This window comes from Pygocentrus nattereri, chromosome 6 (genome assembly GCF_015220715.1).
Source record: "Pygocentrus nattereri isolate fPygNat1 chromosome 6, fPygNat1.pri, whole genome shotgun sequence".
NCBI lineage: Eukaryota > Metazoa > Chordata > Actinopteri > Characiformes > Serrasalmidae > Pygocentrus > Pygocentrus nattereri.
In genome coordinates, this window is record NC_051216.1 from 19,355,369 (window position 1) to 19,427,457 (window position 72,089).

The following is a 72,089-nucleotide window of genomic DNA, read 5'->3' on the forward strand; positions in this document are numbered from 1 at the left end:
ACCCTGGATTGGTCGCCAGTCCATCGCAGGGCAATTTGGATCATTATGAAACTAAAAGTACAACAAAGGAGACCTCAGACGGTTGAGCAGCTGAAAGTCTATAACAAACAAGAATGGGAAAACATATCACTTTTAAAACTAAAGCACTTGGTCTCCTGTTATTAAAAGAAGAGGTGACGAAACACTTTGGTAAACAATTGTATATGTTTGTAACATGTTTATTTGTAACATGTTTATTTAACATTAGTTAACCATTATCAATGTAGAACCTCAGTTGTTGTCAACATGTCGTATGAAAACACTAATGAAGTTGTAACATGTTTACTCAACATTAGTTAACCATTGTTAATACATTCCTTCATGTCTTGCTCATGTTAACTAAGGCATTACTTCATGTTAGTTAGTCAACACTTAATGTAAAGTGTTACCAAATGTATTTATTTATTTTTTTGATGAGTAGAAAGCCATTCTGCAGAGTCATCAAATACAAGGAAAGTCCATGAAAAACCCGGCAAAATAAACTCTTCTTTGAGATGCTGAAATTATTTGAAACCCTACTCATTAAAAATATATTTCAGGCCACAAATGCCTTGTTTAGAAAAAACCTTATATGCAAATGGATCGTTGCCTGTATTAAACTCACTGTTTTGCTCTGCTAGTTTGTGGTTTCTTAGGAATCCTTGCAGAGGACAGGTCCTGAAGTCTAAAGGGATGAGCATGTTAGCTTCCATACAGTATCATGGTACAGTAGAATCTGCATTATTGCATTTTTAATGCATTATAAGTTTTCAAAAGACTAATTTGAAATGCCAGTGAATATCAATCCATAGTAATTTCAGACCATAGCCCCCTTTTGATGAGGATGGGCATTCCGGCTGCAGTATCTAATTACCGCCCAAGGAGACTCAACCCCCTTTTTCTTTCCGAAGAATGTTTTGGAAATTTTATAAAATCTGAGATTGATTTTTTCCTCACCCATAATCAGATGGGGTGCAGTCTTCAACTCTATTGGAGATGTTAAAAGCATGTTTAAGGGGTCAGATTATTTCATACTCTGCAATGTGTGAAAAAGTGGAAAAAGAACGCCTCAGGCAGTTAACAGATGATATCTTGAAGCTTAATACAGTATACAGTCATTCGCCTACCGCTGACATACTTAAACAACAACTGGTACTCAAAATGGAATTTGACCTTCTTTCGACATGTCACGCAGAAAAACTTATTTTAAAAAGCTGACAGCTCCTGTGAGCATGGGGATAAAGCGGGAAAAACTTTTATGTCATGCACAACAATTATGTCAAAGGACCGCCAGCCAATATATCCCTGAAATACCATGAACAAGGTTTAAAACATACAGATAATTTAAATATAAATTTGTGCTTCCATCATTATGGGTGGTCTCTTTCACTACTTCCCCAGTTCTTTCTTTATCTGGTGAAGTATAAATAAGTATCTGGTGGCTTTATAGTGAAAGTATAACAACCATTAATGTGTAGTTGTTGGGCAGTCGTGGGCTGGAGGTTAGGGATCTGGCCGGAAGGTTGCTGGTTCGATCCCCAGAGCCGACAGTCCATGACTGAGGTATCCTTGAGCAAGACACCTAACCCCCAACTGCTCCCCGGGCGCTGTGGATAGGGCTGCCCACTGCTCCGGGCAAGTGTGCTCACTGCCCCCTAGTGTGTGTGTTCACTAGTGTGTATGTGGTGTTTCACTTCACGGATGGGTTAAATGCGGAGGTGGAATTTCCCTGGTTGTGGGATCAAAATGTATCGCTTATTTATTTATTACTGTTCCTCCCTTTAGATAGATAGATAGATAGATTCAACTTTATTGTCATTACTCAGTACAAGTACATGGCAATGAAATGCAGTTAGCATCTACCAGAAGTGCAAATAGTAGCAAATAGTGCAAAAAAAGAATGTGCAAGTGTGCAATAAATAGGTATAGTGCAACATTACAGTATATAGAATAAATTACTTATAGATTGCAAAAAAAATAGATTATAGGTGTGTAGATATATACATGAACATGTTGGAGATGTACACTGTATAGAATAACTGTTGCGATGTGTTATTTACATGGCAGTAGAATGTTAAATTTGTGCGATGGTAATAATAATGAATAAAACAACAGCTCTGATTGGTGAGTGTAGTATGAAAGGCAGTGTTCATAGTCCGCTGTCTGCAGTATGAGCGGTAGTGTTATCAGCGAGGTGTGGAGTTCAGCAGAGTGATTGTGGAGGGAAAGAAGCTGGACCTGAGCCGACTGGTTCTGGCCCGGATGCTCTTGTATCTCCTCCCGGATGGAAGTAGTTTGAACAGTTTGTGGTTGGGGTGGGAGGGGTCCTTAGTGATGCTGTGTGCTCTGCGCACACAGCGCTGGTGGTGAATGTCTTTGATGGCAGGGAGCTGCATGCCTGTGATGCGCTGAGCAGTCCTTACTACCCTCTGCAGGGATTTCCTCTCCGCCACAGTGGAGCTACTGTACCACACGGTCACACAGTTGGTCAGTATGCTCTCGATGGTGCATCTGTAAAAATTTGTGAGGATCTGAGGAGACAGCCGGTCTTGTTTTAGTCTCCTCAGGAAGTAAAGACGCTGCTGTGCATTCTTGATGAGATGGGAGGTGTTCAAGGACCATGAAAGGTCTGCCGAGATGTGGATTCCCAGGAACCTAAAGCTGGACACACGTTCTACCTCTGCTCCGTTGATGTAGACAGGAGAGAGTGTGCAGCCCTTGGTTTTCCGATAGTCCACGATGAGTTCTTTGGTTTTGCCTGTGTTCAGGATGAGGTTGTTGGTGGTGCACCAGGAAGTCAGGTGCTGGATCTCCTCCCTGTAGGCCGATTCATCGTTGTTCCTGATGTGGCCAACCACTGTGGTGTCGTATGCAAAGTTGATGAAGATGTTAGATGTGTGCAGAGGAACACAATCGTGGGTGAACAGGGAGAAGAGCAGAGGGCTCAGCACACAGCCTTGCGGCACACCAGTGTTCAGGGTGATGGTGGTAGACATGTGACTGCCCAATCTCACAGACTGGGGTCGGTCTGTCAGGAATTCCAAAAACCAGTTACACATGGGGGTGCTGATTCCCAGGTCGCTGAGCTTGGTGACCAGCCTAGTTGGGATGACCGTGTTAAAAGCAGAGCTGAGGTCGATGAACAGCATGCGGATGTAGGTGTTCCTTTCATCCAGATGGGTGAGGGCAGAGTGAAGAGCAGTGGAAATTGCATCCTCAGTCGACCTGTTTGCACGGTATGCAAACTGGTGGGAGTCCAGGGATGGTGGGAGCACTGTCTTTAGGTGGATGAGGACCAGTTTCTCAAAGCACTTCATCACAATGGGGGTGAGTGCGACTGGGCGGAAGTCATTAGGACATGCAGCAGATGAGCACTTTGGCACCGGTATGATGGTGGATGTCTTCCAGCATGCCGGAACAGCAGCCTGGGCCAGTGATAGGTTGAAGATATCGGTGAAGACCTTGGCTAACTGTCCAGCGCACGCTCTGAGGACACGTCCAGGAACGCCACCTGGACCAGCAGCTTTGCGTGCATGCACTCTGCTCAGTACAGACTGTACATTATCAGTGGAAAGTGTGAGGGGGCTTTCATTGTGGGGAAGACCACTCCATGTGCTGTGTTGGTCATTCCTCTGGTCGAAACGAGCGTAGAACTGATTAAGCTCATCTGGGAGAGAGGCACATCAGAGCCACATGATGATGAAACCACATTAAGAGTTTTTTCATAATTTTGACATCCCTAGAATTGACATATTTAGCTGCAGAATTGAATTAGAGATTATAGAATCGATTAGGAGTATGCAAAGCGGCAGATCCCTGGGACCGGATGGCTATCCATCTGAATTCTTTAAAATATTTTTTAAACAACTTGCCCCATTTCTTCTCTCTGTGTTCCCGGAATCGCTGGCATTGCAATCTCTTCCTCCAACTATGCACGAAGCAACTATTTCACAGCAGAGCCTATTGTGTTTTAGTATACAGTGGCTAATGCCTGTGTCTATGTAGGTGTATGGTGGGCTAACAGATGGTGAGCCTGTGCGTAGCGGCAGTTAAAGGTATTCTCACAGCTCCTTGAAGTAGGTATTTGGGCCTGTGAAGCAACAGAGCTCTAGTCGCTAACGCTGTCCCTTTCCTGCATGTAGGTTTGATGTGAGCGTTGCCATTGACCAGTCTAGGTGGTGCATAACCATTCAAACGTGCAGGTTGTTTATTTTAGATTAATATTAATATACCAATGTTTTTATGGACTATTAATAAATGTCTCATTATCTCAAACCCATGTCTCTGGATGTCCTTCAGGCTTACCTGTGTTCTTAATTGCTCTGGTTTGTTGATGGGGTATTTCCAGGGATATCTTCAATTTGCCAACGGCAATGGCAATTCAAGGTAGTACATCGACTTCACTGGTGTAAAATTAGACTCCAAAAATTAATGTTTGGGTGATTTGTTTTAAATATTAAAACTATTGGGGGGGCTCACGTGACCCCGGCGAGGATGGCTGCATAGTGTAGGGACTCCTCTCAATTTCGCACAAAAACTACCCCAAACATTTACAAAGTTGACTCACAACTCGGCTTTGATCATGTCAAATCCTTTGTCAGTCAGGGAATGCGACGTTTTCGCTAAAGCACGCAAAACAAGTTCGCGACTTGCGAAAACCGGCTGGGAATACCGAGGCTGACAGCATGGCGAGTGTAGCTGAGGTGCTAACCGAGCTAAAAGCTCTCCGTTCTGAGTTTGGTTCCAAGCTCGACGGAATAGACAACCGCCTGGGCGACTTGGCGAACTCTGTCACGGTGATAGAAAACAAGCTAGCTGACATCAAAGGAGACGTCACGGCCAACAGAAAATGCATCGAGGAAGCTGAAGCCCTCATTTGCCCAGGAACTCTCTGCAGAAACCATCAGACGGAGGCGCGAGTTCAACGGCGTCAAGAAGTTCTTTACTGATATGGGGACTTTCCGCGGGTTCCATCATCACCCGTGTAAGTTGAGGGTGCTACACCACGGGAAGATCCAGCTGTTCGCATCACCGCAAGAAGCAGAAGATTTCTACCGTAATACCAGTGCCAGGTAGACTGAGTGGTCACGTTAACACTATTTGTCTTCAGGGAGAAGGGGTGAGAGTTCACACTGATAAACATAAGTATAAGCTTATTATCCCAAACTAAGCTCGACTGATTTATGATGTAACCATGTTACAGTGATCAGTGGGACAGGACATTGCAAGCTAAAGCTACAAAAGGTTCTCTTGAGGTTTAGTGTTCTGTTTTTTGGATAGGTTAATGTCGTTTTGTTTCTAAGCATAGCAAGTTTGCTTGGCCTGCATTTCTACTTTAGCAATGGTTGTATGTGTCTGCTGTCCCGCAGAACTGTTAGCTCTGGGAAATTGGCACTCTTTCTTTAAAATAATTAGATAATAATTCAGGTACATTGTGCGGTGTTGGGGGGTGTTTGCTGTGTGCCAGACTAGTTGAGGCTCTATTTGTTAACAGAGGGCTGTCTTGTCACCTGGGGACAAGGCTTTTGCTTTGGGGAGTGGGGTGGGATTTTTTTTTTTTTTTTTTTCCCTAAATGGTCAACCATTACCAACATGACATTATGGCTCACATCCTTAATGTGATGACATTCAATGTCAGAGGTCTAGGTCACCCAATTAAACGCAAAAGAGTGCTTACGTTTCTGAAAAGGGAGAAGGCAGAGATTGCCTTCTTACAGGAGACACATCTGTCCAGCGAGGAGCACAAAAAGCTTAAGAGAGATTGGGTGGGATAAGTTTATTTTTCAAGCTTCACAAGTAATAAAAGGGGAACAGCAATACTCATTCATAAAAAGCTTCCTTTTATTTTTAAAGAACAAATTACTGACTGTGAAGGTAGGTATGTATTGGTTCGTGGGCTCCTATATGGTCAATAATTTTCATTGCTTAATATCTATGCACCAAATGAGGACTGCCCTAAATTTATGACAGATAAGATCACATTGTTCAGTCAGTATACCTCAGACTTCGGAATAATTGCTGGGGATTTTAATTGTTGCATGGATAGTAATCTAGATAAGTCTTCGATGTTAACATCTAACCCTAATGCATCAAGGACCTTAAGTGTGGCCGCTAGAGAAGCAGGCCTTGTTGATGTATGGAGAGAATTCAATCCCACGTCAAAAGACTACACTTTTTACTCAGCCAGGCACAAAACATATTCTAGATTGGACTTTTTTCTTCTACCCAAAAATTATCTTTCTTCAGTCATCTCTTGTAGTATAGGATCTATCCTTATATCGGATCATTCACCGGTTTACCTTCAACTCTCTCTTGCTCAGCAGACATACCAAACTAAGTATTGGAAGTTTAACTCTTCACTTCTTACAAACACAGAAGCCTGCGATAATATTAGACTTTGGCTGGAACAGTATAGACAGGATAATGCAACCTCCCCTGTCACCCCTGCTGTAATCTGGGACGCAGCTAAGGCTGTGATTAGAGGACAGCTGATTTCATATACTTCTGCTAAGAAAAAGCTGGCAATTAAAAAAGCAGAGCAACTTAAAAAGGAGCTTCTTAATTTGGAACAATCTCATAAACAGTCACCTACAGATGAAAATTTCAGGAAACTAAAGTCTGTTAGAAGTAGCCTTAATTCTATCCAAACTGAACATGTTAAAAAACTTATATTTTTCACTAAACAACATTACTATGAATATGGTAATAAACCTAGTAGGCTCCTAGCATATCAGCTTAAAAAAGAATGTTCCGATCGCACTATAAAATGTATACGCAACAAAACAGGTCAATTAAAATATGATATACAATCACTACAGTCCTCATTTCTTGACTTCTACACACAGTTATACACATCAGAAAATCCCCCAGAACCAGATATCTGTGCATTTTTAGAAAATATACATCTACCTTCAATTTCTGAAGATGACAAGGAACGTTTGACCTCTCCATTTACTGCAGAGGAGGTGTTGCAGGCAATCATGTCACTGTCCTCTGGAAAAGCTCCAGGAATGGACGGCTATTCTGTAGAATTCTATAAGGCCTTTTGGCCTCAAATCGAACCCCTTTTTATGCCCATGCTTGCAGACTTTTTTGAAAACGGAACTCTTCCGGAGTCGATGAGGACAGCGGTGATATCGTTAATACATAAAAAAGATAAGGATGATACAGACTGTGCCTCTTATCGACCAATTTCATTACTTCCAGTTGACTTCAAGATTATATCAAAACTATTTGCCCATAGATTAGAAGATTTACTCCCCCAGCTTATTGATCCAGATCAGACTGGTTTTATGAAGGCCCGGTATGCTATAGACAATATTAGGAGATTATTAAATATAATTGACTACTCGGCCCTACATGCCCAACCAGTGTTATTAATATCACTTGATGCGGAAAAAGCGTTCGATAGGGTTGAGTGGCCATACTTTTTCTCCGTCCTAAAGAAATTACATTTTGGTGATAGATTTGTTGGGTGGATTAAATCTATGTATAGTAAACCCCAATCCCAAATATGTGTAAATGGCTCCCTTTCCGAAAGGTTTGACTTGTCTAGGGGCTGCCGTCAAGGCTGCCCACTATCCCCGTATTTATTTAACTTGGCAGTCGAACCATTTGCAGGGGCCATACGGACTAGTGGACAAATTTCAGGAATTACTATTGGAAAGATGGACAACAGGATATCATTGTATGCAGATGATATTATGTTGTTCCTGACCAGCCCAGAGCAATCAATTCCAGCAGTATTGGATCTTATAAATACATTTGGAAAGATATCAGGTTATAAAGTTAATTTAACAAAATCCAACGCATGTTTATTAAGCTCCCCAGTATCTATTGAACTCAAGAGTACATCACCCTTTGCTTGGGCACAGGAAGGATTTAAGTATCTGGGTGTGAATGTGTCCCCTAAACTTAAAGACTTATGTCATATAAACTATACCCCATTACTTCAAAGAATCAAGGAGGAATTTGAACACTGGCATCTGCTTCCCATCTCATTCCTTGGATGAATCAATGTGATAAAAATGAATGTCCTACCACGACTTTGTTATTTATTTCAGTCATTGCCTTGTTACTTGGGTAAGATTTTTTTTAGATCCATAAATAAATTGATAAGCTCTTTTATCTGGAAGAAATCCCTACATAGAATAGCTCTAAAAACTTTAACCAAATCCAAAACAAAAGGGGGATTGGGACTCCCGGATTTACAGTTATACTATTGGGCTGCTCAGGTGAAGGGTTTGATTGGCTGGTTACAGAACCGTGGATCTGCTCGCTGGACAGATATTGAGGGAGAACTTTGTTTTCCTACCCCTCTGGATTACCTACCATTCATTACTAACATAAATGTATTACATTCAGTGCCAAGAACATTTGTAATTTATAATATTTTGCAGGCTTGGCAAGATGTAAAGAAGTTCTGTGGTTCTTTTGGCAAAATATCTTTGTTAGCTCCAATATCCTCCAATCCGGATTTGCCGCCTTCAGTCGGTAAGTCCCTATTCACTAACTGGAAAGAATATGGTATATACAAGTTTCAGAACTTGTTTAGTGACGACTCCCTTAAATCTTTTTCAGATTTAAAATTGGAGTTTAAAATTCCGAAACAGGATTTTTATAAATACCTACAAATTCGGCACTTAATTACTACACTGAAGAGGAATGGGCGTCTGTCTTTGGGGCTGTCCGGTTTGGAGGAGATTTTGGAAAGTTCCACGCCATTGAAACAATTTCCCTACTCTATAGTACCTTGTTAGATAATCATAGTTCCTCTTTGACGTCACTGAAGAGTGTGTGGCAGAAAGATTTGGGATGTGTTCTCAGTGATGAACAATGGGATACTATCTGTCAGAGTGTCTTTATCTCATTGTCTAGCAACAAAATAATTGAACAGAACTATAAATTCTTACATAGGATGTACCTCACCCCAGTTCGTTTAAACAAAATATACCCTAACTCATCCCCCAGATGTCATCGCTGTAAAATGTGCTTAGGGTCATTTATTCATGTTTTTTGGTTTTGTGGGGCATTAAAACATTTTTGGAGAGAGATACATGATTTAACTGTTAAGGTTTTGGAAATCCCAACACGTTTTGCACCTATATGGTACCTATTTGGTACCGATCTGGACAGGACATTGGATCCCACAACTGTTAAGAGGATTGGCTTAATATCACACACAGCAAAGAAGTGCATCTTGCTCAACTGGAATCAACAAAGGCCTCCAACACTCAGTCTGTTCAAAAAAACGATGAATGAAACATTGCAATTGGAACAACTTACTTACTGCTTAAAAGATAAAGGAGACATTTTTCAAAAAATATGGAAACCACTTATGGACCTCTGACTGTTTTATGTAGCCGGCACCATCTGTTGTGATTGGGTAGTTACAGTATATGTATTGTGACCATTATTTATTTATTTTATATGTATGTGTATCTATTATTATTATTATTATTATTATTATTATTTTCTCTCCTTTTTTTTAAATTTAATTTTATTTTTTTGTTTTTTATTTGATGGGGTTTTTGTTATGAAAAAACACAAATACGATAAAGAATTATAAAAAAAAAAATTAAAACTATTGCCTTAAATTGTATAATGTATTGTTTTACATTGCATTGCCCTCTTGAGTAATCATCCTTTTATGAATGTGAATGGAAAAAGTGGATGGACATACTGTAGTGAGCAATAATGCACACACATTGTATATGTTTTAATTAGAATATCTCACTAGAAACATGCCATTTTTGATTATGAGGCACAAAGAAAATCCTCTGTAAGGATTTACAAAGAAGAAAAGTTATATATTTAAACAGAGATTTAAACATCACACAATATACTGTGAGTTATACATATTAATATGTAAGAATAGGAAAAAACAGTTTGCATTATATATCTTGAGTGAATAAACATTGATTCTGGTTTTGATTCTGAGCATTGCAAGTACAGAAAATGTTTATTTTCATCTCATATCAATACAATGTATATGTAATCAAAAATATGTAATATTATAATTCAGTTATATGAACTTTATATGACACACTGGAATATGAAACATGCAGATATCATCAATTAAGGGTCTAAAACTATGCAACATTTTTAAGAACAGCTAGAAGCACATTGAAAGCTCAAATGCATATTACTCATTCAATCATTCAATTTCTCTGTCATAGACTCATGAATTTGATATTCAAAATTGTGTGCAATACATCAGTTGTGGTGGACTGATTGATATACTCAGCCACAGCTGGGTGAAGTATTGATCTGTCATTACCTATTTTTTACTAATATGATGGAACTGAACAATAACTCTGGCACTTTAAAATGGATTATGCCAGCTTGCCTAAACCAAAACAACATTATATGCTGATAAAAGAAATCGCTCTGCGAGAAGCTTCATATCATTTAATGCAAAACGCTGATTTCAGACCTTCAAGAGCCAGGACTTTATCAATATTGTTCCATACACTTGGATACACAGCAGGCTTTGCTTTATACTCTTCTGCAAACTTGTCATTGTATTTCACAAGCACATACTTCCAGTAATCTGAGGCCTCTATAGTTCTGTCTGGTGGAATGAGCCAGTTTGGGTAGTAGGTGTGATAGTCTTTATAAGGATGAGGTTGGAAATCTGTTTCATGATTTTGAAAAGACCCATTGCCATGTACACTAGATGTACAAATCTCCTCACATAGGATATTAGTGCTGACATATCTGTAGCGACCCAGTCCCTTTGGCCGATGCACAGCTGCATGGTGCTGCCGATGGTCTTTTCCTCCTGCCTCACATGGTGCTTTGCAGAAGGGACACTGCTTTCCACAACCAAAGATCCTCTTGAAGAGCTCATTTTGGGGTTTGACAGACACACTGTTCAGCGTTTCAGTGATATCAGATGACTTTGTTATCTCCTCTTCTAGTTGCTTCTTTAAATCTTTCAGATACTCTAGGAGATTGTTGGTGAATGGAGTACACAGACCTGTGTTTTGAAAGAGGACCCTATCCACTGTGTCCTTGGGGATGGAGATGACTTTGCTGAGAGCTTTGCAAAGATTCTGAATCAGTACTGTGGTGCTTTTAGTATCATTGGACAAAAGACACCCATCATCTCCATATTGAGAATCTTCCATTGCTTCAACAATCTTTTCAATTATTGAGTCCAGCTTCTTTGTTTTTAATTTGCTCACAGATAAGTCTTTTGAGAAGCACTGAATGATATGCTTATATATCCAGTCATTGACATAAGTCTCATAATGCAGGATGTATCTGACAAATTCTTTTAACTCTTCTTTTTCCAGAAGCTCCTTTAAGATGTTATACTGAAAGTATGAACGTGAACTATATTCAGTTGAGTAACTGCAACTCAAAATTGCATCGACTATATCAGTTCCGATGGACTGGTTGATGTGCTCTGTCACCGCTGGTTTGAGACAAAGCTGGGTGAAATCTTGAGCTTTCCTCTGACACTGATCATTAAGTCTATACAAATCAATGAAATCAGACAGATAGTGACTTTTAAATGCCTCTAAATGTTTCAGTGGATCTTTGTCAGTAAGAAATCTCCTGTGCATTTCAAGGAATTTCTGAGATGCAATGCCACAAATGTGAAGCTTCAGATCAACCTCAAATGCGAGGTTGGTTTTAGAATTTACACTTTTGATGTATTCATCAATTTTCTTAATGAGATCTTTAATGAGAAAAGTCTGGTAATCACTTTTGGACTTTGCAGATTCTTCAATCATTCTCCTGCAATTCTGAATGGCAGTGTCTGCAATACTCTGTACCTCTTGTTTTACAATTTTTCTGGCAATCATATTTTTCCAGTGTTTCAGTTTTGGAAGGTGTCTTTTTCCACTGACTTTGAATTTGTCACTAGCATACTCAGTTAAATCTTTAACATTCTCCATGTATTGATTGATTTTGAGGTGTCCAAAACTTGAGCATAATTCCTTTAATATTTCAGAAGGAACGTCCCTCTCTTTCAAGCCTGAAATGTTCACTAAAGCTTTATTCCACATGCTCTCAAAGTCAGCCTTCAAATCTTCATCAGACAGTTCATCTCTCCTACCACTGTAATTCTTCAGCAGCTGCAACACTTGGTGCTCTATCATAGTAGCTTGTTTCTTCTGAAGTTCATTCACTTTTGCCACATTAGTTCTCAGCTGAAAAGCAGCATCTAATTTGTTTCTCACTGTGTTTATCATTTCTGTCTGCAGGCTCTGGATGTTTTTTATAAAGTCAATTTTGTACCTCTCCACCAAACTTACATGCCGGTCTTTCCTTTTGTAGTATGTTTTCAATTTTTCATCCATCTCTCTTTTCTGGGAGGCAATCTCCTTCTGTGCATCTCCATTAAGTGCTTCAACAATCTCTTCCACTTCCTGCAGGCTGCTGGTTTCTGCATTTGATATTTGTATTGTTGCACTTTCAAGCCAGGAGTAGATGTGCCGTTTGAAAGACCACTCCCAGTCTGAAAATTCTTTGCAAAGGCTGTCATAGGCATGGGCAACCAGGGTGTTTTGGAAGCTGAAAATGAAGTTCTCAAACTTCACTGCCCTCCACATGCTTCTTGTCCATTCCAGGAATTGTGGGATATTGAAAAACAGTTCATCATTTCTTTCTTTCAGGGTTTTTAACACGTTTTTCTTGAAATCAAAAACAGCTACACTGTAGCCTGTATTAACAGGTGCCATTGGAGGAGTGCCATACCATAAAGCTGGTATATACCAGTGATTCAGTTCCACGTCATAATCCAAAACATCAGTGAATTTGCTGATACCTCTTTTCTTCTCCATTGTGGCTGCAATCTGTGTCATTTCATTCAGGTGTTCCAGGAGATGCTGTCTCTCTGTCATTAACTTGTTATGTGCTGATACACCAGCAACATTCTGGTGAACAAAGTGACAAATTGGTTTTTTACCAATTTCCTTCATCCGTAAAAAAGCATGCACTGCTATCTGCAAAATATCCTTCATCTCTGTGAAGTTCTCCATGGCAACATTGATAATGGTTATATCACTAAGACCAATCACGAATGTGGCTAGTTGATTGTCATGTTCATAACTGTTATCAAGTTGAACAAGATCTGGTGATTTCAAACCCTCTGTATCAATTAAGAGGATATAGTCGCATGACAGCTCTGTCCTGAGGTCCTCTCCCACTGTCAGTAAGAGCATGTAAGCTCCACGTGTGCACCGACCACTGCTAACTGCAAACTGGACTCCAAACATGGTGTTGAGCAGTGTTGATTTGCCTGTGCTTTGAACCCCTAACACTGTCAGTACCAACAGACGACTCTTCTGTCCAACCATCCTGTGAAGCTCCATCAGAACATCATTTATCCATTTTTCTGGAATACTGGATGCATCTCCATCCAGCAGCTCAAGAGGAAACCCTTCCTGCAGGAGCTCAGCAGCTACTTTGGGGAGTTCATCCAGTCTTTTGCTTGAACCTAGTGAAGCCTCATATATATGTCCCATCTCTCTCAAGTAATGTTCTAAGCCAAGAGAGCTGTCCAGAAGTTGCTGGTCTACTTTGGCTAGGGACTCTTTATCTTTTTGTCGACAGTGCTCTTTAAAAGCATGTCGAAGGGATGACAGGCACTTACGTGAACGCATGTCCAGCTTGTACCCCAGCCATTTGAGAAAGAAAGCTCTCTCAATGGAGTCATTAGTTGTCACTGCATTTATAAACCCTGACATTGCTGATGTGATCTTGTACTTACTTTGTGTTTTCTGAATGATTTTTTTTTCTTGCTGAAGTTCTGCTTTGTAGTCCTCCAGCTTTGTATCTCCTGCAGTTTGTAACCTGCATTCCTCTTTTTCTATCTGAGCCAGTCTTTTCCAGTTTTCACCTTGCAATGGCAGCTGGTTCTTCTTATAGACAACAATTTCACGAACTCCAATGCCTTTGATAATATTCTGTGCTGCTTGCTCTGCTGAACTGGAGGCTTTGCTGGTAAGTTCATCCACAGATATTCCAAATTCACAAGCAATCCTTGACATGGACTCAATATCTAAGGATGGAGAAGGCTCACTGAGGGATTTCCTAATGGTAGAACAGATCATGTCTGTAAGCTTTGCCATGTTGATATTCTGACTTTTCACAATGATGTCCTCTTTGGTCAACTTCAGGGCTTCCATCACTGCTTGAATTGATGACTTCACATCTGGATGTGTGTCTCTCTGATAATTCACAACAAAGAATAGTTTTGAATTCAGTTGTTGTGAAGAGACAAGCATCTTTTGCTCCCTTTCTTCAAACTTGTCCAGGAAAACAAACATTGCTTTTGACACTTGAGTAAGGAAAGCGAATTGTGTTTCAAATGCACCAACATCTCCTCTTAAATTAGCAATGGCCACTGGCTCAGGGAAGATGTCAATGGCCGTGTTCCCACCTGGCAGATACCAGCACATTTCAACCATTCCATTAGCAATCATCCTGGGGCGACATCCTCCTTTCATGTCTCGGTGACAAAAGAAATCATGGTGCTGCTGGGATTCACTGAGTAAGTGGTTTATAACTTGGGACTTTGACAAGCTACAATTTCTCAGCCTGACAAACGACACCAGAGGTATTTTGGCACAAACTACACTCTCTTCAACAAACCCTTTACTTTTAGACATTGAATGGGGACACCACTCTTTCAGGACACCTCTTAGAGCCCATAACATAAGAGTGCACTGATTCTGTATACCACAGGGTAACAGAAAGGGTACTGCAAATTGGCACATGGACATCTTAAGGGTCATTTCCTGCTGGAGAAAACTGTCTGCACAGGCATAGAGGGCAACAATAAGATCTAAGGTATTAGGACTGATGTCTATATTGCTCTCAGAAAACCAGTCATTTGTTTCCTCGTTTTCACTTGCACAGTCTAAAGTCCTTGATTTGGTGTTAGCCATCAGTAGTTTCCTCAGAAAAGCCCACGGTATTGCTTGCAGTGAATCATCCTTTTTGTCAGACAGGCTGTCTTTTTTGATCTCTTGTAAGGATCTGAGTGTAAGGATCTTGTTTGGGAAATATTCTGCAAGTCCCAGTGTGTGCAAAAATGCATGAAGGGAGCCTGTAAAAAGAAAACAACTTTAATTGCAATATTCAGTATGATTGATTGATCAATCAATCAATCAATCCACCTTTATTTTGACTCAGAAGTACATTGAGGGCAACCCTCATTTTCAATGCATCTGAGCATTTACAAAAACAGGGATTGACATGACAAAGAAAATAATATCTATATTTAATCATTTTAAATTAAAAGAAAAAGATAAAAATAGATGAAAATAATAATAAAAATAAAACTTGAGGTTTAATTGATGAGATTAAGATCAATGGAAGATAAGAGATTAATAAAATAAAAATATATAATAATAATAATAATAAATCATTAAAATAAGTTAAAAAGTAATAAAGAACTAAGAGAAGAACTAAAACAAGAAATTAAATTAAAAGTTAAGAATAAATAAGATTAAATAAAACAGGTACAAGCTGTCTGAAGGTGGTTCGATATTAAATGTTTAAAATGACTAAATGACACCAGTGAGATGAGTTTTAGTGTTTCCTGTATTCCCACAGCATTAAAAACAAACAAAAAAAGTCTACAGTATATTTAGTTCCTCAACATCTTAGTTGGAAAAAACATTCAAGACTAGGCTTTGAAAGCAGAGTTGTTAGCAATTTTCAGACATTTTGGTATATGGTCATCATCACTGCCATCCTACACCTAGTACAATAACAGAGCAACAATTTAAGAAAGATACCATCCAAAATTCTACTGTTTCATTACAGTCACCTTAAACTCATGTTTAAGGTGGCTCCAACTAATGTGGTTCAGTCTGCTGTGGTTTAAAACAGTTGCCAGAGACTAAATTTTAAACATCATTCAGATAGCTTCAGAAAAAAAGCAGAAACATCAATCTTATCTGTATCAGATGACTTAATCAAACTGTGAAAAATACCTCTGCGACTGTTAAAATGCTATAATCTGATAATGCATTATCAGAAATTAATTAATTAATTCGTGTCAAAGATGAATTAATACCGAACTCCCTATACATAATAGTTGTTTCATGTTTCCCAAATTGCAACCCAGTTTCATTAATCTAGGTTATTGAGTAGATATTTCATCATTTGTATCTGTGTTTCATTAATTTTATTTATTTATTTTTAATACAAAATCCATATGTTCCTTTGAAGCATGGTTCCTAACTTATAATATATCTGCATTTATTTCAGGTCTTCGTGTAGTTTTAACTAGATTTATAAAGTTTGTAGCTTCTGTGAATATATATATATATATATATATATATATATATATATATATATATATATATATATATATTGTCACGATTGGCCCCTCCCAGTCTCATGTGCTTGTGTTTACCTTTGTCCTTGTCATGTTTACTTTCTGGTCTTCCATGTGCATTTATTTTGGTTTTTGTCCTGCCCCCTTATTTGGTCACTCCGAGCCGATTATTCGGACCTGTGTTTCCCCCTGTGTCTTGTGTATATTAATATTGTGTATATTAAGCATAGTAAAGTTTGTCATAAACAGGCCACTAAAAGTAACTAGATCATGTACTCAGCATTGATTTTAATCCCCTATTTAAAGTCTTTTTCTCTTAAGATTTGTTTCAAATGGTGGATTTGATTTATACTAACTTCTAAACTGTCCTGTAAAAATCTCATTCCTTTATCTCAGTAGACACATTTCTTCACAATTCACATTTCTTAGATATGATAATCTTTAAGCTCAATAGTTCTTTTAACTGTTAATATAAAAACAGTCTTCTTCTTCTTCTTTCGGCTGCTCCCTTTAGGGGTCGCCACAGCGGATGTTAATATAAAAACAGTAATGTTTATTTATTTGAAATTGCATGCTTATAATGTTCTTGTGCATAAGTGGTAATCAGAATCCCGGAAGTTGTCATCTGATGAAAACTTGAGCAGCCAGCAGTCAAAAAAACCCTTTCCTCCACCTCGGCTCTACCCACAAAAATTCTTTCCATAAAACTCGCACACTTGCACAGAGAGAGCAAGACTTGACTGCGAAGAAGAACAAGCCCTCTCCAAAAGAAAGCACCTCCATCTGCAGATTTGATTTTGTTTCATGTCTCAGTTCATTTTTTCTTTGTTCAGTTCATTTGTTTTCATTCATTCAATAATCATGAAGTGTTGGTAACTGCTATACTATGTTTAAATGTTGAAAAGCCACATCTAGCTGCGTTTGTTTTCAGCTTTTGTGAATTCATTTTAAAGTTCTGATTGGCAATGATAGATCACTGCAAACTCGTCAAACATAGTTTACGAGCTACAAGAGTGAGCAAGCGTGGACTGTAGGCCATCCAGTTACAGAAGTTGCTTCTATGGTCTAGCTGAATACTGTGGCCCAACGTCACCAGCCACCATTGATAGCAAAACTAGGAGAGACCTCCATCAACATAAGCCCAGCGAGGTTCACTATGCTCATCTGTCCGGGCCGGTCTTGTGCCCTTGTCTTGCTACAACAGTAATGCTAATTAAGTATATAGCAATCCTGTTGTTTATGCTAATCAGTTACAGGGATAGTATAGGACATTTTTAACCTAAGCCTGAAACAGGAGAGAGTGCCAGTACTCTGTAAGACATCGTGTGTAGTACCTATCTCAAAAACTGCACACCCCAGTGATCTGAATGGCTACAGACCAGTGGCACTGACCTCGCATCTAATGAAGGCTCAGGAAAGACTTGTTCTTGCCCATCTTCTGATGGGACCAGCTATGGATCCTCTGCAATTTGTCTACCAGCCAAGTATTGGAGTGGAGGATGCAATAACTTATCTACTCCACAGATCCCTCACTCATCTTGAAAAGGTGGGAAGCACGGTTAGAATCATGTTCTGTGATCTATCAAGTGCTTTCAACACCATCAAGCCCCACTCTACTAGGGAGCAAGATGCAGACAGCAGGGGTGGATCACCATCTCATCACATGGACTATGGACTACCTCACAAACAGACCGCTGTATATGCGACTTAAGTACTGTGCATCAGATACACTACTTTGCAGCACAGGGGCCCCACAGGGAACAGTCCTGGCCCCACTCCTCTTCACCCTCTACACTGCGGACTTCACCCAAAACAGCTCAACCTGTCACCTCCAGAAATTCTCTGATGACTCTGCCATTGTTGGCTACATCTCAGACGACGATGAAAGGGAATACAGAAAAGTTACAAGGGGTTTTGTGGACTGGTGCCAGCAGATCTGCCTCCAGATCAACACGGCTAAAACCAAAGAGGTGGTGGTGGATTTCCGCAGGACTAAGTTCTCCTCACCCACTTCAGTGAACATCCAGGGAAGGGACATTGAGATAGTCAAGACCTACAAGTACCTGGGTGTTCATCTAAACAACAAACTGGACTGGTCTGACAACACACACACCCTAATTAAGAAAGGCCAGAGCAGACTCCACCTGCTAAGGAAACTCCGGTCCTTTGGAATACAGGGTGGACTTCTCCACTCTTTTTATGACTCTGTGGTATCATCAGCCATCTTATATGGCATTGTCTCCTGGGGAAGTGGCATTAGAGCAGCAGACAGGAAGAAGCTGGACAAGCTTATCAGGAAGGATAGTTCTGTCTTGGGCTGTGCACTGGAGCCAGTGGGGATGGTGGCAGAGAGGAGGATGTTGGCCAAGCTTGCATCCATAATGGACAACCCACTACCTCTCACCCACTACAGGAGGCAGCTGCAGCACTGAGCAGCTCCTTCAGTGACAGGCTTCTCCACCTGTGATGCAGAAAAGAGAGATATCGCAGCTCCTTTCTCCCCACTGCTGTTCGGCTCTACAACTAAAACCTCCCCAAGCAGAGACTCAGACACTCTCCGTCATAAACACACTATGCATTCACACGTCACTCTATGATAGTGCACTCCATCACAAACACATCACATAGACCTATATCTTATCCTACCTCTAATTAATGTGCAATATCTGCTGCTGATAGATTGGTACAAGTGCAATACATGCACAAGTTTTGTGCAATATCTGTAATCATTACTGTGCAATATCTACAATTTCTGTGCAATATCCAGTCATTGCCTGCTCAGAAATGTGCAATATCCATACAACTGCATGTGTAAACTGTAAATGTTTATAGTTTCTTAATTCTATTTTTATTTTTTATATTTTTCTGCTAACAAACGCAGAAAATGTATTTATTTATTTCTATATTATATCTTATATTTTGTATTTTGCATGATGCACATATTTGTCTACTTACTGATCTTTATCTGCTTACTGTGTATTCTGCTGTAACAATGCAAATTTCCCCCAGTGGGATAATAAAAGTCTATCTTATCTTATCTTATCTTATCTTATCTTATCTTATCTTATCTTATCTTATCTTATCTTATCTTATCTTATCTTATCTTATTGTAAGGGGGAGCGAGGAGGCGGACGCACATGCTGAGAAGCGAGATTTATTATGGGCAAATCCAGGGTCATGGTCAAAACAGTCCAGGTTCATATAGCCGATACGGACAGATCGAGGAACAGACATGACAAAAACCAGAATCCACAGATTAAACAAAGACCAATACAATCATACAAAGACTGGCAAACACAAGGGGCAAACACAGGACTTAAATACACGGAACAATGAGGGACAGGTGAACACAATCAGGGGCGGAGTAACCAAACAGGGGGCAGGACTAAAACCAAAATCTTTGCATATCCAAATACAATTCATGACTGTTGCAGCTTTTTTGACGTCAGTGAAAGTAGATAACATTAGCTGTCTAGCTAACTAACATTATTATGTGTTTACATTGCAGCTGTGTGTGTATGGTTGGTTACTAGGTAGCAGCTATGGCAGCTGATTGTCAAGCTCGAGCAATAAGTTGAGATTTCCTAACTTGAGGTTAGAAGCTGTAGAATGAGATAAAGTTCCTAAATAAAGATCAGATTTCCTTCTGTAATATGAATGTCTTATCTTAACCTGGCAGATCTTAAAACTGAAGGTAGGAAGTTTCTGTAATTTTGGCCCCACACCCAAACTTGGTTGAAGGTAGCTAACACTCCTGCAATGAACACCACCATCTGGTCAAACCAAAGTCACTCTTGTTTACAAGAATTCTCCACATTACCCAAACTAAATGTTTTGGCTCCTCAAAGTCTGAGCTAAAAGCCACAAGCAGGATTAAGTTGTCTAACATGTTTTACATCTTAAAGGAAGTTACCCTGGGACCAAGCATGGAGACTCTGGGAGGTTATCAAACATCTGCCTCAAAGGGTACAGCAGGCAGCAATAAACTCTTGAATGGAATACAGCTGAAGAGTTTTACCAAGACTCCTAACTAAACTTTTGAATTACAGGAAATCAAGTTTCTAAAGTGTGCATCAATGCAGAATTGCCAATATTCTACAGGGTCCATTTCAAGAATTCTGGAGAGCCAAAAAACAAGGGTGTTATGAGAATTTCAATATAGAGCCACAGCACTCACAAGTAGTGGGAATAAGTCTGAATCTTTGTCTCCTATTAAGTGCGAGGAATTTGTTGTGTATAACTTTGATAACAGACCAATGCAGCCATTTAGTTGTAGTGAGTTTAGACCAGCGTTAATCAATTACAATTTAATAAGGTCCAGTAACCAAAGCAAAAGCAAAGATCCAGAACATCATAATGTCTAACTTGCACCATGATTCAGTGCCACAAACTGTATACTGAAGTAGACCAGTAGGTATATGAACATCTTATGTAGTCAACAACTGAATGTCAAATCAAATGAAGTATAATTCAGTAATATTTCAACAATATTGTCAGTTTTTTCTTTTTAGAGCACGCCATGTAAAATACTTTAGCTCACTTTCCTCCCCGACTGCTGTTTTGTCTCATTTCTCCCCTGTGTGTGTGTCACTCATTCGAGTTGAGTATTTAGTGATATTTACAACACATGTGATTGGTCTGTGAGTTTCCCAGGCTGCTAAACTGGTCCCAAAATGACTAGAAATGTTATGCTGATTAAAGTAGGACCACTCTGTCAAAATTAAATAATTATCCAGTGTTTATCAGTCCACATAGGAGTGCACCTGGGTCTGGACTTGGACCGCAGTCTGCCTATTAGTGACCTCTGGTTTAGATAATAGACAAATATGCATGCTGAATGTGGTTTTCTTTTCTTTTCTTTCTTTCCCTTTCTTGTTGATTTTATTTCTTCATACATTGGGTAACAGCACTGTTTGAATGTATTCATAACCAGCAATATCTAGATATTACAGGCAAATGTTACCTATGTCCTTTAACATGTGTTGTGTGTCAGGTAACAAGGGTTAAACTGTCTCTTTTGAAACATACATGGATGCCCTAGTTGTTCATTCCTTGGTTTTGAAAGTTAAACCGATTTTATGCTAGAATAATGTTTCTTATCCTGTGTTTTAAACCTAAGTAAAACAAAGGAGGAAGTGATTCTAGGGGAAGGTGCTCCTAAAATCATGAACCACCAGAGTTAGAAACAATGAATAGCGAATTATCTGTTAGGTGAGGAGAAGTACTCTGGCTCCACCTCCAAAAGGGTAATACAATGCTAAAATTTCAGATCTGAACCTCTGTCTCTTTTTGTAACTTGTCTATCCGTTTGCATACCTTAAGTTTAAACCACCCTTAGAGAAGGAAGGTGAATGAGTTCCTGGCTGGCCAGGGAGAATTTATTCGCATTTTTGTCTCTGCAAAAGAGAGATAGTTAGATAAAGTGGTATCACCAGCCTCAGAACCCAGATTGCAATCTAAACCTCACCAGCGGAGTTAGAACAGTTCTGATGCCACAGAGACCCGGCATCACACCCTCAAGCAGCCACGAGATGCCTCCGCCCAATCACTGATGGAACGGCGCATGTCTGCATGCTGACATGGCATCCACAACCAGCGAGGAGATGAGTTCCAGCCTTTGATCAAGCTGGTCCTGAGACAACCCATCCTGAAGGCAACTCCCTTGACTCAATCGTAAGCTGGCTCCTTCAATTTGCAGTCAGGGCTCTGATGTAAATTTATTGAATAAGAAAACTTAAATATATCCACCCATGTACTTATTCCTGTCCATTTAGGTTAATTCTCAAGACCCTCTTTCACAACTAAGTTTCGAGCTGCTTCCCAAGAACCATGCTGCCTCATGCTATTTAGATGAGAATCACTTTACTTTTAATTTTTGTTTTATTTTCTGATGTTGAAAGACATTGAAAGTAATCTAAATGTAGTTTGATATTTAGACAAATTCCCTTTTTTATTGAAGCATCCTCAGTATGAGCATTTCCCTTACCCTGGTCTGTAGACTTCAAATAAACCTGGGTTACCCTAAACCCTTTTCTAGTAAGAATAACATTAAATTGCAAAACCCACTACACTCCCAAACAGAATACCTAGCCAATGTGCTCAAGCGTTTAAGAAACTTGTAAACCTTAACATCACATGTTGAAAATATGACCAAAAATCTTTTATTGACTGTTTTAAGAACTAAATATAGCCTGGTTTAACATTAGAAAAGCGTCATTGTAACCAAAGTGTGCTCTAACGCCACAGTATGTTTTGACTTGTTTGTATATTCAGCAAAGCTTTATATAACTTTTTAAAACCTCACTTCTGAACTGTTTTTGTGTTGTGTTTTTGATTATTATGTCTTTATCTATTTTGTAAATTAATACTAGAGGTTTAAGAAACACAGTGAAGCTTAAAGCATTTTTTCAACTCTTCACTTTGCTAATCAGAGTTCAAATTGAGGTCACTGGGGTTCCTCCACTGGAAGGTCTGACTGTGAGGTGATCTGTGTGTGGCTACATACTATTTTCATTTTTGTTAAGTTTACCCCATAGTGTTTTTCACAAGTATTTCTAGGTGAGTGTTGTTCATATTTGTATCACTATAAATAATTTTTACACTTAAGGATGCCAAACACCAAACGTATTCCTGCAGCATTCAAAAACTAGAAACATTTTTTACTCAAGGGGAGCACACTCGTTCCGACATTCACTTTTTAGAGTGTAGTAGATGACAAGTGGCTTGAAATTTACACAGAGAAGGAATAGCAATACATTTTAGATAAACCAACAAATACTAATGTTAAATTACCTCTGTCAACATTTCAACCTAGAATTTCAAACACAGCCAGTTTGTGAAGAGTTGGCTGACACTAAGTGATAAATTCATAAGTTACGTTTATAGTATAAATTTATTTAATGGAAAAATAGTGTAAAAATAAACTGGGCATTGATCTGCACTCTCAGAGCTATGGGTTCTATGTGCTTTGTACTGTATCTGCTATACTAAAATGGTTCTGGTGTGTGGTGGTCTTTCTGAAATAAAGGCACAGCAAGCATGCATAATAGCCTACATTTTTTTTCAATTCATTAACTAAAATGTATATGACTTACATAATCAAGAAAATTCATTTAATCACCAGGAGACAATACAGAATTTCCACCATTCAATCCAGCGATATCAAGAAATGGGTTGCTATGAGAATCTATAACAAAGCTAGCCTTTCAGATTTCATTGACAATTTAGATATGGAACCACAACACCCCAAGTGGTGAAAATGAGGCACATCACACCACCACTATGTGCTTATAAAGAATCCAAGGGACTTGGACATTGTCTGCTTTGAGTATTAACATTTATATAATCTGTAAGCAATACTACTTGTTTATTAGTATTATGTGTACTATCTAAATAGTACCTATATCCCTTTCTACTATTGAGTGCTAGAAATACAGAGTGTCAACTTTAATAACCAACAGTGATAACCATCTAACTGCAGTGAGTTAGACCAGTGATCAATATGTATCCTGAATGTGGTTTTCTTTTATTTCCTTTGGTCCTTTCCTTTCATGGTTAATTTTATTTCTTCAACATTTATACAGCCTATAGTATAGGAAAAGCATTACCCATGTTCTTTAACATGTGTTGTGTATCAGGTACCAAGGGTTAAACGCTCCCTTATAAACATATCTGAATATTCTGTTCATTCATTGATTCTGAAAGTTTAACCAATTTGATGATATAAGAATGTTCCTTTGTTTAAATCAACTGAAACAAAGAAGGCAGTGATTCTGGGGAAGGCGTTCCTAAAATTATGCAGAACCAATCAGGGTTGGATACAATGAATAGCTAATTAAGTGTCAGGTCAGGAAAACCTATCAGTCTGATTCCACCCCAAAGGGAAGGGTCATGAGTGAGCATGAGTCAGCGTTCTCAACCAGAAGATAGCTGAACTCCTAAGTTTGTGCCTGCCATTTTTTATTGTCTTATTGTACTATTTTCAATTAAATATTGGGCTTAAATGATTTGCAAATTTTGTTTTTATTTATATTTTGTACAGCATCCCATCCTTTTTGGAAATGGGGTTATACTAATTAGCATTCATGCCTTCAGTACAAAATAAATCACCAGCACCAGATGCTGTACATCTTCAAACTTGCGCTGATCCCCAAAGTGATACTTTTTTTAATCCCACAAACGGGGAAATTCCACCTCCGCATTTAACCCATCCATGAAGTGAAACACCACATACACACTAGTGAATACACACACTCTAGGGGACAGTGAGCACACTTGCCCGGAGCGGTGGGCCGCCCTATCCACGGCACCTGGGGAGCAATTGGGTGTTAGGTGTCTTGCTCAAGGACACCTCAGTCATGGACTGTCGGTGCTGGGGATCACACCGGCAACCACAGGGCCAGTTCCCTGTCTCTTTGAAGGGGACTATAGTGTCAGTAATTCCTTTAGTAAAAGCTTTTGTTGGGAAAAAACAGCTTTAACTCATTGGGTTAATGATTAGAAGGAAGAATTGAAGTAGCAATTTTGCACAATAATAAAGAGTGGACAACTTAAATTGAATTGAACCATTTGTCACTGTGTTTGCACAATGTGAAATTGGACCTCTGCATATTACCCATCCATGCAGTGAAACACCCACATACATGCACACTAGTGAACACACACACTAGGGGGCAGTGAGCACACTTGCCCGGAGCAGTGGGCAGCCCTATCCATGACGCCCACTTTTTGGGGTTAGGTGCAATTAGCAATTGGTGGTTAGGTGCCTTGCTCAAGGGTGCTTCAGTCATGGACTATCAGCCGAGGAATACTGACAGATTTAAAAGTATATCATATTGGATGCTTGTGTAACTTTCTATTAAGTATATGTTTCTTGATTTTTTTTACTCTGAAAATGAATTACACTTAGCAAAAGGACTTTATTAATTTTTTAAAGAAATTTGATGAGGAGACAAAAATGAACATCAGATAAATGACCCAACAACAAACACACTTTGAAAAGCAGTGAATTTAATATAGCAAATAACGTTAACTTGCTAATTTGTTGAGAAAGTAATAGTATAAATATTATGCTTAGTTATAATAAAAGTTATGCTTTATAATAGGTGTTATTACTAACTGTTATTATCTTGGATTAACTCACCTCTGTGTTGCTGTACATTCTGCTGTAAAGAACCTGATCCATGGGGTTGCACTATGAAAAACATTCAACAAGCATTTAATTATTATCCAAGCATCATTAAAATATAAAGTATATTATGCTGATGTGAAAATGAAACCTTTTCTTACCAGAACATCATAATTTCCTTTAGTAAAACTACTCAACTTACTGTTAAGGTTTTTTATGCAATTGACTATTTGCAAAACACTGATCCTTCTCCCATAGTTACTGTGGCTGGGTTCATCAAACTTTCGGTTCAGGCTACCACGTAACCTATTTAATCTGACTAATTTACCAAGTTAACTGTCAGCAGCAAAGTTAAGAAAAGCTAACTTAATTAAATTTTGCTGACTGATTTACAAGCAATACTGAAATTAATCTGCAAATTTAACTGTTTGCTTTTTTTATCTTTGCTGCTAACAGTTAACTTGATAAATTAGTCAGATAATTAGTCTCTGTATTGCTTGTAAATGTTGATATAAACATAAAAGCTTTTGCCTTTATATCAATATTTACAAGCAATACTGAGATCAGTCAGCAAATTAAAAAATTAGGTTTTACATTGGCTGTGAATGAACTTAAACCTTTTCCGTTTCAAGATGAAATAATAAGAGTACCACCATCCCAATAATCAGGACAGTGTGTTCTTAAAGTAAATTTACTTCATCATCATCATCATCATCATCATCATCATCATCATCACTATCGTTGATCGCTAGTCCAGATAGGGTCGCGGTAGCAGTTGGGATAGCAGAGAATCCCAGATGACCCTGTCCCCCACAACTTCCTCCAGCTCATTCCCGGGGACCCCAAGCTGCTTCCAGGCCAACTTGGAGATATAATACCTCCAGCGGGTCCTAGGACGACCTTGGGGTATTGTCCCGGTAGACCGTGCCTGGAACACCCCCACCGGGAGGCATCCAGGGGGCATCCGGATCAGATGCCCGAACCACCTCAGCTGGTTCCTCTCAATGCGGAAGAGTAGCGGCTCTACTCTGAGCTCCACCTGGATGACTGAGCTCCTCACTCTATCACATAGCATGTAGCCCACCACCCGACGAAGAAAGCTCATTTCCGCTGCTTGTATTCGCGATCTCATTCTTTCAGTCATTACCCACAGCTCATGACCATAGGTGAGGGTTGGGATGTAGATCAACCGGTAAACAGAGAGCTTTGCCTTATGGCTCAGCTCCCTCTTCACCACTACAGTCCGGTACAGTGACCGCATTACTGCTGCCGCCTGTCCCAGCCTGTCTAAGACCCCAAGATACTTAAACTCCTCCACCTGGGGCAGGTCCTTTCCCCTTACCTGGAGTGGCCAAGACCATGGACTCAGACTTGGAGGTGCTGATCCGTATACCAACCGCTTCACACTCAGCTGCAAACCGCTCCAACGAATGCTGGAGGCATCCATGTGATTCCGCCAAAAGAACAACATCATCTGCAAATAACAGAGACGCCACCCTCCGGCCTCCACACATAATGCCCTCCTGACCCCGGCCACGCCCTGACACTCTGTCCATAAATTTTCTTCAGTAACACCTATTTACGAAACCCTGCCAGTGACATTCTCTATAAATAAAATTAATGTGTGGCCACAACTTAGTAAGGCAGGGGAATGAGATGATTAAGTTAGGATTTTGTTCCCACATGTTAATAATTATTTTTATTTATACAGAATATCACCAGCGGGGCTCCGTACCTTTTCATTTAATTGCAGTTTAATAATGCAGAATATTTCACTGCCAGTGCCATTCTCAGTGCTTGTTTTGTTTTGAGTTTTTAATTTGCTTGACTTTGCTTGAGTCTAGAGATTATGGTGAGTGACTGAGAGACATCCATCCATCCATCTATCCTCAACCGCTTATCCGGGTCCGGGTCGCAGGGGCAGCAGCCTAAGCAAAGAGGCCCAGGCCTCCCTCTTCCCTGCCACCTCCTCCAGCTCTTCCGGAGGGATATCGAGGCATTCCCAAGACAGTTGAGAGATATAAGTTGACGGTCAAGAGCTGGTCCAGTGTTCCATGATCAGTCAGACTTTCTACTCCAGTACCCTTGCATAGACCTTACCAGGTGGGCTGAGAAGTGTGATTCCCCAGTAGTTGGAACACACCCTCCAGTCCCCTTTCTTAAAAAGTGCAACCATCACCTCAGTCTGTCATTCTAGGGGGACTGCCCCAGATGTCCACACGATGTTGCAGGGGCATGTCAGCCAAGACAGCCCTACAACATCCAGAGCCCTCAGGAATTCCGGGCGGATCTCATCCACCCCTGGTGCCACCAAGGAGTTTTCCAACCACTTTGGCTACCTCAGCCCGAGCGATGGACGGACCCTCGGATCTCCAAGCTCTGCCTTTTCTGGGGAAGGATTGTTGGTAGGATTGAGAAGATCCTTGAAGTATTCCTTCCACTGTCCAATGAGATCCCCAGTCGAAGTCAGCAGCCCCCCAGCCCCACTGTATACAGTGTTGGTCAGTAACCGCTTTCCTCTAATGATTCGCCTGACGGTTTGCCAGAACCTTCTCGGTGCCTGTCAATAGTCTTTCTCCATGGCCTCACCGAACTCCTCCCACACCCGTGTTTTTTTCTCAACAACCACCTAAGCTGCGACCCGCTTGACCCTTCGGTACCTGTCTTTTGGCTCCAGAGTCCCACAAGCCAACCAGGCCCAATAACACTCTTTCTTCAGCTTGACGACTTCCTTTACCCGAGGTGTCCACCAACAGGTTAGGGGATTGCCACCAGGACAAGCATCTACGACCTTACAGCCACAGCTCTGATCCGCCGCATCGACAATGGAGGCACGGAACAGGGCCCACTCGGACTTGATGTCACTGGCCTCCCTCAGTATGCAGTCAAAGCTTTGTCGGATGTGGAAATTCTTTCTGGTAGGTTCCTCTGCCAGACGTTCCCAACAAACCCTCACAACTCATTTGGGTCTGCCAGGTATTTTCACCCGCCATCTGATCTAACTCACCACTAGGTGGTGATCGCTTGACAGCTCCACTCCTCTCTTCACTCGGGTGTCCGAAACACATGGTCTCAAATCCGATGACACAACTACAAAGTCGACCAACGAACTGCGGCCTAAGGTGTCCTGATGCCATGTGCACTTATGCACACCTTTGTGTTCGAAGATGGTGTTTATTATGGACAGACTGTGGTGAGCACAGAACTCCAATAACAAAACACCACACGGGTTCAGATTAGGGAGGCCGTTCCTCCCAATCACGCCCTTCCAGGTCTCACTGTCATTGCCCACGTGAGTGTTTAAGTCAACCAGCAAGACAATGGAGTCCCCACAGGGGGCACTTTTCAGTACTTGTACTCGTTTTTAGAGACTGAGAGACATGTCATTCATTATTTTGCATGCAGTTAACTGGAATAAAATATGGAAACAGCAAATTACAATAATGATCTATTGAAACTGTCAGGAGATGTGGATGACTTTTAGAGCATTATTGACAGTTATTTGGATAAGTATAAAGTCATGCATTGTACCACAGACTGTAAAATTAACACCTTTCACACCACAGCAGTAAAATGTATATTTGTTACTGTAAAAAACTCAATTCATTCAAGAGTTCAGTTCTTACTTTCAAGATCTTCTGTGACGGAGGCCATGTCTCTTCAGCATGAGGTTCTGTTGGTGTTACCTTTTTACATACGTATCTGTAGACAACAGTGGTGGACAATAACTAAGTAAATGTAATTCGTTACTGTACTTAAGTAGTTTTTAAGTAGTTAGTCTCTGTACTTTACTTAAGTATTTCCATTTTGGGTGACTTTTGACCTGACACTCTGTCCAGTTTATTACTCCCCTTTATTTTCTGGCATGTCACTTGCAATTTCTGATATGGATGAGCAGCTTAGAGTTTTGACAGTGTGTGAATTAGCTCCAAGCTGATATTATAGACTATTGAAAGTACCAGGGGTAGTAATATTCCTGACATGTGTAATAATGTTTGAAAATTATGATTCAGTCAGTAAACCCATTTGTATACACTGCATTTTATACCCATTTTGTAGATTACCAAGTCCTAAACCTGTTTTACATAAAATGGCTTAAGCTTGAGCTAAAGCAGACTACAGGAACAGGGAAAATGATGCACTGAGAAAACCATTACTGTAGCCATAGTACTTTTAAAAACTAACCATTGTTAACCAGTTTACCACATGTAAAATAAGCATTCAATTCTAAAGCACTTGTATGTTATCTTCCATTTTTCTTTGCATGAGGCTGTAGTTGGCTTCTTATCCAGGTTTTCTATACCACCTTAAATGATGCAGCAGTAGCGCAGGCACCAGAATGTAACTGAAAATAAGGTACAAAAAATTTGAATATAGGAAGCTGGCAAACAAGAGGCCAATTTAAGCTTCATCCTCTCTTTAGTGTTATTGTATATATTGTTTGTTTTGTTTTTTGTCCTTGTAGCATTTCTTATCATTTATTGAAACCCTAATCATAAAGAAATTGAAGAGTTTGGTTTTCTGTAAATAAAGGGAGGCATATCAAAAATGTTTTTGTAACCAGAGTTTGTGCTTACAGCAGCTGGTGAGCAGCGGTGGTGCATTAAACAACCTCATACTACTCAGACTTTTTCCTACATTACACACACCTGCATTAAACTGTCCTTCTAGCCAATTATGTCGAAGTCTTCTTCTTCTTCTTCTTCTTCTTTCGGCTGCTCCCTTTAGGGGTCGCCACAGCGGATCATCTGCCTCCATCTTGCCCTATCCACTGCCTCCTCTACTTTTACACCAACCATCTCCATGTCCACCTTCACTACATCCATAAACATTCTCTGAGGTCTACCTCTTCTCCTTCTACTTCTCCTTCTCCAACATTCTTTGACCAATATATCCACTATTTCTCCTCAACACATGTCCAAACCATCTCAACCTAGCCTCTCTGGCTTTATCGGCAAACTGCTCCATCTTCACTGTCCCTCTGATCTGCTCATTTCTAATCTTGTCCAGCCTTGTCACTTTACTCCTTCTTTACTGTCCAGCCTCTCATACAGCTCATCATAGGCCTGAGCCTTTGCCTTTGCCACCATTCTTTTTGCTATGCGACTAGCCTCACAGTACTCCTGCCTACTTCCTTCATCTCTCTGGTTATCCCACTTTTTCTTAGCTGCCTTCTTCTTACTCTCCTGGACTTCCTCATTCCACCACCAACTTTCCTTGTCTTCTTTCCTCTGACCAGACGAAACACCCAACACATTTTTGCCAGTTTCTCTCACCACCTTAGCTGTAGTTTCCCAGTCCTCAGGTAGCTCCTCACTACCCCCAAGGGCCTGTTGCAATTTTTCCCTGAACTGCCTGCAGCCATCCTCCTCCTTCAGCTTCCACCATCTAATCTTTGGCTCTGTCTTCACTCTCTTCCTCTTCTTTGTTTCTAATATCATTCTACAGACAACCACCCTATGCTGCCTTGCTACACTTTCCCCTGGTACCACTTTACAATCTCCAATCTCCTTTAGGTGGCATCTCCTGCTAAGGATATAATCCACCTGTGTGCACCTCCCTCCACTCTTGTATGTCACCCTGTATTCTGAGTCTGAGTCAAGTTATATATAATCTTTGGCTGGACATCCATGTCCAGTGTGTCAATTTGTTAGCCAAACTTGCTTCTCCAACTTGCAGGATCCTTTGTTTAAATTCCTTGAAGAGTTAAACAGTTTCAACTGCTCTGAAATACTTTTATTAGGTTTACTAGCTAGCTTTGCTAAAGCTTTACGTTAAGCAAAGGTTACCGATGTCATATATTCCACACAACTCGTAAAAGTAAATAACAGGCTTGGCCATGAATTAATATGTTGATTTAAGTTTCTTGTGGCCATATGGCCTCAATATATTAATTCTTGACCATGGCTTATTGAAAAATAGTCACCATGTCATATTAGGGGCTCCATAAAAGGCAGCTAATGTCGCTATAAAACATTATGGGGCATGGGGGGCTCATTTGCATTGCATCTGTCCTGGAGAATGTACTTATTGAAGTGTTTATGGGGAGTAATCCCGTCCAACCTAGTGACTGGTTGAATAATAGTGAATACGTAATTCAGTTTAATCATGATTGTTTTTTCAGTTAAAGTTTGTTTAAAATTGTTTGGAGATTTGTTAAAGAAATTAAAAAAAGTAAACTAATTATGAATCCTGGTTTCCCTTATGATCACTAAAAATGTTAAATGATTCTTAGTTGTGTATGCATGCACACGTGCACTCTTAACCGCTTTAACCACCAAAGAACTATCTTTAAAAAGTTTTAAACTATGTATTTTTGTTTAGTCAAAAAATCTTCTTCCTTTCCTGTCAGTAAATGGTACTAGAAGAACATTCTGATGATCTGGTCATTAAACTGGGACTATTATTATTTTTTATATTAATTTGTTTGTCTTTTGTTACAAGAAAAATATACCTTTACCTCAATGTTTATTTGCTGCTAAAAAACATTCAGAATGGATATAGCAATGGCTGTGTAAAATCTCATATATTGTTCTAATGAACATAAGACATATTTTAATGCACTTGCTTTTTTTTCTTGTATCAAAAATGGATGTATTCTATTTTGTATATTTACAGCTTTGCTGTTGTGTGTTTACAAAGCAGTATGTGCATGAAGCATTTTAGTATTAAGTGATAAATATTTTTTTGTTTCATTTGAAATGATGTCAGTTACAAGACTATATGAAAACACAGATTCAAAATTTAAAATATATGATTGCTTAATTAAAAGCTTTCCTCAATTATTTAAACATGTATGCAATAGTAATAAAAAGGAATATTGCCACACTGTACTCTGAGGACCACAAGCATCATGAACCCATAAGGAAGTAATGCTTTAGTAATGCTAAATATTTAACTTATCACCCCATTGTGTGAGGTGGTGATTTACCATTCAGTTTTTTCACCATGTATGTGTTGACTACCATGAAGTCATGTACGAACATCACGAATAACAAATTTTACCTGATAACACTGATGCGTTAATTACAGCCTAATTTCCAAAAATGTTAGGACACTGCACAAAATGTAGCTAAATGTTGTTTCATTCAACTGATGTTTCATTTAAATCCTGTTTAATTGAATATAGAACAAAGACAACATATCAAATGTTGAAACTGAGAGATATTTTTATTTTTAGATCTAAAGATTTGTGTGTTGGTGAAAAAATATTCCTTTGAAAATAGAAAACAGTATTGACTGCTTAGATTTTGCAATAGACTTATGTTTTCCAGGTTGTGTTTCAATTTTGATATTGGATTTTATCTAAAGCAGAGAATTAAGGATAAAACTCTTTTGTTTTGATGAGCATATGTGGTACAAAGTAATGTTTCACCTAGCAGTGATTGGATGTACCTGTATTTGAATATTGTACACCCTGAACACAAAGCAAACTTTGTAGCAAAATCATGTGTGTGAGATCAGATGCATTGACATTGTTTTGTAGAATGATCTCTTATCATTGGTGTAAGAACAATCTGACATTTTTCTGTAGGCTCTTTTGCTCATCTTCACCAATAACAATAATAATTGACTGTGAAAAAAAAATTATAATGCAGATAATAATACAGTTTGTAATATTCATAATCAATACTTGCCTTTCAATAGTTATGTAACACGTAAATAAGACTTTTAGAATTGCTTCCTATTTGTCACGCATATGAGTCCGCATTCGTTACTTAGTTTAGTTTTTTTTTTGTTTTCTGTCCTTTTTTTTATTTTTAATATATTTTTTTATTTTAATATTTTTTTTCTTTATATTTACATCCCGCTCTGTAAATAGGGAGCGGGGTCAGCGGCGGCTTTGGGCATGCACAGTTCATTTGCAGTGTGGCCGTGGAGCGGTGTGGACCTGCTCTGACTGTGAGACTCAGCACTGTGAGTGCTGTGGGACCCGTTGGTCGCTGAGGACAGTAACTGAAGAACAAGTATGTTCACCTCAGAATCTCCAAAAGTCTCCAGTAACACCAGAAAAGGTCGCCAGATTTGTCGCTAGTCGCTTTGTTGTAAAAAGGGGTCTGAAAAGTCGCAAAGTATAGCAACGAAGTCGCCAAATTGGCAACACTGATCAGCACTCACAATCACCTGACTTCTAACTATCTTCACCTGTGAATCGTAATAGCTGAGAGTACAAAAGTCCGGGTTTTAGACTTGGCATTGTTTCACTGACATTACTAAGCGTTCGCTTGTATGTTTATTGGATTGACCACGTTTATGACCTTCTGTGCTTCTGTATTTGACTACCTCTCTTTTGTCTTCCGTTTTTGTACTTTTGCTGTTTTTTGGATATTGGTTTTGACACCTTGCTTGAACTCTTCCCCTTGTTGGATTTTGTTGACCGGTTTATCAGTAAACCTTATTTATCTGCAACGCCTGGAATTCTGTCATCACTCTGTGTTACACTGCCCTCAAATAATCTCAGCATGTTTGGCTTTCCATTGTCATTTAAAACCTAATGGATAAAAGTATGAAAATCAAGTACTTGCTCACCAGAAATGAGTCCATTGCAGATTCTGAGTCTGATCCAAGTTCTGCCACTGCTCCTGATTACTGAAGGTAGTGTCATACTTGCAGTCAGTATTTATACATTGTAGTGACTTTTAAACAAAACAAACGAAATTGACCTAAGCCACCACATAATGAGAAAGAGAGCTGGCGGTAGCGGATTTGACTCGTTCAGTTTAGCAGGAATTACCACAAAGTCCATACCTCTTGAAACTTTGGATATACCAATCCATTTATTGTTCTTAAGTTGGCAGGTAGCACATAATCCAACAGCAGCAGTACCAGCGCTCAAGATCTTTAAATGTCCCGCTAACCATACGGTCAAAATACTGTTGACTTCCTCGCCAACCCCCGTATCCCTACTACAACCTTACAGCCACCTATAAACCCAGCAGCGCCCCCAAGTGGTGAGCGATCAAAATAAACATAAGTTTAAAGAAAACATAAATGGCTCCAACACACCGGCCCCTAATTGTTAATGACAAAAGGCATAAACAATTTAATGACTAATACAACAATATAAGGAGCCAAAGTAATACCATACTTCAAACTATATACATACAAAATGTGTTCCTATATACGATACCTCATAACCCCTCTAGTAAAAGGCAAAGTTTTGTTATTGGTCTGGTCAAGAGACTGGTTTTGGTTTGTACTTGTGCTGATCTAACCAGCCCTTTCTTATCTGGGTATATTTTAAATACCCTGCCAAGTACCCAGGAATTACGAGGAGCTGTGGTATCTGCAACCAGAACTATATCGCCAGGCACCAGATTTCGTTTCTTCTTGGTCCATTTTTGTCGTTCCTGTAGTAAAGGCAAGTACTCTGTAATCCACCTTTTCCAAAAAAGGTCAGAGATGTACTGCACTTGTCTCCACCTTCTTTTTCCATACATATCAGTCCTATCAAATAGCCCTGGAGGCAAGACTGGTTTCCTTTTCATAGTAAGAAGATGGTTGGGGGTAAGAGGCTCTAAGTCATTTGGATCCTCAGACAATTTGGTGATTGGGCGATCATTAATGATCGCTTCCACTTCACATAAAACTGTGTGTAACCCCTCATCATCTAAAGTCTGCTGGTGCAAAAGGGATATAAGAATCTTTTTCACCATCCTAATGATTCGCTCCCATGCACCGCCGTGATGGGAGGCTGTAGGTGCATTAAAGCTCCATTTGATTCCTTCCTGCAGAAAGACTTTCTGAATCTTATCATGGTTTAAAGCTGCCAATGCTTCTTTTAATTCCCTTTCTGCACCAGTGAAATTGGTTCCATTGTCTGATCTCAAATGAGAGACTTGTCCTCTTCTGCAAATGAATCTTCGAATGGCATTAATACATGCATCTGTATCCAAAGAATAGGCCACTTCTAAATGTATGGCTCTACTAGCCATGCACGTAAAAATAACACCATATCGCTTTACAAAGGAACGTCCTCGTTTTACTTCAAATGGCCCGAAGTAATCAACTCCAACATTAGTAAATGGAGGAAGATCAGGAGTCAACCTTTCAACAGGCAAATCGGCCATTTTTTGTTCACCCAGTTTTCCTTTGAATCTCCTACACAAGCCACAACTGGATAGAATTTTCCTTGTTGCTGCATTGGCATGAGTTATCCAATATTTCTCACGCAATTTGGACAGAACCTGGTTTCTTCCACCATGACCGACCTGTTCATGTATATGCTTTAAAATAAGCTTGGAAATATGTTGGTCTTTGGATAAAATGATGGGATGCTTAATCTCTTCAGGCATTGCTGCCTTACACAATCTTCCACCAACTCTCAACAATTCATTTTCCAGGACCGGGTTCAATCGGTGGATAGTGCTGCCTTTTGACACTTCCGTTTTTCCTGAGGACAGTCCAATAATTTCTTTGTTAAACCTTTCAAACTGAGAAAAACGAATGACTGCCTTTTCTGCTTCAGAAAGGTCCTCTATGGACAAGCTTTGTGGTCTTAATGCAGCTTTGACCTTCTGCATTTCCTGCTGAATGTCACAGGATTGGTCTGACAATTCCAACAATTCCTTCCTTTTCTTGCTCAATTCCATTAAGACATGTTTTAATTTCAGCATCCATGCAACAGCAATTTTTAGCCTCTTCCAGTCAGAAAAATATTCAATCAATTGGCTGGTTGCATTTGTTTCCATGATCACAGCATTTGTTCTGTGCTCCCTTTTTAGTTCTGGATCTTGAGGAACAAGGTTACAATCCAAATTGACCTCTGGCCACTCCTCCTTTGTTGTCCACAAAAAGTCTGGACCCTTTAACCACCGCTTGTTTGTGATTAGCTTCTCTACTTTCAATCCTCTGGAAGCATCATCTGCAGGATTCTGGGAGGTATGAATGTATCTCCACTGTGAGACATCTGTTACTTCTCGAATTGCTGACACTCTATTAGCTACAAACGTCCGAAACCTTTTTTCTTCATTTTTGATATATTTTAGAACTGAAGTACTATCAGTCCAAAAACAAGAGTTGTCAAGTGGAAGCTGCAATTCTGTTCTAAGCATCTTATCTATTCGAACAGCCAGGACAGCAGCAGTAAGCTCTAATCGAGGGATGGTAATTTGTTTAAGAGGTGCCACTCTTGATTTGCCAAGCAGAAAAGAAACATGAATGTTGTTCTGGTTTTGTAGTCGAAGATACGTCACTGTTCCATAGCCATTCTCGCTGGCATCTGAGAAGTGATGCAATTGAGCATGATCAGGTTGTCCAAAGTCCTGTGCCTTGATGCATCTGTCAACTTTAAATGCATTTACTTGTTGAAGATCTGTTAACCACTTTATCCACTGTTGTTTGAGGCTTTGGGGAATCTGGTCATCCCAGCCATAATTCTTTCTGCAAAGCTCCTGTAGCATGAGTTTGGCTGGAAGTGTTACTGGCACAAGAAATCCCAAAGGGTCATAAACTGAGCTGACCACCGATAAAATTCCACGTCTAGTATGTGGTCGCTCCTTTTCCATCATCTTGAACTTAAAGGTGTCTGTCTGGACACACCAATAAAGTCCAAGGGCTCTTTCAACGGGCAGTTCATCTCGATCCAAATTCAATTCACTCAAGTTTTTGGATCGATCCTTCTCTGGAATGGTTTGTAAAACCTCACGATTGTTGCTAATCCATTGCGTTAAATGGAAGCCACCTTTATGACAAAGTGCAGCAAGATCTTTGACCATTTGGATGGCTTCAGCTTGAGAAGGAAGACTCTTCAAAAAATCATCAACATAGAAGTTATTGTGGACACTATCAATGACCTCTGTTGGAAACATGTGCTTGTTGTCTTCTGCTGTCTTCCTAAGAGCATAGCAGGCACAGCTTGGAGAGGATACTGCTCCGAATAGATGAACGGTCATCCTATACTCTACAATTCCTTGAGTAATGTTGCCATCAGGCCACCACAGGAACCGGAGAAAGTCGGTCTCATCCTCAGCAACTCTAACTTGATGAAACATTGATTTGACATCAGTCATAAATGCAACTGGTTCTTGTCTGAATCGAAGCAGAACACCCAACAAAGAACTAGTAAGATTGGGACCTTGTAGAAGTTGTTTGTTTAAGGACGTATTCCTGAATTCCGCACCACAGTCAAATACAACACGTAATGTTCCTTTTCGAGGATGGAACACTCCATGATGGGGAATGTACCAAAGTTTACCATCAGAACGCTCCAGCTGATCCTGGGGTACCTGTTCAGCATAACCATTTTGAATGAGCTCATTAAGGTACTTAGTATATTCCTGATGGAACATTTCATGTCTTTCAAACTTTCTTTTCAATCCTGAAATGCGCTGTTTAGCCACACAGAGGTTGTTTGGCATGACAACACCATCCATTTTAAAGGGTAGTTTCAAACTGTAATGTCCAGCTTCAAGCTTCACTGATTCTTTCATGATGTTCATGAATTTCAGATCCTCTCTTGACATCTCTTCTTTCTCTTCTGATGCCCTTTCATTGAAATCATGTTCATATTGAGTTTTCAGCATTTGTTCCAATGTTTCCACAGAAATCCTGTTTACAGTGAGAGTTGGGCAATCAACATCAGGAGGCTTACTATGACCCTCTCCCAGTGATCCATTAAGAACCCACCCCAATAGGGTCCTCACTGCATAGGGTCCCTCCCCATGGCTATTCACTACTTCCCATGGTTCAAGCAGCTTTGAAGCATTGGTACCAATCAATAGCTCAACATCAGCTTGAATGTGAGGAATGGAAATGCCATCCAAATAAGGCCATTTAGCCAGATCCTTCCTTTGGATAATGTTGGCTGTGCTCACAGGCATTTTCCTTTGCGAATAGACTTCAGGAAGGTCATAAAACTGTTTGCCATGAAGACCTGAAATCTCTAATCCATTCACAATATAACTAGAAACTGTTGTCTTCGGGCTCATAGTTAGTAAACAGATTTTAGTTTTTCTTCCATTCAAATTCAACTTTGCCATTAAGCTTTCAGAGCAAAAGGTAGATGTACTACCTGGATCCAAGAATGCATAAGTCTGAATGACTTTGTCTCCCCTTTTGGATTTTACTTGTACTGGGAGGATGGATAAAATCCCATGACCTTTCCCGACCCCTGTATGATCACATGCTTGCGCAGAAACAAGTGCGGTATCCAATGCTGGATCATTTAAGGCTACAGTGTTTGTGTTGACCGCCTTATCTGCCTTATATGTGAGATGTATATGAAGAATAGTTGGGTGATTCTGGTTACAAATCTCACAAGTTAAGCGCCTATCGCAATCCTTGCTTACATGCCCAATGCACAAGCAACCAAAACAGACCCCTTTTTCCTTTAGAAAGGACATTTTTTCTCTATGCTTCATTTTTTCCAGCTGGGCACACTGCTTCAATGCATGATTTCGGGTACAAAATAAGCAGTTGTTCCCTGGCAGAACTTTTGTTTGTCTAGGTGTTTTCCATACAGGCAGGTCAATAGGTGTAACAGTGGTAGCAAAACTGTCTCCTTTAAATTTGGGTTTGAGTTGTAATTTTCCTTTGTTTACAGGCCTATTGATTGGTCCTGTTTGGGTGTTCTGAATATCACCAAATATTGGGTCAGACACTATTTTCACTTCACGTTCAATGAAAGCAACAATGTCACTGAATTGTGTCCGGCGTCCATGTTTTTCCATAAGGTTACATGCGTAAACTCTCCATTTATCTCTCAATTTGTAGGGGAGCTTCATTATAATTGTCTTCATATTTGCTGGCATATCCAGTTCATGCATGTATTGTAAATCAGACATTGCATTACAACACTCACGCAAAAATAAGGCATAAGCTTGGAGAGCCTTAACATCTTCAGGCTTTATCATTGGCCAGTTGTGCATTCTTTCCAAATATGCAGATGTAACTTTAGCATCATGTCCAAAATGCTGTTGAAGCAACGTTTTAGCTGTTAAATAGCCTCTTTCAGGAGCCATATGCTGGCAGCTGCGAACTAATGCACGTGGCTGTCCTCTAGTGTACCTTTCCAGAAAGTACAGACAATCCCCTTTGCTACTTGTTTTTTCCTCCACACAATATTCAAAGGCTTTAATAAATGTTCTGTATTGCAGAGGATCACCTTCAAAGATTGGAACATCTCTTGGAGGAAGCAGATGTGAATTGTGCTGTTGTATTAGCAATTCTGCTATGTCATTTTGTCTTTGAAGTAAGTGTAAAGTAGCACTCTCACTGTTTTCCTGAACAGTTGGTTGTGATTGTCCTTCATGCATTTGTGGTCTCCTTGGTCGTATGATTGGTTCATGGATATGGCCTTGAGATTCTCCGTTTGATAATTGGTACTGCATTTCTCGCAACTGTGGCTTCTGTGCAACACCTATTTTATTGGCATGTCTTTGTGACTCACTTCCAAGAGGATCTCTCTGACCACTTTCAGTGTCATCTTGCATTTCTTGTTGTGAAATCAATGCATCAATATCAAGAAGCCTTTTGTTAACCTTTTGTCTTGTAGATGGATTTGGATTTTCCTCTGATTTTCTTGTTATGGAGACTGCCTTTTGTTTGGTTTCTTTTTCAAAATAGGACTCCATTCCATCTGAGATGACACTTGATGCTCCATAAATCCTTAACACTGACAGTTTAGCAGTGGAAGCAGCCAAGTCCGCATCAAGATCCATTTGTTCCTTTTTCCTCCTTAGCACCTCTACTTGCTCCTCCAAAGTGTGCTTTTCTTTTAAGGATGCAGCACGAGCTACCAGTGCTGCTCTCTCTGCCTCAGCTTGGAGGCGTGCAAACAAAATAGAAGAGTGGCTAGACCGTTTAGATCTAGAACTGGAATGGCTCTCTTTGTGGCTATAGCTCTTATTAGAAACACCGGTTTTAATATTAGAAATGCTTTTATTTTTAATATATTTTTTTATTTTAATATTTTTTTTCTTTATATTTACATCCCGCTCTGTAAATAGGGAGCGGGGTCAGCGGCGGCTTTGGGCATGCACAGTTCATTTGCAGTGTGGCCGTGGAGCGGTGTGGACCTGCTCTGACTGTGAGACTCAGCACTGTGAGTGCTGTGGGACCCGTTGGTCGCTGAGGACAGTAACTGAAGAACAAGTATGTTCACCTCAGAATCTCCAAAAGTCTCCAGTAACACCAGAAAAGGTCGCCAGATTTGTCGCTAGTCGCTTTGTTGTAAAAAGGGGTCTGAAAAGTCGCAAAGTATAGCAACGAAGTCGCCAAATTGGCAACACTGATCAGCACTCACAATCACCTGACTTCTAACTATCTTCACCTGTGAATCGTAATAGCTGAGAGTACAAAAGTCCGGGTTTTAGACTTGGCATTGTTTCACTGACATTACTAAGCGTTCGCTTGTATGTTTATTGGATTGACCACGTTTATGACCTTCTGTGCTTCTGTATTTGACTACCTCTCTTTTGTCTTCCGTTTTTGTACTTTTGCTGTTTTTTGGATATTGGTTTTGACACCTTGCTTGAACTCTTCCCCTTGTTGGATTTTGTTGACCGGTTTATCAGTAAACCTTATTTATCTGCAACGCCTGGAATTCTGTCATCACTCTGTGTTACACTGCCCTCAAATAATCTCAGCATGTTTGGCTTTCCATTGTCATTTAAAACCTAATGGATAAAAGTATGAAAATCAAGTACTTGCTCACCAGAAATGAGTCCATTGCAGATTCTCAGTCTGATCCAAGTTCTGCCACTGCTCCTGATTACTGAAGGTAGTGTCATACTTGCAGTCAGTATTTATACATTGAAACTGAAAGTATTTGGAGAAGTTGGACGTTTTTAACACAATAATTCTTGTTTACTGGAACAAAGGGCTTAGTGTAACTTTTGCATGCAGTCAGTATTTGTACAAAGTATTTGGAGCAGTTTTTAACGAGTTTAACAAGATCTTGTTTAATGGAACAAAGAGAAAGATTTAAGTTTAAGATTCTTTCACTTCCTTGTCTTATGTACTCCATTCCCACATCCACTGTGTTGTCCTCGTCACCTACAAAAATAATAAAGAAATAAAGTCATAAACTGAGATTATTTTAAGCCTTACAGCATATCAGTGGATATTTTGAACAACAGATCATGTTTACCACACAGCTTCTGATTATTTTTTCATATTTCCATTTAGTTTTTGTTCATTGAAAGTATTTGGGGCAATTCGCAAGACTATTCTTATTTATTGGAAATGAGTGGGGTAATTTCCTTGTCTGCTGTGTGCCCATCATTTAAATGGGTTCTCATCTTTCTGATTTATGTGAAGTTTGAAAATTTCAGGATCTCAAACTTCATTTAGACACTGCTTGTATCACAGTAAACTACATTGGGGAACAAACCTCTGCTTTTGTCAAACTACAAAATTAAGCTCCATTCAGAAACATCCTAACTCTGAAATTTTATCTTATCTGTTTGTTCACCATGTTAACTTCAGTTAGAACTGAATTTAGGACAGTAGCTCTTACAGAACAACAGCTCTCTTAACTTAGCCCCAGATAGGAAAAGAGCATTGCAGAAGTAGCCTAACCAGACAAAACCACATTGCTGCGATCCAGACCCATCATGCAGGATACACCCTGGATGGGTCGCCAGTCCATCACAGGACCATTTGGATCATTATGAAACTAAAAGTACAACAAAGGAGACCTCAGACGGTTGAGCAGCTGAAAGTCTATAACAAACAAGAATGGGAAAACATATCACTTTTAAAACTAAAGCACTTGGTCTCCTGTTATTAAAAGAAGAGGTGACGAAACACTTTGGTAAACAATTGTACATGTTAGTAAAATGTTTATTTGTAAATGCATTACTTAATGAGTCAGCATGTTGTATGAAAACACTAATGAAGTTGTAACATGTTTACTCAACATTAGTTAACCATTGTTAATACATTCCTTCATGTCTTGCTCATGTTAACTAAGGCATTACTTCATGTTAGTTAGTCAACACTTAATGTAAAGTGTTACCAAATGTATTTATTTATTTTTTTGATGAGTAGAAAGCCATTCTGCAGAGTCATCAAATACAAGGAAAATCCAGGGATCTTTGTGTACACATTTTCGCAAAATATTACAGAGAGTATCTTGAACATCCATGAAAAAACCTGGCAAAATAAACTCTTCTTTGAGATGCTGAAATTATTTGAAACCCTCCTCATTAAAAATATATTTCAGGCCACGAATGCCTTGTTTAGAAAAAACTTTATATGCAAACGGATCGTTGCCTGTATTAAACTCACTATTTTGCTCTGCTAGTTTGTGGTTTCTTAGGAATCCTTGCAGAGGACAGGTCCTGAAGTCTAAAGGGATGAGCATGTTAGCTTCCATACAGTATCATGGTACAGTAGAATCTGCATTGTTGCATTATTAATGCATTATAAGTTTTCAAAAGACTAATTTGAAATGCCAGTGAATATCAATCCATAGTCATTTCAGACCATAGCCCCCTTTTGATGAGGATGGGCATTCCGGCTGCAGTATCTAATTACCGCCCAAGGAGACTCAATCCCCTTTTTCTTTCCGAAGAATGTTTTGGAAATTTTATAAAATCTGAGATTGATTTTTTCCTCACCCATAATCAGATGGGGTGCAGTCTTCAACTCTATTGGAGATGTTAAAAGCATGTTTAAGGGGTCAGATTATTTCATGCTCTGCAATGTGTGAGAAAGTGGAAAAAGAACGCCTCAGGCAGTTAACAGATGATATCTTGAAGCTTAATACAGTATACAGTCATTCGCCTACCGATGACCTACTTAAACAACGACTGGTACTCAAAATGGAATTTGACCTTCTTTCAAAATGTCACGCAGAAAAACTTATTTGAAAAAGCTGACAGCTCCTGTGAGCATGGGGATAAAGCAGGAAAAACTTTAGCACAACAATTATATCAAAGGACCGCCAGCCAATATATCCCTGAAATACCATGAACAAGGTTTAAAACATACAGACAATTTAAATATAAATCCATCATTATGGGTGGTCTCTTTCACTACTTCCCCAGTTCTTTCTTTATCTGGTGAAGTATAAATAAGTATCTGGTGGCTTTATAGTGAACGTATAACAACCATCAATGTGTAGTTGTGGGGCAGTCGTGGGCTGGAGGTTAGGGATCTGGCCGGAAGTTTGCCGGTTCGATCCCCAAGGCCGACAGTCCATGACTGAGGTGTCCTTGAGCAAGACACCTAACCCCCAACTGCTCCCCGTGCGCCGTGGATAGGGCTGCCCACCGCTCCGGGCAAGTGTGCTTACTGCCCCCTAGTGTGTGTGTTCACTAGTGTGTATGTGGTGTTTCACTTCACGGATGGGTTAAATGCGGAGGTGGAATTTCCCTGGTTGTGGGATCAAAATGTATTGCTTATTTATTTATTACTGTTCCTCCCTTTACACATCAGAGCCACATGATGATGAAACCACATTAAGAGTTTTTTCATAATTTTGACATCCCTAGAACTGACATATTTAGCTGCAGAATTGAATTAGAGATTATAGAATCGATTAGGAGTATGCAAAGTGGCAGATCCCTGGGCTATCCATGGCTATCCATCTGAATTCTTTAAAATATTTTTTAAACAACTTGCCCCATTTCTTCTCTCTGTGTTCCTGGAATCGCTGGCATTGTAATCTCTTCCTCCAACTATGCACGAAGAAACTATTTCACAGCAGAGCCTTTGGCTGGCTGTGAGTGTCTTGTGAGCCCTGCCAGCCACCTAGTGAGAGCCCCCCCCCCCCCAGGTGTTTACTACCAGCCATTAGTTATAGCATATAAGCACAGTGACACTTTGCGCATGTACAACTTCATTCTGTTAGGAGGTTGACTTGGCTGGGGCTGACGGTCATTTGACCTTAGGTCATTGGTGCAAGTGGGGCTATTAGTGGTGGTTGCTGCTTGATATTAATGGGGGAATGTCCCTGTTTAGGGTGCTGGCATGCAAGTTTATGCAGTCCCCCATTCTCCAGCACTTCTGGTGTATTAGCGAAAAGCTATTGGAAACAGCATTGAATGATCATAGCCATTTGTGGCTTTGTGGCTCTGCTACATTAGAGACAACAGGGTGTTGTCTTTATGCAGGTACGTAGTGGGGCCTACATGGGTATTGTGTTTTAGTATACAGTGGCTAATGTCTGTGTCTATGTAGGTGTATGGTGGGCTGGTGCAACGGCTAACAGATGGTGAGCCTGTGCGTAGCAGCAGTTAAAGGTATTCTCACAGCTCCTTGAAGTAGGTAGTTGGGCCTGTGAAGCAACAGAGCTCTAGTCGCTAACGCTGTCCCTTTCCTGCATGTAGGTTTGATGTAAGCATTGCCATTGACCGGTCTAGGTGGTGCATAACCATTCAAACGTGCAGGTTCTGGAAGAAGCTGACTCGCCATTACCTTTTGGGTTTTTTTAAATAATTGTTTTAATACCTACATAGTACTTTGAGCCACTGCTGTTTTGTTTTCTCTTTTGTTTATTTTTCTCTTTTGTTTATCTTGACTTGCATCAGTTGTTTCGGTTTGCTTTTGTTACATTTTGATTTGCGTTTGGTTATTTTTTGCTTGTTTAATATTTGATTATACCTTGTTGTGTTAGCTTTTCTTATTTTGGTTTATGGTTTCTTGTTTTCAAAATGTTATCTTTTGACTACTTAAGCTTTTAGGATATTTTAAAGTCATCCGACATCACCCGAATTAGTTTTATTTGTTTTGGGTAACGTATTGGCTGTGTAGCACCCCCTTTGGATCAAGTGGTCTTAGCATTTTTACATTATAACCGTGTCTCTTCTTTTTATAGGACACCTGAGTGTTTGTGGTATCCTTCTGGTGGTGGGATGCTCCTGTGGATGCTCCTCTCCTGTCTGTCACTCGTGGTTTGGCACCTTACTTGCTGTGGTGTGTTCACATGCACTGCACTTTTGGGTGTGTGTTGGAGATTTTAGGTTTTTGACCAGGCTAGGCCACTTTTCTTTTATTTGTTTATTTTAGATAAATATTAATATACCAATGTTTTTATGGACTATTAATAAATGTCTCATTATCTCAAACCCATGTCTCTGGATGTCCTTCAGGTTTACCTGTGTGCTTAATTGCTCTGGTTTGTTGATGGGGTATTTCCTGGGGTGAAACTCCCCAGGTGGCGTAGTCGGGTTTTTACTTTACTAGCGGTCACATATAGCTTATATTAAGATTCTATATCCTTCCCCAGTAGCTGCTGTGCATATGAATAACTACTTATATGCGTATTTTAAATTATAGCACGGTACGAGACAAAGATGTCCACTATCTCCATCCTTGTTCCTTATTGTCATCAAACCACTTGAATTAGCTGTATGACAAAATAGGCATATTAAAGGAATTCACAGCGAAGATCAGGAGCACAAATTATCCCTTTATGCAAATTATTTATTGCTGTATATTTCGGAGCCCCTGTCAAGCCTTCCCAGATTGCTAATTTATTTAACAAATTCGGCAAATTCTCTGGTTATAAAATCAATCTTTCTAAAAGTGAGCCGATGCCAGTCAATGAGTCTGCTAAGAATATTCTTTTAATTCAAGTCCCTTCAATGTTAGTAATGAGAAATTCAAATAGCTGGGTATCTGGATCACACATAACTATAAAAATCTTTACAAGACCAACTTTCTACCCTTGATATCTTGCTTGAAACAGGACATTAAATGTTGGAATCTGCTGCCCCTCTCTCTTTGTGGAAGGATTAATACAATTAAGATGAATGTAGTCCCCAGATTTTTATATGTATTTCAAAGTCTTCCTATCTTCTTGACAAAATCATTTTTCATATGCATAGATGATGTCAACTTTCATATTGAATAACAGACCCCCTGGCATACAGAATTGCATATGGCAGAAGCCTCGTTCTGAGGGTAGCATGGCACTCCCAAATTTTCGTTTTTTTTTATTGGGCAGCAAATGTCAATGTGCTGATGTATTGTATGAAGGATGCAGATAGCTTAGATACTCTCAAGTGGTTAATGTTAGAAAGCTCAGGTCGTAATTCCACCTCCTTACTTGCCTTACTGTGTTCTAAACTCCCATTGGAAAAGCCTGCTTCTTATAGGTGTAGCCCCATTGTTGCACGATCAGTAAAAATTTGGACCCAATTCAGATGCTCATTTATACTTAACAACCCCTCATTATTCACCCCCATAGCTAAAAATCACGTTTATCCCCTCAACATCAGATGGAGCATTTAATATCTGGCCTAAGAATGGGGTGTCGTCAACGATCTTCATATAGGTAATAACTTTGCATCCTTCGAATGTCTGGTGAATAAATTTAAAATTCCTAGATCATATTTTTTTAGATACTTACAGGTACAGAGTTTTGTAGCTTTGTAGCTTTTTAGTTTTCCTCCCACGTCATTAGGGACTCTTTCTTCGAACTCAGGAAAGGTGTTAGGCAGTGTACTGGCAGGATATATCAGTTTCTCATCTTTCAGAAAATTATTTAAAGAATGTACTAGTCTTCAATTTGCCAACGGCAATGGCAATTCAAGGTACATCGACTTCACTTGTGTAAACTTAGACTCCAAAATTAGACCTGACACTTTAGACACTTTTGGAAATCTATTTTTATACTCTCTTTAAAATTCTTGAAGAACCAATAAGCTACTTTTCTTATATTGCATTATTCATCATCATAATCGTCATTGACCGCTAGTCCAGATAGGGTCTCAGTACCACTTGGGAGAGCAGAGAATCCCAGATGACCCTGTCCCCCGCAACTTCCTCCAGCTCATTGCCGGGGACCCCAAGCCACTCCCAGGCCAACGTGGAGATATAATCCCTCCAGCGGGTCCTAGGACAACCCCGGGGTCTTGTGCCTGGAACACCCCCACCAGGAGGCGTCAAGGGGGCATCCGGATCAGATGCCCAAACCACCTCAGCTAGCTTCTCTCAATGCTCTACTCTGAGCTCCTCCCGGATGACCGAGCTCCTCTTTCTATCACATAGCGTATAGCCTGCCACCCGACAAAGAAAGCTCATTTCTGCCGCTTGTATTTGTGATCTTGTTCTTTCGGTCATTAACCACAGCTCATGACCATAGGTGAGGGTTGGGATGTAGATCGCCCGGTAAACAGAGAGCTTCACCTTTTGGCTCAACTCCCGCTTCACCACTACAGTCCGGTACAGTGACCGCATTACTGCTGCCGCCTGTCCCAGCCCACGGCCAATCTGACGATCCCTCTTCCCATCACTCGTGAACAAGACCCCAAGATACTTAAATTCCTCCACCTGGGGCAGGTCCTTTCCCCTTACCTGGAGTGGGCATGCCATCATTTCCGTGCCAAGACCATGGACTCAGACTTGGTGGTGCTGATCCGCATACCAACCACTTCACACTCAGCTGCAAACAACTCCAGCGAGCGCTGGAGGCATTCATGTGATTCTGCCAAAAGAACAACATCATCTGCAAATAGCAGAGTCGCCACCCTCCGGCCTCCACACATAATGCCCTCCTGACCCCGTCTATGCCCTGACACTCTGTCTATGAATATCACGAATAAGAGTGGAGACAGAGCACAACCCTGACAGAGTCTCACCTAACGCCGAGTATACGGACACAGCTCTCACTCCAGGAGTACAGCTATATTGTATTATTACCCCTTTTTATTGCGTCTCACAGCCCTGATTATTTTAAAATACATTTTATACATTTTTCATTTTTCAGTTTTATATTGCAGAATTCCCAGGGTCTGGAAAACAGCTCATGTAATTCCTCTGCATAAAGGTGGTGAGACAACAGATTTGAATAATTATAGGCCAATCTCAAAACTGTCGTGTTTAGCAAAAATGTTAGAATCTCTTGTAAATCAGCAATTGAAATAATTTCTTCATGAAAATTCTGTTTTATCTAAATATCAGTCTGGTTTCAGAGAAGGTCACAGCACTATCTCTGCTACGACACTGGTTTTAAATGATCTTTATTCAGACATGGACAAGAAGAAACATTGTGCAGCTGTTTTTATTGACTTAACAAAAGCATTCGACACAGTTGATCACACTCTTCTTTTACGGAATTTAGAAAAGATTGGCTTTGATGCAACTGCTCTGGAATGGACCCAAAACTACCTCACTGACAGAAATCATTGCATAGCATTGAATAATTATAAATCAGATTTGGTTTCTGTATCTAAAGGCATACCACAAGGTTAAATTTTGGGTCCTGTTTTATTTAATATATACATAAATGATATTGCTGCCTCTGCTTCCACCTCAAACTGCAAAATTCACCTTTATGCAGATGACATGATTTTATATTGCTCAGCTGTTTCTATTCATGCTGCTACAAGAAAATTACAGAGTTCATTTAATGCTCTACAGGTGGCATTATATTAGCACAAACTAGTTTTAAATGCTATGAAAACTAAGTTCATGCTGTTTTCCAGATCTCTTAATACTTTTTTAGTGCTGTAAATATTACTACCCTGGCAGGATCCACTATTGAGAGAGTCACAGAATATAAATACCTTGGCATATGGCTGGACGATAAACTCAGTTTTAAACCACACATAAATAAACTAGTCAGTAAATGCAGACAGAAGCAGGGTTATTTTTATTCCCCATGCACGAACTTTACTATCAGTGTTGGACTATGGCGACGTTATCTATAAATATGCTCCCTCCAGCTCTCTCAAATTACTGGACCCAGTGTATCACTCTGCATTGAGGTTCATCACTGGAGATCCGTACAGAACTCATCACTGTGATCTGTATGCGAAAGTTGGGGGGCCCTCTTTAACGGTACGAAGGGAAACACACTGATTGATTTTTATTTCTAAGACACTCTCCGTCATTTGCCAGAATACATCACTTCATTGATGAATACAAATAACAGTAATTATCAGACTCGCTCTAGTAATTTGATCAGCTGCCAGGTACCAAGAGTTTTTCCTGAACTGGGAAAATCTGCTTTTTGTTACAGTGCACCAGCGACCTGGAATTCACTACAGGAAACACTAAAACTCATCTCACTGATGTCAGTCATTTGTTTTTACTATTTTTTACAACTTTTAATATTGAACCACCTTCAGACAGCCTGTTGTATTTAATCTTATTTATTCTTAACTTTTATTTCTTGTTTTAGTTCTTCTCTTAGTTCTTTATTACTTTTTAACTTATTTTAATTAGTTTATTATTATTATTATTATATATTTTTATTAATCTATTTTTTATTATCTTTATTTATTATTTTATTATTTATTTATTATTATTTATTAATCTATCTTCTTTTGATCTTAATCTCTTATCAATTAAACCTCAAGTTTTATTTTTATTATTTTTATTAAATTTTTTTACTGTTAATTTTAAATTTTCTTTTAATTTAAAATGATTAAATATAGATATTATTTTCTGTGTCATGTCAATCCCTGTTTTTGTAAATACTCAACTACATTGAAAATGAGGGTTGCCCTCAATGTACTTCCCGAGTCAAAATAAAGGTTGATTGGTTGATTGTTTGATTAGGTGTTGCACAAACAGATACCCAAATAAATAATTATGAATGCAACAATACTTTGCTGGCTAGGTGATTAATATTGCTTAGGTGGAAAGACCCTCTTCCCCCTAATTATTCTCAGTGAATCAAAGAGGTTATGCAATACCTCAAGTTAGAGAAGATGAGATACTCTCTTCAAGGATCTGTAAAGAGCTTTTATAGGATTTGGCAGCCATGTTGATAAAATGGAAGCCAAAAATGTAGCTCCATAATATGCATTTATTTTAAATTACAATATTTAATTTTTTTATAAAAGCTGTAAAGAATCTACACAGTTTCTTTTACTGATGTAGGTCGGGAGAATGGTTGGGCTGGGTCAGTTCGGGTGTATTTTGTAAAATCTTTAAAAAAAACCTTGATAAAAAAAAAGATATCTATCTGTGAATCAATCTTTTTTCACCCATCGCATTGGCATCTGGAGGTGAAGATGATGCAAGTTCAGCTGTGAATTGTTCAACTCCTCTCAAAAAGAGAAATATTTCCTTTGTGGGTGACTGACCAAGCAGAGTAAGGCAAGAACAAGGACACACCAATCAGTGTGAGCTTTTCCTGGCTTCCTCTTGTTTGCAGTAAATGTGCTGTAGTCTGGGAAAAACTTGACCTGTCTACCTTTGTGTTGTATTAGTCCCTCAGCATGAGCTCATTCAAGTGCTCTGGTCCCGCGGGAATTGAATCATTTAAAATGGACCCCATTTAGACCATTCCAAGATTTACTTTCCAGGGTATTTACTTTCACTTGGACATTATACTTATAGTCTTCTTGCAGTATAAGGAACTAGCTACCTTAAACCAGTGGTTTATGATATAAACTAAATTAGGTATCAACAATCTGTTGATAAATTATGATCAAAATTTTCAGAAGAAAATGAATTTCACAAGCAAAATGTTAATCCCCCTACCTGGGATTTTCCTCTCCAACGTCCGCTCACTCTCCAATAAAATGGACGAGATAGCGCTGCTGATGAGAAGAAATAGCGACTTTTCCTTCTCTAGTGTGTTGTGCTTCACCGAGACGTGGTTGAACACACAGACCCCGGACTGTGCGCTCCATCTTGAGGGATTCCAGCTCCTCCGCGCGGACAGACGACGGGAACTTGCCGGAGGTAAAACGAAAGGTGGAGGAGTCTGTTTCTACATCAACAACGCCTGGTGCTCCGATGTGACAGTGATTTCCCAACACTGCTCTCCTTCTCTGGAATACATTTTCATTAACTGTAAGCCGTTCTACGCCCCACGTGAGTTTTCTTCATTTATTCTGGCCGCTATTTACATTCCACCGAGCGCCGATGTGCACGAAGCTGAGCGCGCTCTGGCAGACCAGATTATGGACGTGGAGCGGTCTTTACCGGACTCCCTTGTTATAATCCTCGGAGATTTTAACAAAGCGAAACTTAATCATGAACTACCGAAATACAAACAGTTTGTCACATGCCCGACCAGAGAGGGGAACACGTTGGATCACTGTTACACTACAGTGAGTGGTGCTTACCGTGCTGTGCCCCGTGCGGCTTTAGGACTCTCAGATCATGTCATGGTTCACCTGATCCCTGCGTACAGACAGAGACTAAAGCTCTCTAAACCTGTCGTGAGGACATATAAAAAGTGGACCAGTGAAGCTGTGGAGGAGCTACGCACGTGTTTGGACACCACAGACTGGGACATGTTCAAGGATTCTACAGACAGTTTAGATGAATACACAGATACCGTGACGTCATATATACATTTCTGTGAAGACAGCATCATCCCATCACGCTCCAGAATCACTTTCAATAATGATAAACCCTGGTTCACACCAAAACTCAGACAGCTTCGCCAGCAGAAAGAGGTTGCTTTCAGAGAGGGAGACAGAGTCAGCTACAGAGGTGCAAAGTATGAATTTAGCAGGGAGGTGTTAAAGGCTAAATCCAAGTACAATGCTCGCCTGAAGCAGCGGTTCTATGCTAACGACTCTGCCACTGTATGGAGGGGGCTGAAAGAGATCACAAACTATAGGCCCAGAGCATCTCATTGTTCAGAAGATTTCAAACTGGCTAACGACCTTAATGACTTCTATTCACGTTTTGAAGTCATGGACTCACACCCCCATCCTCCACCCCCCACACCACAATACACTCAACCACTTTGGATTGCCCATCTGCCCCCTCTGCCCTCTCAGTCCAGGAGGAGGATGTGAACAGGCTGTTTAAGAGGCTAAATCCACACAAGGCCTCGGGCCCTGACTCCGTGTCCTCTGCCACCTTGAGACACTGTGCTGATGAGCTGGCCCCAGTCTTCACGGGAACTCTTGTCTGGAGTCATGCCATGTCCCAGCCTGTTTCAAGTCCTCCATCATCGTCCCTGTCCCCAAGAAACCACGCGCCACAGGACTTAATGACTAATAGGCCTGTGGCCCTGACGTCCGTAGTCATGAAGACCTTTGAACGTCTGGTTTTATCCCACCTCAAGTCCATCACCAACCCCCTTCTGGACCCCCTGCAGTTTGCCTACAGAGCCAACAGGTCTGTAGATGATGCCATAAACCTGGCCCTCCACTTCATCCTGCAGCATCTGGACTCCCCAAGAACCTACGCTAGGATCCTGTTTGTGGACTTCAGCTCTGCATTCAATACTATCCTTCCCACTCTGCTCCAGGACAAGCTCTCTCTGCTCCATGTGCCTGACTCCACCTGCAGGTGGATCACAGACTTCCTCACAGACCACAGTCAGCGAGTACGGCTGGGGAAGATTGTCTCGAACACGCGGACTTTAAGCACAGGATCTCCTCAGGGCTGTGTACTTTCCCCCCTGCTCTTCTCCCTGTACACCAACTGCTGCACCTCCATCCATGACTCTGTCAAACTGATTAAGTTTGCGGACGACACCACCCTCATTGGACTTATCTCAGACGGTGATGAGTCTGCCTACAGGAAGGAGGTGGACCGGCTGGTGACCTGGTGCAGCAACAGCAACTTGGTGCTCAATGCCCAGAAGACAGTGGAAATGACTGTGGACTTCAGGAAAGCCACAAGCCCCCTGCCCCCCCTTATCCTTACCGACACACCCATCACCACTGTGGACTGTTACCGGTTCCTTGGCACCACCATCACCCAGGACCTCAAGTGGGATCTGAACATCAGCTCCCTCATCAAGAAGGCTCAGCAGAGGATGTACTTTCTGCGGCAGCTGAAGAAAGCCAAACTGCCGGCCCAGCTGATGGTACAGTTCTACACGGCCATCATCGAGTCCATCCTCAGCTCCTCCATCACAGTGTGGTATACTGGGGCCACTGCCAGGGACAGACAAAGGCTGCAGCGCATTGTGCGCTCCGCTGAGAAGGTGATAGGCTGCAGCCTCCCATCTCTCCAAGACCTGTACATCTCCAGGACTGTGGGGAGAGCGGATCGTATTATAGCAGACCCTTCTCACCCCGCACACAGACTATTTGATCCACTCCCCTCGGGCAGGAGGCTTCGGACCATTCGGACCAGAACCTCCCGCCACAGGAACAGTTTCTTCCCCTTTGCCATTGGACTCAAGAACAATATATAATCACGTCACTTACCTCTTTATAAGCCTGCTTTGGTCACTTTACTTAAATTGCACTACTCCACCTGCACTGTTGTATATAGTACTGTTGTACATGCCTTTTGTATTTTTATTTTTATTCATTCTATCTATATATTTGCATAGAGTATTTATTTATGTGGACTTAATTTTGCATGCCTATTACTACTTTTTTTACTATTACTATGTTTTTATGTTGCACCTTCATGCCGAAGCAAATTCCTAGTCTGTGAATCCTGTTCATTGACAATGGCAATAAAAAAACCTTCTTCTTCTTCTTCTTCTATACCATATCATATATCATATCAAGTGTTGAATATTATTTTACTTTATTTTATTTGCTTTTATTAACTTTGTAACTTCTGTCCCTTTCTGTTTTCCTTTGCCATTTGGGTTAATCTCATCTGCATTTTGTATGTCTTTTCTTGGGTGATGTGTGGGGGCTGTAGAGAGCGGTCCTTTGTCATCTAACGATCCCCAGTCGTTAACCTATCTTGACATCTGGTTATCTATACCTCCAAATCTAGCAACAGGGGAGACTGTAAATTCCTGGGTGGACCTCAACACCTCTATTTTAATTACAAAGGTAGAGGCAGCCGGCCAATAGCATCATTTGCTATTTTACATTAAGAAACATTATTCTTGACTTGTTGAACTATTTGCCCTTTGTGGACTTTTACAAAGGAGGTGAACCCCTTCTCATCTCACTAAAAGTCCCTGCTTCTCTGAAATGCTCTTTTTATACCTAATCACAGTCCTGACCTTTTTTTTTTTTTAATTATCAGTCTTTTGTTGTTCCTGTCCCAGCTTCTTTGTAACATGCTGCTGGCTTTAAATTCAAAATGGGCATATATATATATATATATAGAAAAAACAGTAAAATTCCTTACTTGCAGTATTTGATGTGTTGTTTTACTATTTTCAATTAAATATAGGTAGGTTTACACATCATTGCATTCTGATTTTATTTGCATTTTGCACATTGTCCATATGTTTTTGACAATGAGATTACACAAATAATGACAATTAATCAAACTTAATTTTTCAACAAGATTACTACTTGTTTTGATATTAATGTATTAATCATTTTGCCAGTCTTTGCTGTAGTTTCTTTTTGTTTGCCAAATTTGCTGATATTTTGTTGCTTCTGGAGTTATTTTGTTTGTAATCTTTTGTTTTTGACTTTTGGCACAATTTAGAAGAGGATGTTCACCTCCACTCTCTTTTGGTTAAATGATTTAGAGGTGCAAGTCTTCTGACACTTCTGACACCACCTGGTGTGAACTGAGCCAACATTTTGGAGCACTTGTAGTAGAATATTGTTATATTTCTTTACATTTTTTTAATGTTACACATGTTTAGATGAGTATGTGTCAACAAGTTAACATTGAAGAGCATAAACCTGTGCTGAATGAAGCAGTACCATTTTTTGGGTTTGCAGTTGCTAGCGCTGATTAGAGTAGATGTTTACTCTAAGGTTAACTAGGCTAAAGAGACTGGTAATAAAAATGATTAGCATAAATATCTACTGTTAGTTTACTGTATAAATGTAAAGATAATGACTTGGAGTAGCAGAATTCTGTAACCTGATGTGCTGGTTTTTTTGACTGACATGGAGGAACATGGTTGAGACATAATTAGAAACATGTATTGGGTAAACGTTCCCACTAAATAAAACAAACAAAACAACTATGCTCTTCAAAAGAAATACCATCAATGATAGTTAATGATAAGCAAATAAGTAACATGCAAGTAAGACTAATTCTAAAGAGAACCTTAATGGCTTTTTTGCAAACACTAAAGCTCCCTCTAAAGCCTAGAAAGAATAAAAAATCAAGATGATGAGCCAGTTATTAATCTCTGCTGAGCTTAACGTTATTAGCAGTGCCATGTTGGGGAAGTCCAACTGCCTTCAGTATCATTACAGGATGGCAGCTTAAGAAAGTATCCAAAGTTATACTATGCCAAGAATACGACTTTCAGAAAGTGTGATATGATTATAGTATGGAGAGAATACAGAGATCAACACTTATATGTATGTCCATGTTTAGATATGACAATGTGGTCGTTGAAGCACAGAAAACTTGTTGGTGTGATTGTTTTTTCAGTTTTTTTTGTTTGTTTTTGTTTTAGTTAAGCTTTTTATACCCTATACTTGGGATCTGAGCTTAATGTGAAGTAGTTACACTTATTTACAGTGATTGTTAATGCTGAGTAAGCATTGTAGGTATAGCAATTAGGGGCTGGCTTACTATTAGTACCTGGAATTTATAAAGCTAACATCGGGCGTAGTGTCTTTTCATACAAAGCCTCTTTGCACTGGAATAACCTTCTAATCAGTATTAGTGGTAAACTGAGAGTGTATCTCTGCTGTCACATGTTCACTGAAGTTTATTGATAGTGGAACAGAGAAGTGTTGACATCTACGGGAGTCGTCATATCTTTGTTACATTCTGGATATTCCTTTTGATTAGTTTGTAATAGCTAGACCAGCTGGAATCTCTGCTGCACTCTCTTAACACTGTCTACTGTAATGAGTCTCTCCTAACAGAACCAACTCTCTGTGGCTTTCTTTGCAGAGGTAAACAACTGCCCATCCTGTGTGGTTTGAGGCTGTTGCTTCATCTGTTTTGATCAGGTGGCCCTGCTTATCACTTCCTGACCACCATGGAGCTTCCTACTGTCCAATGCTGTGCAGAAAGCCTTACCGGCAAGCCAGTGACTGTGCTGAGGATGCTGCTGCATGCACAGAGACAAATTAATTGTAGACATTGCTTTACCTGCCTCACAATACTCTGAGCTCTTGTCATATTCACACTAATTATTACAGGCTTCTGACAGTAGTCACTGACATTGGTGGTTCTCTGTGATAGGCTTCTAACAGCAGTTACTGGTTTTCATTCATAACAGTGGCTGAGTTTCACAGTTTTTATTACGCTATATTAAGCTTAAAACATTATTCTCTGTTCACATCATGACAAATTTTTAAATTCTACATCCAAAATATGTTGATTGATGTGTTTGATCTGCTGTTTCTCACTGCCTGTAATCATTGGATAAATGCAAGTCTAAATTCTCTGACACTTCTTATGGGTGAATCAGATTCCTTATTTAAATTTTGTTGGAAACCAAGACACATTCAAAATATAGTGCCATATTAATTGTATGTTAAAATAATCAGCAATGTGCTTAAACATCTGTAGACTACAACAAAACAAATTTGGTGATGATCAATTTGGTAATAAGGAAGTCATGGCTAGTAGCTCACACTTGCGCTAGCATCTGCAAACCTAAAAGTTTGTACAGCTTCATTCGACTGTCATGCCTCGGACTGAATTGGACTCAATGTCCCACAATGCTTCAGGAGATCACATGACTCTGGACAATCACATGCATCACTACCAGCATTCACAGTCTGATTATTAACCCAACACACTTGTGCAGGATGACCTAGTTAGTTAGTATATAAGCCTGGGCTTTAGCTAGGTTCAGTGTGAAGTATTGTTTCTTTATTATTATTACTTTATTATTCTGAATTCTGTGTTATGACCGTATCTTTGTTATTTTTGACTTTGCCTTTTGATCTCTCCCTTTTTTGTGCCTTCACCAGCTGGTTTTGTGTATTTGAACATGGACTTTTTTTTGGATTGTTTATTTGACCACGATATTGTCTTCCCCTTGGATTTTGGTTGCCTGGTTGCCTGGTGCCTTGCTTTTTGGTATTTGACCCTCGCCTGTTTTTTGACCCTGATACTCGTTCTTCTGTGTTAAACCTCGTTTGTCTTCTTGTCTGCATTCACCTGAGTCCTGTGCCCATCCTAACATCGACAGCCTAGTTTACCTAAAACACTTTTCAATTTCCAAAATATTTTTTACACAGAATGAAACAGGACCCTGAGCATGTGTTACATTAATAAATATGACACACACTGCTCGTAATGTCAGACATGTTAGCACAAGTATCTCTGGTAATAGTACACTAAGTATGATGTGCTCCATCATGTTCAAGGCAGATCACAGCTCTCACATTGTGTTATGGCTATATGTTGAGAACACTCCAGATCAATTGACAAATTGCCTCCTGTGAAAATGTTTCAAGTCAGAAGCAAAGAAAAGGTTTCAGAAATAAAAGAGCTATTCAGAGAGATATTTCAGCAAAATAAGCGAATAGAAAAAAAAATGAAAGCACACATTAGGAAAATGAATAATACATTTATGTCAAAATGAAGAGTCATTCTTTTAAAAAACAAAAAACAAAATTCTATTTAATTTTGTTGTAGCTTATGAAAGTCCTGCTTACAAAAATGACATCACCTTCTCAGGCATATATGAATAAGCTATTGTTTAGTGTCATAGAACATCTACAATTTTGTCACTAGCAAAATGGCACCTAAACCAGAATAGTGAGGTAAAAGGCAGAGAAGACAAAGAAAGAAAAGACACCATGAAAAGGGTGAGGGTTGAAACTTAATGGGGATGAAACAGAGGACAGAAGATAGATTATGGAAGCATTATGGAACAGTAAAGAAATTAGGAATCACAAAGGTATATCATTAAGAAAGCTTCTGTGCATTATCTTGACGGAGCCTGGAAAGTGCTGAAGTTCAAATGTATTTGTTATAAAAGTATTAAGCAAGTTCAATTTTAATTATTTGTTATTCATTAATTATGTATACGCATTCCATTACGCATTCTGGGACCCTGGGCTAACTCTGTCTTGAGGCCCCTACCACACCCCGTTAGCTCACTGACATGTTCTTCATGACAAAGGCCCCTCCCAGTCCTCTGTGTGCTTTTGTTTTGCTTCCTTGTTTTTTTCCAGTCCTGCTCCCTTGTTTCCAGACCCTGCCCTTAATTGTAATGAAGCGGGTCGTGAATCAAGGAGGCTCAAGTTAGTGGAGAATCCCGCGGAGGGAAAACTTTAATTTAACGAGACAAAAACGAAACTTAACTCGCTTCCAAAACAACAACTGAACTACTACCAACTAGTGCCCCCCCCCCCACCTCGAGTCTCTTAAAGGGCTAGACCCCGTTGAGTGACTTAACGCCTGTCCGTTGCGGATTCACTCCAGTCGCGAGTAGTAGCCCCTACACACGTCCCCCCAGAATCCGCGAAAACGGACATGTCCAACCGGCGAGGGGGCCGAACCAGACGTCCGGAACGGCTCGTCACACCCGGAGCCGGGGAAGGAGAAAAGGCCGGCCGCTCCATGGGGCGTGCCGGGACAGTGCCTGAGGGACCTCCACGCTTCGCGGGCCGCCCAGTCTCCACAGTGCTGCCAGGAGCCAGGTGGGCCGGCTTCAGGCGGTCTACCGAAACGCTCACAGGAACGCCGCCAACCTCAACCTTGAAGTACTTATCCCCAGGAGTCAACACTCGGAAAGGACCATCGTAGACTGGACGGAGGGGGCTCCGGTGCGCGTCGTGCCGGATGAACACAAACTCCACCGCTCGCAAAGAAGGCGGAAAGCATCACTCCGGCAGGCCATGTTGGGAGGTGGGCACCGGTGCAAAAGCGCTGGAGAACTCACGAAGGGCCTGTCGCTGGTGGCTGGCGGACCACGGGGCAGTAGAACTTGGGAGGAAATCCCCGGGAACCCGTAGCACCTGGCCATAAACAAGTTCAGCCGAAGAGGCTTGGAGGTCATCCTTGGGGGCCGAACGGAGGCCCAGCATGACCCAGGGAAGCCTACCGGCCCAACCGTCATCCTGGAGACTGGCCCGGAGTGCGGCCTTCATAGAGCGGTGGAAACGCTCACACAGCCCGTTGGCCTGGGGATGGTAGGCAGTAGTACGGTGAAGATGCATCCCGAGACCCGCAGCCATGCTGGTCCAGAGGGCTGAAGTGAACTGAGGGCCGCGATCCGAGGAAATGTCTGTGAGGAAGAGCAGGCTGCTGGAATGGCTGACGCCCGTAGCCGCTAACAGGCGTCGGCCCTTGCGTTTCCCGGCTTCCCAAAACTGCAGGGAGGACGACATTTTTTAGCCTTGGCCCCAAAACGTGCATGAAAGAAGCAGAAGGCTGGAGGGGGTTGGGGCATGGCTGCACATACCGGGGCGTCAGAGGGGGATGAAGACGCGTATGCCCGCGTGGCCGCAAGACCCTGCTTGGCGGAGAGGATCTTGTCGGCCTCTCTAGCCAAAGCACAAAAGTCTTTAAGAGTTGAGCCTGCTAAAGCCGCACGAACGTCGCCAGGCAGCTGCTGCAAGAAAAGTTCTCTGAATAGAAAACATGGCGGGTGGTCGCCCAGCAGAGACAACATGTGGTCCATGAGTTCGGACGGTTTTGAGTCGCCTAAACCGGGTAGCGAGAGAAGCCTGCGTGCGCGCTCTGACTCGGACAACTCAAACGTCTGAAGGAGAAGTGACTTTAACGCTGCATACTTATCGCCTTCGGGGGGAGCCTGGAGGAAACTCAGTACTCTGGAGGCAGTGCTGTTGGTCAGGGAAGCGACGACGTAATAGAACTTCGTCTCGTCCTCCGTGATTCTCCGGATGGCGAACTGAGCCTCAGCTTGCGCGAACCAAATGGCGGCGTGCTGCTCCCAAAACTCCGGCAGCTTAAGAGCCACTGCGTGTGTTGTCATGTCGGAAGAGCTTCGGAGACGTCCGAAGAGGCGTCGGGGTCACCACTGAAGCGGGTCGTGAAGTAAGGAGGCTCAAGTTAGTGGAGAATCCCGCGGAGGGAAAACTTTAATTTAACGAGACAAAAACGAAACTTAACTCGCTTCCAAAACAACAACTTAACTACTACCAACTAGTGCCCCCCCCCCCCCTTCGAGTCTCTTAAAGGGCTAGACCCCGTTGAGTGACTTAACGCCTGTCCGTTGCGGATTCGCTCCAGTCGCGAGTAGTAGCCCCTACAGTACCACCTGTGTTTATCACCTGTACCTTATTAACCCTTGTTGTCTCTGTATTTAAGACCTGTATTTTTCCCTAGTTGTTTGCTAGTCTTTGTAGTATATTGTATCGTTTGGTGTTTGTTCTTCTGACTTTTGTTGTGTGTTTAGTCTGTTATTCTTTTTGTTATGGTTGTTCCCCGATCTATCCGTGTTGGCTCTCTGACCCTGGACCATTTTGACCATGAGTATGGATTTGCCCCCAATAAATCTCACTTAGCGCATGCGTCTGCCTCATCATCGCTCCCCGGCATTACAGGAATGCTGATTTCCCAGGGACCATAAGATCTTTTAATGTTGATACACATCACATACACACATATACATTTTCTAAGCTGCTTCTCCCTCAGGGTTGCGGGTGGATGCTGGAGCTATCCCAGCTGTCATTGTGCGTAAGGCACTTCTGCCTAAAATTTCAGATTCTAAAATCTGATACACATCAGAATAAAACAATTTCATAGATTAATGAGCTACAGCATAGTTTTGTGGGGGTCCAATGTTAAGAATAAATAAAATTAATACAGGCTAAAGTTGATGAAGCAATTCATGTGAAATGCAGTCACAGGTTAATCTAGGATTAAGGAGATGTTGTGCTTTACTTCTTTCATTGGCTCCAACATTGTGGGAATGATATGGTTCATTGTGGTCTGTCTGTTAATGTTCTGAACATTTATATCAGGAAAATGTGTGATCATTATTTCCTGCCTTTTTGTCAAAACTACATTTAGGTGGTCAGAATTGTTTTCAGCAATCTTTGTTTCTCTGTTGGTTATTAAGTTTATTTAAAAAATTTACATGCAGACTCTCTGAAGACATTTTGTTTAATTTTGTGTATGTGTAGCTGTGTGACAGAATGTTTTACATTTTAGAATGTAATGTAATCTAGCCTAGTCAAAAATTAATAACAAATTTTCCAACAAGTTGGAACATCTTTGAACAGCAGAATTGGCTAAAAAATTTTAGCATGGCAAAGAAATTGGCAGAATGAAATTAAGAAAAAGAGTTTATTAAATCATATAAACATGTAGCAAAAAAGATATAAAGTTATTTCTGTTAAAGTTGGTAAAAGTGTTGAACATAGGGGTGCACTGATCCAAAGTATGTTAAAAATGCCAAAACCTTAAAGCAAATGTGACTTTCCTTTTACAAGAATATCTTGTAAAACTGGTTGGTGGGCTGCTGCAGATGCTTTCAGGTTGGGGTGTTCAGCGTATTAGGTTCATTAGGTGTTTGAGTCTTCTTACACCAGCCTCATCTCTGACAAAATGGATGTTTTGTGGGACATGTTTGCTGACAAAAACCTCTGTGACCAAGGCCAGGTACAGGGATCTTTGGTGATCTTCAGTAGGTACCTAAGCATTTTTCCCCAAATAGCTTTTTGGGATATACACAAGCAACATAGCAACTCCCTAGCAACTACCAATGATACTAGATACATGCTGCTGCCTTGAAATGCCCTGCCAATACCCTAGCAACCACCTGGAACACCAGAGAAATGCTTTTGCAATACCCTAGCAATATCGTTGAAACATCCTAGCAACCACTTGGAATAGCATATGAATTGCTTAGCAACCGCCTAAGATACCATAGCAACTGCCAAGCCGCGCCTTAGCAACTACGTAGAACACCACTTCGGCTGCCTATGTGGCTCTACCATGACCTTTGCAAATACTCGGGAACCGCAACCACCATCTTGCATTTCTTTTGCCTATGGTATTTGACAAATTTCATGTGAAAGAATAGGGCATTCACCTGCATTCTCTATTGATCAAATGATTTGGAATGACTGGTCTGACATAAAATTAATATAGGCCAAATATGATTAATAGTTGCATTTTACCCATCTGTACAATAAAACACCCATAAACATGCACACTAGTGAACACACACACTAGGAGCACAACTGCCCAGAGCGGTGGGCATCCCTATTCATGGCGCCTGGGGAGCAGCTGGGGATTAGGTGCCTTGCTCAAGAGTACTTCAGTCATGTCATGTCAGGTCAGAGGATCAAACCAGTGACCTTCTGTTCACAAGGCTGCTTCCCTAACCTCCAGCCCACAACTGGTCATAAAGTCAATAAACTCAAATGCAGTCACGGACTAAACTGGGGTTTAGGAGATGGTGTGCTTCACTTCTTTCATAGGTTTCAACAATGTGGAAATGACACTGTTCAGAGTAGTCTATCTGTTAATATACTGTGTTCTTAATATTTGCTTTCTTTAGTCTAAACTACATTCAGGTGGTAAAGGGAGGAAAGTTGTTGAACATTTAAAATATGCTTAAAATGCTAAAACTTTACAGGACTTTTCTTTTATAGGAATAATCTTGTAAAACTGGTCAGTGGACTGCTGCAGATGCTTTCAGTTTTGGGCTATTCAGTGCATTCGATTCAAGTTTCTGATTCTTCTTACACCAACTTCTCTAACAGAGTAGATGTTTTGTGGGACATTCTTTTTATGGTGAAAGTTACTGTCTGACTGGAGTTTGCTGACAAGAAGCTCTATTTTTGGCTTCTCTGACCAAAGAACCCAGAAACATTAAAGTTAGAGTGATCTTTGGTGATCTCCAGCCGGTACTTTAAGTTAACTTAAGCAACTGCTGAGCCACACCCTAGCATCCTTTGACTAGTGATTCTACCTCTGAGATGCCTCTTAAGAGGCATAGGGAGAGTAGCAATGGAATGCTGCTCCCCAAGTACAACTGGCATGCAAATCCAGAACGCATGAAAATAGTCATCAATTTTGCTAGTTATACAATGTGTACATATACCTGAAAGTCACATTTTGAACAATTTGTATTGGTTAATGTGTGTCCTTTGAATGATTTTCTGTTGAAATAATTGTATGTTTCTGTTCATACTCAAGTGCTGTCGCCTTACAGCTAGAAGGGCCTGGGTTCGATTCTGGGCCAGGAGACCAGGCTGATTTTGTGTAGCGCTTGGATGTTCTCCCCGTGTCTGTGTGGGTTTGCTCCAGCTCTTTGGGTTTTCTTTCACAACCCAAAGACATGCAATTAGGCCAATTGGACATGTAAAATTGCCCCTGGGTGTGAGTGTATATGTGGGTGTATATATCTGTCTGTCCAGGGTGTTTCCTGCCTCTCACCCAGTGACTGTTGGGATAGGCTCCAGCCATGTTTCAAGAACATTAATGCACAAGGTTCCATGGGGGACCAAGGACATCATCCACTGGTAAAACTCCTGTCCAAGACGAAACTCTGTGGATGATATGCGTGGCGGGTGAAAATGCGGCAGAGCAGCAGCACTAAGGACGGATACAGATTTAACACAAATTCAGAGAAGAACTATTATTATTAGTGGACTTTAGAGACATTATTGTAATGGTCAGCTAGTGTATATGTATGTTCATGTTTTATAATGTTAGATGCTAATGTTATAATGTTAAAGTCAGCAAACAAATACTACTTAGGGGCTATCTAACCTGTTTGCTAGCATATTTAAATACAAATAATATTAAAAAGTGATGCATTGAATTTACTTTGCTCAAATTTACCTAATCTCCTCAGGAATGAAAAAAAAAAATTCTGAGCATTTTGCTTTATAAAATAGTAATAGTTCTGTTAAAAGAAACACAAAGGGAACATGTGATGTTACATTTTCCAGCTCTGATTCTGTATAATTTCAGTACATTTACCCTTATTAGTCCCACAACAGGGAATTTTCACCTCTGCATTTAACCCATCCGTGAAGTGAAACACCACATACACTAGGGGACAGTGAGCACACACACACACTAGGGGACAGTGAGCACACTTGCCCAGAGTGGTGGGCAGCCCAATCCGCAGTGCCCGAGGAGCAGTTGGGGGTTAGGTGTCTTGCTCAAGGTTACACCAGTCATGTGTTGTCGGCTCTGGGGATCGAACCAGCGACCTTCTGGTCACGAGGCTGGTTCCCTAACCTCCAGCCCATGACTGCCCCTACCTCATCAGATCCTGTGTAAGTACACTTGTAAAGTAGTAGAACAACCATGAGCTCTAATGCAGTAATTTAGTCACTGTTTCAGTGCAGTTACCCAGACTGTTTTGCAGAGTTGATGGTATTACATGATGTCAGATGTAGTAAGTGGGAAAAAAGATTTTACATTTACATTTTTTAGCTATGATACCATTTAGTTTCTCAATAATTCCAGCATGTAACATCATCCTGCCCTTGACTACTTAAAGACATAACAGCTAAGAAACAAAGTAGAAACAAGTGAATTACTATTTTACAGCACTAAAACCACATAATTTCAGCAAAACTACTGCTTTGTTTTTGGGCTAATAACCCTAACATTTTTGCCCTTTTGACTGATGGGCAATTAAAGTTTGTTACCATTACTTTTCCACATTATTATCAACTAGTCATACCTACAATTACTGACTTATTATTTACTAAGAACTTCTGTATGAATTTTCAACTTGTAACCATTATTTTACTATTTTATTACTAACCACTGCTACAATGACTAACTTCTTATTTTTCAATGACTAATAAATGTGCATGTCATTTTTAGGTAAATGCAACTTGTTACCATTACTATTTTACCATCTTATTACAAATGTGTTATCACTACAAACACCAACTTATTATTCATTATAAACTGGAAAGTACACAAGTAATATTTTGTAAGTATAACTTGTTACCATGATTTTACCATTACATTCCTGACTGCTACAATTACAATTTTATTATTTCATAACAACTATGACTATGAAATTGACATTTAATTTATGGATAAATACAACTCATTACCAAGATACTACCATAACATTACCCACTTATTACTGATCTATAAAATGCTACCGAAGTCTTTCCCCTCTGGACAGCCGGGATGAGTCACACTGCATGGGTTCAGGAGCTGAGCTGGGACTGGAGGTGAAACTGGAATTAGAGTTCACATGAGTACAGGGGCCTCTCCATGGATCACCACCTTATCGTGGTGGAGAGGTTTGTGTGCTTGAATGATCCTAGGAGCTATGTTGTCTGGAGCAAAAGCTCCTGGTAGAGTCTCCCATGGCAAACTGGTCCTAGGTGACAGGCCAGACAAAGTGTGATCCATAATCACCCCTATGAAAACAAGAAAGCAGGACTTGTGTACCCTGCCCGGATTAGGGTTACCAGGGCCCCACCCTGGAGCCAGGCCTGGGGGAGGGGCTCACCAGAGAGCGTCTGGTGGCCAGGCATTCACTCATGGTGCCCAGCCAGGCCCAGCCCGAAGGAGCTACATGAGTCCCCCCTCCCATCGACCCACCACCGATGGGAGGGGCAGTAGTAGGGGTTTGGTGCATTGTGGATCGGGCAGTGTCCGAAGGCGTGGGCCTTGGCGTTCTGATCCTCGGTTGCTGAAACTGGCTTGTGGAACTTGGAATATTACCTCACTGACGGGGAAGGAGCCTGAGTTGGTGCGCAAGGTTGAGAGATACCGGCTAGATATAGTCTGGCTCACCTCAACACACAGCTTGGGCTCTGGGTCCAATCTCCGTGAAGGGGCTGGACTTCTTTTGTTTCTCTTTCTGACTTCTATTCTTTTCTGGAGTTACCCAAGGTGAGGGGCGGCGGGCAGGTGTGGGCTTTCTCATAGCCCCTCGACTCTGCGCCTGTATGTTGGGGTTTTCTCCAGTGGATGAGAGGGTAGCTTCCCTACGCCTTCGGGTTGGGGAACGGGTCCTGACTGTTGTCTGTGCTTATGCACCAAACAGCAGTTCAGAGTACCCAGCCTTCCTAGAGTCCTTGGGAAGGGTGCTTGAAAGTGCTCCTCCTGGAGACTCTATTGTCCTACCGGGGATCTTCAATGCTCACGTGGGCAATGACAGTGAGACCTGGAGGGATGTGATTGGGAGGAATGGCCTCTCTGATTTGAACCCGAGTGGTGTTCAGTTTTTGGACTTCTGTGCAAACTACAGTTTGTCCATAACGCACACCATGTTTGAACACAAGGATGTCCATAAGTGCACATGGCACCAGGACACCCTAGGCCGCAGTTCAATGATTGACTTTGTAGTCGTGTCATCGGACTTGCGGCCATGTGTTTTGGACACTCGGGTAAAGAGAGGAGCTGAGCTGTCAACTGATCACCACCTGGTGGTGAGTTGGATCAGGTGGTGGGGGAAGATGCCGGTCAGACCAGGCAAACCCAAATTTATAGTGAGGGTTTGCTGGGAACGTCTGGCAGAAGAACCTGTCAGAATGATCTTCAACTCTGTCAGAACTTTGACCAGATATCGGGGGAGGTGAGGGACATTGACTCAGAATGGGCCATGTTCTGCTCCTCCATAGTTGAAGCGGCTGACTGTAGCTGTGGTCACAAGGTAGTTGGTGCCTATCGGGGCAGTAATCCTCGAACCTGATGGTGGACACCCCAGGTGAGAGTTGCCGTCAAGCTGAAGAAGGAGTCCTACTGGGCATGGTTGGCCTGTAGGACACCAGAGGCAGCTGGCAGGTATCGACAGGCCAAGTGATCTGCGGCTTCAGTCGTTGCCAAGGCAAAAACCTGGGTGTGGGAAGAGTTTGGTGAGGCCTTGGAAAGTGACTTTAAGTCAGCTCTGAAAAGATTCTGGCAAACCGTCAGGCGACTCAGAAGGGGAAAGCAGTGTGCCACTAGCACTGTATATATGTCACTGGGCGGTGGAAGGAATACTTTGAGGACCTTTTCAATCCCACCAACACGTTCTCCAGTGAGGAGGCAGGGTCTGGGGACACGGGAATAGGCTTGTGCATTACTGAGGCCGAAGTCGCTAAGGTAGTTAAAAAGCTCCTTGGCGCCAGGGCTCCAGGGGTGGATAAGATCCGTCCCGAGTTTCCTCAAGGCTCTGGATGTTGTGGGGCTGTCTTGGCTGACATGCCTTTTCAACATTGCGTGGTCATCGGGGGTGGTGCCACTGGATTGGCAGACTGGGGTGGTGGTGCCTCTTTTTCAAAAGGGGGACCGGAGGGTGTGTTCCAACTACAGGGGAATCATACTCCTCAGCCTCCCTGGTAAGGTCTATGCAGGGGTACTGGAGAAGAGAGTCCAGCTTATAGTCGAACCTCGGATTCAGGAGGAGCAATGCGGGTTCCGCCCTGGTCATGGAACACTGAACCAACTCTTTACCCTCTCCAGGATTCTGGAGGGTTCATGGGAGTTTGCCCAACAAGTCCACATGTGCTTTGTGGATTTGGAGAAGGCATTTGACTGTGTTCTCCAGGGTATTCTGTGGGAGGTTCTTCGGGAGTACGGGGTACATGGCTCTTTGCTACGAGCCATTCAGGCCCTGTACAAACAAAGCAGGAGTTTGGTTCGCATGGCCGGCAGTAAGTCAGACTCGTTCCCAGTGAGAGTTGGACTCCGTCAGGGCTACCCTTTGTCTCATCGATTCTATTCATAATTTTTATGGATAGAATTTCTAGGCGCAGTCAGGGGAGGGAGGGTGTCCGGTTTGGTGACCTCAAGGTCACATCGCTGCTGTTTGCAGATGATGTGGTCCTATTGGGGACATCATTGGTGCTGGGTCAGCAGTGATGCGGGCTCTTTACCGGTCTGTTGTGGTAAAGAAAGAGCTGAGGCATAAGGCAAGGCTCTCGATTTACTGGTCGATCTACATTCCCACCCTCACTTATGGTCATGAGCTTTGGGTAATGACCGAAAGAATGAGATTGCGAATAGAAGCGGCCTAAATGAGTTTCCTCCGCAGGGTTTCTGGACTCTCCCTTAGAGATAGGGTGAGAAGTTCGGTCATCCGGGAGGGACTCGGAGTAGAGCCACTGCTTCTCCACGTCGAGAGGAGCCAGCTGAGGTGGTTCGGGCTTATGGTTAGGATGCCTCCTGGATGCCTCCCTCGGGAGGTGTCACAGGCAAGTCCACCTGGGCGGAGACCCAGGACACGCTGGCGTGACTATATCGCCCTGGCCTGGGAGCGCCTCGGAATCCCCCCAGGGAGCTAGTGGAAGTGGCTGGGGAAAGGGAGGTCTGGGCCTCATTGCTTAGGATGCTGCCCCCACGACCCGAACCCCGGAGAAGCGGAAGAGCGAACAGCTACATTGAGTGCAGGTTTATTCCAACCACCTTATGCGGCTAATGTGTGAAATTCCAAAGCGTAGGTAGTCACAGAGTGATTGCCTTGTTTCAGCTTGCACAAAAGTTCTCCATTAGAGCGACAGTCATGAGGATGATCAAACACAGTTTTAAAGTCTTTAAAAATGTTTTCATATGTCACCACCAAGCAGTAACTTGTTCTAATGCCTTGTCTTAAAGCTGTGAAATAGCACATGTTGTCTGAACTTGGTCAGTACTAGTTGGTGAATTGCTAAAAAATACTGAACGTTAAAGCATGAAAATACTGACATTTTTCAGGTAATCCATCAAATATATCAGGTTTACTCACAGAAACAGTTTGTTCTTTTGCTAAATCTCCTACTGCCTGAGTAACACCTGCCAATACCTGCTGGTGATGTCCCAGAAGCGGACCTTGGATGCTCTGGATTCTCTGAACTGCCTCTATGTCTGCCATGTGTATGATGGCAAAGTACCCTTTAATGGTGGCAGTTGGAACCAGATACTCACAAATAAGATTTATGAGTTATGAATTTTAATATTCATCAAAAACGGTTTGATCCAAAAACACAGTTGAAAATCAGAGATCCAAACATACACAAAAGGGCAAGGCAAAAATCAAGGTCAGATAAGATACAGGTCATATACAAACAGGAGAAAATAAAAAAAATAGAGAAATAATTATTTGTGTTTCTTCAGTTACATTTTAATCTTAATATGACTACATTGTGGAACCACTGGTAGTTGGTTCAGTTGCATTGCAACCAGGTAATTGACTTTGGTAAGACTGCCATTTTAATTGTTGAGATATATCCTATAAGAGAAATTGGTAAGTTCATCCAGTGACTTATATCATCTTATGATAACTCTGAAAACTTGAGGTAACTTTTATACCTAGATATGTTATACTTCCTGTGGTGATTCGTACAGGGTAATTTTAGACTGCAGCATTGGGTTTTATCCCCAATTTTGGTAATGCTGTCGAGATGAATCTCTTTCTAAGAGCTATCTCTTTTTGCCCAGGGTCTGGACATTCATAAGTAATTCTAATATTGTCTATACTATTTCCCTAATAGCTATCTGTAATCTAATGTCTTCAAAAAGAATGAAAAGAATCAAAGAATATAGGCAAAAAGGAAAAAGGATCAAAAGGAATGAAAAAGACTTCAGCCACTGAGTTCTTGTGGAAGGAAGGAAAAGGCCTTCACTTTATTGAGCATCAAATGGCAAGATGGTTCCCGGTCAACCATAACATGAATCTCAAAACATCATCTCAAAACATCCCTTTTTGTTCCCCTCTGGGATGATGACATAATCTCACCCTTTTTACACAACTCCAAACCATTTTCGTCCCCCATCATATCCAAACCTTACACCTTTTTGGTTACCTTTAAAACCAAACTCATGTATTTTTTTAAAAAACTCACTCTGGTCTGACTTTTATCAGACTGTTCCCTTCTTACAAGGCTCTCTTGCGCAACTCTCCATAAGGCCATAGAGCTCCAAGTTCTCATATTCAGCCAATGTTTAATTCAATTTTTTTCCATCAGTAAACTGATATATGTGAAAACTATGAATCGGTTAAGTGATTTCCTTTATTGATATAGAAATAGTAGCACATCATCTGCATAGAGGTTTGAACAATACTGTGGGTTGAAATATCTGTGATTTTATCTTTCTGACATATAACTGCTGCTAGTGGTTCTATAAAGATTATGAATAACAGTGGTGAGAGTGGACATCCTTGTCAGATCCTACATGAAAGTGTAAAGCTTGATGATGCGATACTATTAGTTATAATGGAGGCCATGGGTGAAAAATATAATATTTTTATCCAATGTATAAGTGAGGTACCAAAGCCAAATTTACGTGGTGTACTGAAAAGAAAATCACAGTTTACTTTACCAAAAGCTTTTTCCACATCCAAAGATAGGATAATTGTTTTCCTATTGCATTTCTTTGTAAAGTTATTTAGGTTAATGAGACGACATGTGTTGTGTTATGTGTTATATGTGATGATTCTCTCCCTTTTATCAAACCTGTTTGATCCGGATGAATGAGACTGAATATAACTTTTTCCAGTCTTGTTGAAAGTGCCTTACTTATAATTTTTTGAGTCTGTGTTCATTAGTGATACTGGACAATAACTTAGGACGGTAGCAAAAATGTTGGATCTTTATTTGGATTAAGTAATACTAAAATTAGTGCTATATTCATTTGGGATGGAAAAGAGGAAGTACTATCCTTACAAGCGGGGGGTGATGGGATGGTTGGTCACAAATATTTATAGAATTCAGCAGGGAATCTATCCATACCTGGTGATTTATTTACTGCTTTCCTAAACTCATCTTCACTTAATTGTATTTCTAAGCTTTGATGATTATTTAACACAGGTAGTTTAGTAACTATATTTCCTGAATATGATGTCTTGTTGTAATTTTCAAGTTTCATTTATTACTTTCAGATTTTGGGTACTCTTTCCTGGTCAGTCTTGTATAGTGATTATAGTGTGTTTTACTATGGCTTGTTTTAATAGGTTTGCTACATTTTTCCTAATTTGTCTTTATGTTCAAAGTGATCTTGTCTAAGTTGTGAAAGGAAAATTGTGTTTTTTGACTGAGGAATATCTATCTTGGTTTTAGTCTCATTAATGTTTTTAAGAATTTGTTCAGTAGGATCTTCTGCATATAAGCTCTGGAGTTGCTTTGAATGTTGTTCTAAGTTGTTTTGCTTTTCTTGATTCTTATTTTTTATGTACTGACTATGATATGATTTTCCCTCTCATCACTGCTTTTGATGTTTCCTATGATAATATAAAAGAAGTTTCTTGTCACTGGTTTTCATAAAGGATGCCCACTCTCTTTTAAAGTAGATATTGTATTGTAAAGTATATCTTTGATGAGCAATATATTAAATCACCATCTTGGCCTTGTCATAGTGTTTTTTCACTAATATTAAAAGTAACGCGGCATGATCAAAGAATAAAATCAGATGGATTGTTGATTTTGACATGTTTTATGAGTGGCTTGTAAGAAATATCACATCTCCCCCAGAGGAACACTGCTGCGAGACGCTCTTTTTATCCTCCTCCTCTTCCCTGGTCTGCTAATTGTTGACTCTGCCTGGGCCCGATCAAGGTTGTCTCCATGGCAATTTTGCTGTGTTATCACCATACCACCCTGCGAACTGAGATACCTGGACTGGGATGCCGAGCAGGGCGCCTTCTTCAGGCCCTTATCCCCCCCTCCCCTCCCCCCTGCCCCCTCCCCTCCCTCCTACCCTCCCTACTACCCCTCCCCCTTCCCAACGCCTTCGCCGCTTTTACCCCCCCGGTATGGTATGACGGGTCTGTTGATCAGCGCCGGATTAATGGCTGCAGCTCCGGATGGCCGCTTATTGTGCTGGGTTTGTCCGCACTCATCCGCCCCCATCCCTGTTGCAAGTCATGGACTCTGTGTGTGTGGAACTGTGTGCTAATGCTGAGGTGTTTTTTTCTCTCTGTTCCCAGACTGAGTTTCCTTAGGAACTCAGTCGGGAGGGGGGGTTGTCTCCTCCCTCACACAATGTATTCTGTTTCTCTGTATTTTTTCCATTATTCCTGTCTTCCTGTCCTGTCTCCCCCCTTGTCATATTGTATGTGCTTGGACTGGTTGATCAAAATTTCGCTGGATACTTTGG

General features: G+C 40.8%; 1 protein-coding gene across 2 annotated transcripts; it reads right to left on the reverse strand.

Annotated features, from left to right (window-relative positions):
* Nucleotides 1-9,705: 9,705 nt before the first annotated feature.
* LOC108424245 (up-regulator of cell proliferation-like) lies at nt 9,706-41,190 on the reverse strand. Of its 2 annotated transcripts, none has more exons than XM_037539309.1 (4): nt 41,107-41,190; nt 29,078-29,153; nt 25,467-25,517; nt 9,706-15,085 (listed from the first exon to the last, which is right to left on the reverse strand). In XM_037539309.1, the coding sequence occupies exons 2-4, from the start codon at nt 29,103-29,105 to the stop codon at nt 10,425-10,427; spliced, it is 4,740 nt and encodes a 1,579-aa protein (XP_037395206.1). In that variant the 5' UTR covers nt 29,106-29,153; nt 41,107-41,190; the 3' UTR covers nt 9,706-10,424. The 2 variants fall into 2 exon arrangements, with proteins under 2 accessions (XP_037395206.1, XP_037395207.1); XM_037539310.1 differs by lacking the exon at nt 41,107-41,190 and adding an exon at nt 33,981-34,048.
* Between the last annotated feature and the right edge of the window lie 30,899 nt (nt 41,191-72,089).

What these genes read in the sequence shown, in the direction of transcription:
- LOC108424245 (XM_037539309.1), bottom strand. Translation starts at nt 29,105, where the DNA reads ATGGCCTCCGTCACAGAAGATCTTGAAA. An exon ending in CGTCACAGAAGATCTTGAAA is followed by an intron (nt 25,518 to 29,077) that starts GTAAGAACTGAA and finishes TGTTTTTCATAG; the next exon opens with TGCAACCCCATGGATCAGGT. An exon ending in GAATGTACAGCAACACAGAG is followed by an intron (nt 15,086 to 25,466) that starts GTGAGTTAATCC and finishes TTCTTTTTACAG; the next exon opens with GCTCCCTTCATGCATTTTTG.